At 44.1% G+C, this 72,089-nt stretch overlaps 1 protein-coding gene across 1 annotated transcript; it reads left to right on the forward strand.

Moving 5' to 3' along the window:
* Positions 1-32,882: 32,882 nt before the first annotated feature.
* On the forward strand, positions 32,883-42,001 carry LOC141155547 (olfactory receptor 6C3-like). Its single transcript, XM_073642414.1, has 2 exons — positions 32,883-33,802; positions 41,929-42,001. Exons 1-2 carry the CDS (start codon positions 32,883-32,885, stop codon positions 41,999-42,001), a joined length of 993 nt encoding a protein of 330 aa, XP_073498515.1.
* The last annotated feature ends 30,088 nt before the right edge of the window (positions 42,002-72,089 follow it).

Here is a 72,089-nt window from a genome sequence, read left to right on the forward strand (position 1 = left end):
CTCAGATCAGGGACCTATGCACCCTTCTGCACAGTTTTGAAATGGCGACGAAGATGTTTAGTGCTGACGATGCCATTATCAGCATGACTATTCCGGTGATTTACTTGCTGGAGCACATGTTAAACAGAATTCGGAGTCAGGTGGTGGCACAAGAGGAGGTGGAGGAAATAGAGGAGGAGGAGTTGTATGCGGAAGGGCTAACATCTGCAAGGTCCAGACGGTCGGCAGCACCAAGGCAGCAGGCATGTGAGGGTGGGGGAGATGGTTTAACCAGGGCGCATGGTAGCAGCCAAACTAGTGAGGAAGGTGCAGGAGCCCAGGAAGAAGTGGAGGATGAACTGATGGAAGACTCATTAGATGAGGGAGACGTTGATCACATTTCTGTTGTGCGAGATTGGGGGGAGAGAACAGAGGAAGGAAGCATGATTGTTACCTCGCCACTAACACAACAGGGACTTGGTGCTCCTGGATGCGCAACACACATGAGTGCCTTCTTGCTGCACTACCTGCAACATGACCCTCGAATTGTGAGAATTAGAAATAATCCTGACTACTGGGTTGCCACACTGTTAGATCCCCGGTACAAAAGTAAATTTTCAGAAATTATTCCTGCCATAGAAAGGGATGCACGCATGCAGGAGTATCAGCAGAGACTGTTGCAGAATCTTACATGTGCTTTTCCACAAAACACCATTGGTGCACGTAGTGAATCTCACAGTTCCAACTTGCCAACCGTGGGACCGTCAAGTGTTCAGCACTCAAACCATAACAGAACCACAGTATCTGCTGGTAACATCAATTTTGCGCAATCATTTCACCACTTTTTTAGCCCATCCTTTGCAAGGCCACAGGAGACAAGAAGTCTGACACATAGTCAACGCCTAGAGACGATGGTACAGGAGTATCTCCAAGTAAACATTGAAGCCATGACTGTGTCACTGGACCCTTGCTCATTTTGGGCTTCCAATCTGGATAAATGGCCGGAGCTAGCCACTTACGCCTTGGAGATCATGTCATGCCCCGCAGCCAGCGTTCTGTCTGAACATGTGTTCAGCGCTGCTGGTGGTGTGCTGACAGATAAGCGCATGCGGCTCTCCACTGATAATGTAGACAGACTCACGTTCATAAAGATGAACAAATCATGGATCCGAAACGACTTTTCTACCCCTGTGTCATCCTGGGGAGAGTAAAAGCTTGATGATTGGTTAAAATCACCCTACCAACCGTTTTAAGCTTTCAAATTTCTAATAATGTTTATCTGTATCTTGGCTGGAAAATAATTTGGGCTTTGTAGCAGTGTGCAGCACTGATTCTATTAGGCCATCTATAATAAGCTCCACCAGATTTAAAATTACTAATCATGTTTATCTATATCTTGGCTGGAAAATAATTTGGGCTTTGTAGCAGTGTGCAGCACTGATCCTATTAGGCCATCTATACTAAGCACCACCAGATTTAAAATTAATAATAATTTTTAGCTGCATCTAGCCCGGAAAATAATTTTGGGGCTCCGAGATGCGCAAGACACATAAGTGCCTTCTTGCTGCACTACCTGCAACATGACCCTCATATTGTCAGAATTCGAAGTAATCATGACTACTGGGTTGCCACACTCTTAGATCCCCCAAACTTTTCGATCAACCTTTTCATTTTAATAAAGACCAAAAAATGGTCATTTTTGAAATTATAAGCATTAGCAGGTTATTAGAAACTGAAATCAAACAGTTTTCAACTCAAAACTTTATTCTAGGTGATGTTACATTTTCACATAGGACCCCTTGTTCGAAAGGAGCTTCTGAACTCTCTCGTCCATTGAATTTGTCAGGTTTTGGATGGTTTCTGCTTCAATTGTTTTGCATGAGGACAGAATACCCTCCCAGAGCTGTTGCTTAGATGTGAACTGCCTCCCGCCATCATAGACACTCCTTTTGATGATGCTCCAGAGGTTCTGAATGGGGTAGAGGTCAGGGGAGCATGGGGGTCACACCATAAGTTTGTCCCCTTTTATGCCCATATCAGCCAGAGATGCAGATGTTTTATGTGCAGCATGAGATGGTGCATTATCATGCAAAAAAATGATCTTGCTGTGAAATACACGATTCTTCTTCTTGAACCATGGCAGGAAGTGCTGTTTGAGAAAATCCACATACATTATGGAGTTCATCTTTAGCGCCTTCAGGGATCCTAAAGGGGCCGACAATCTCTCTCCCCATGATTCCAGCCCAAAACATTACTCCACCTCCTCCTTGTTGGCACTGTAGCCGTGTTTGCATGGGGTGTCCATCAACCAGCCATCCTCCACTCCATCCATCTGGACCATCGAGTGCTGCATGGCACTCATCCTTGAACAAAACAGTTTTGAAATCAGTCTTCATGTAATGTTTGGCCCACTGGAGCCGTTTCTGCTTGTGTGAAGTGGATAGAGGAGGTCGACAGGATGGCGTACGCACAGCTGCAAACCTCTGAAGGACCCTGCATCTTGTTGTTCGGGGGACGTTGGAGGCAGCAGCAGCTTCAAAAACTTGTCTGCTGCTATGAAAAGGCTTTTTTGCCGCTGCTCTTTTAACATGACGTAATTGCCTGTAGGAAAGAGTCCTCAATTTGCCCTTATCAGCACGCACACGTGTGTACTGTGAATCAGCTACATACTTCTTGATTGCCAAGACACTTCATCCTGATCATCGCACAATGTTGATTGTAGTCATGCCTTCACCTAAACACTCCACAATTTGTTGCTTCTCAGCAGCCGACACATCCTTTTTCTTTCCCATTTTGGCAGAAATGTAGGCTGCTTAAAAATGTGAGACAGTCTTCTTAAGTAGTCTTGCCTTTCATTGGACACACCTGCCAAACTAATTAGCAGAGGTGTCTGCAATTGCTTTCAGTGATATAAAGAGCCCTGACACACATCACCATCAATGATGTAACGGGTCTGGGAGGCGGAACCTCTGGGCTACTATACAAGGGGGCGGTCCTTGTAAGGGAGCGGGTGGCGACCAGGCAGGCAGTCACAGCAGGTGACCGGGACAGTCTCTGGGTGTACGGGCAGGAGGTTACGGCAAGTGATCGGGGCAGTCTCTGGATAAAGGGTAGGTACGACCTGTGATGGCTGAACCTCCAGGTAGGCTAGCAAGGCAGATGGAGGACGTGTGCTCCCAGGTGAGCAAGCGAGAGTCTCTGGAATAGCAGGTGGTCACAGCACGTGACGGCGGAGCCTCCAGGCAGGCAAGCAGGCAGGTAGCGGAGAAGCGCTCCCAGGTGAGCGGGCAAGAGTCTCAGGAATAGCTGGTGGTCACAGCACGTGACAGCGGAGCCTCCGGGCAGGCAAGCAGGCAGGTAGCGGAGAAGCGCTCCCAGGTGAGCGGGCAAGAGTCTGGAGTAGCTGGTGGTCACAGCACGTGACAGCGGAGCCTCCGGGCAGGCAAGCAGACAGGTAACGGAGAAGCGCTCCCAGGTGAGCGGGCAAGCTGGTCCATAGACAGACTAACCGGAGTTGTAAGGCAGACCGTCGGACCTCAGGCAAGCAGGCAGGTGGCTGATGTGCGCTCCCAGGTGAGCGGGCAAGTTGGTCCTTAGACAGACTGACCGGAGTTGTAAGGCAGACCGTCGGACCTCAGGCAGGCAGGCAGGTAACAGGAAATCAGGCAGGATTAGGATTAGGACAGCAAACTGGCAGGAATCTGGCAGGTAACTGGCAGGTAACTGGCAACGGGACCTGAGGGCTGAAGCACAGGTGAGACACAGGTGCAAACAACATTGCTCGGGCACCTCCATTTTGGAGGAGGTGCCTTATATATGGTAAAGTCCTCCGGCCATTGGCCGGGGACTCCTTAGGACGGCGCGCGCGGCCCCTTTAAGAGGGAGGGAGAGCGCGCGCGCCCTAAGCACAGTGGCCGGGAAGGAGCGCGCGCTGCCAGCAGAGCGGGAGAGGGACGCCGGGCACGGAGCAGAGCGGTGAGGGGAACAGCGTCCCTGCCTAGCAGAGGGCAGGGACGCCGGCACTACAGTACCCCCCCCTTTAGGCCCCCCCTTTTTTAGGCCAGATAGAAATTTAGCTAGGATGAGAGGGGCATGGATGTTCTCCCGGGGCTCCCACGTTCTCTCCTCAGGACCAAACCCCTTCCAATCTACCAGAAAAAAGGTCTTTCCTCTTACCCTTTTGGTGGCAAGAATGTTCTCTACCTCAAACTCGTCCTCAGCAGAGACCGGAGCAGGAGGCGTACCTGTAGACTTGGAAAAAGAGTTAAGTACCACAGGTTTGAGGAGAGATACATGGAAGGAGTTAGGGATCCGTAAGTTGGCCGGGAGTTTCAATTTATAGGCCACCGGGTTGATCTGACTGATGACCTCCAGAGGACCGATGAACCGAGGCCCTAACTTGTAAGAAGGTATCTTGAGTCGAACATATTTAGATGAGAGCCAGACTTTATCTCCTGGATGAAATTGTGGAGGATCCAGGCGTTTTTTGTCAGCGTGTCTTTTCATACGCTCGGATGACAGAAGGAGTGCGGACCGGGTACTCTCCCATATGGAGGAAAATTTGCTAACGAGAGATTCCGCAGCCGGGTTGTCCACAGAGGTGGAGACAGGAAAAGGAATCCGAGGATGCTGACCAAAGACTACAAAGAACGGGGATTTGGAGGAGGATTCGCTCTCGTGATTATTATAAGAGAACTCGGCCCATGGTAGGAGATCCACCCAGTCAGAATGGTGGGCATTAACGAAGTGCCGGAGGTAACTAGTCAGGTTCTGATTGATCCGCTCCACTTGACCATTGGACTGTGGGTGGTAAGCGGAAGAGAAGTCCAGGGTGACGTCTAGTAGTTTACAAGTGGCTCTCCAGAAACGTGAGGTGAACTGTACCCCACGATCCGACACGATGTGGAGGGGCAGGCCATGAAGACGGAAGATGTGGCGGATAAAGTCTTTAGCCAGCTCGGGTGCAGACGGAAGACCTGGCAGGGGAATAAAGTGAGCCATCTTGGAAAAGCGGTCAGCGACCACCTAAATGACCGTACAACCGGCAGAGACGGGGAGATCAGTTATAAAGTCCATCGCTATATGCTGCCAGGGGGCAGCAGGTACAGGAAGCGGAAGGAGGCGTCCGGCCGGCAGATGTCTCGGGACTTTGTTGCGGGCGCAGGACACACAGGCAGAAACAAAGTCTATTATGTCCTTGTGCAGGGTAGGCCACCAATAGTGCCGGGCAATAAGCTGGAGGGTCTTTTTCTGACCGGCGTGGCCAGCTAGTTTAGACGAATGGCCCCAGTGTAGGATCTTCTCCCGATCAGGTACTGAAACAAACGTCTTACCGGGAGGGAGACGATTTAGACTCACGGGAGCCACCTGCATTACTCTGGCGGGATCGATGATATGTTTAGGTTCTTCCTCGAGATCGGACACCAGAAAGGATCGGGACAAGGCGTCTGATTTGACGTTTTTGTCAGCCGGGCGAAAATGAAGAACAAAATCAAAGCGAGCAAAAAACAAGGACCACCGGGCTTGGCGCGGGTTCAGTCTCTGGGCATGCTGGAGGTAAGCCAAGTTCTTGTGGTCAGTGTAAATTATTACTGGGTGAAGAGCCCCCTCGAGTAGGTAACGCCACTCCTCCAACGCCAGCTTGATGGCCAATAACTCTCGGTCTCCTATGGAATAGTTGCGCTCAGAAGAGGAGAAGAGTTTGGAGAAGAAGCCACAAGTTACCATTCTCCCGGAAGATGATTTTTGAGTAAGAACCGCTCCGGCTCCAGAGGAGGAGGCGTCAACTTCCAGGAAGAACTGCTTGTTGCCGTCCGGGCGATGCAGCACCGGGGCGGAAGAGAAGGCCTGTTTTAGGGAAAGAAAGGCCTCCTCTGCTTCGGGCGGCCACTCTTTGGGATTAGTACCCTTACAGGTGAGCGCGGAAATTGGGGCAGTCCGGGAAGAGAAGTGCGGTATGAAGAGGCGGTAATAGTTGGCGAAGCCCAGGAACCGTTGAATAGCCTTCAACCCCTCTGGTCGGGGCCATTTCTCGATGGCAGACAGTTTCTCAGGATCCATTTGTAGGCCGGTCTGAGAGATAATGTAGCCCAGAAACGGAAGCGAGGTCTGCTCAAAGAGGCACTTCTCAAATTTAGCATAGAGATGGTTCTGCCTGAGCCTGAGCAGGACCTGACGAACGTCCCTCCGGTGAGTCTGGAGATCCGGAGAGAAGACCAAGATGTCGTCCAGGTACACCACTACGCAGGAGTAGAGAAGGTCCCGGAAGATGTCATTGACCAACTCTTGAAAGACGACAGGAGCGTTACAGAGGCCAAAGGGCATTACCAGATATTCATAGTGGCCGTCCCGGGTGTTGAATGCCGTCTTCCATTCATCCCCCTGACAGATACGAACCAGGTTGTACGCCCCACGGAGGTCCAGTTTGGTGAAGATTCTAGCCCCCCTCAGACGATCAAATAACTCCGGAATGAGCGGAAGGGGGTACTTATTCTTCACCGTGATCTGGTTAAGGCCTCTATAGTCTATACAGGGACGGAGAGAGCCGTCCTTCTTTTTGACGAAAAAGAAGCCTGCTCCCGCCGGGGAGGTAGATTTCCGGATGAATCCCCTGGCCAGATTCTCCTCAATATATTCGGACATCGACCGGGTCTCAGCAGCAGATAATGGATAAATACGCCCACGGGGAGGAGAAGTACCAGGTAACAGGTCGATAGGGCAGTCGTATGGTCTATGAGGAGGTAGTGTCTCTGCCTCCTTTTTATTAAAGACATCAGCATAAGTCCAATAAGGAATCGGAAGTCCAGGTAGATTAGCTGGGGTAGGAGAAGGACGGACGGGATGAACGGGAACCAGACAGGTCTTATGGCAGCCCTGTCCCCAGCGAAGGACTTCTCCGGTCTGCCAGTCAAGCACGGGTGCATGTCTCTGGAGCCAAGGTAGGCCTAGCAAGAGGGCGTGAGAGAGTCCAGGCAGAACATGGAAGGAGATACTTTCAGAATGCAGCATTCCCACCTGCAGAGTAATGGATTCGGTGATGAGTTGGATGGGGCGTGGTAAGAGCCCCCCATCCACAGCAGCAACAGACAAGGGTACAGCCAGAGGTTTGGTGGGGATGCGGTATTTCTCTACCAGGGACTGTGAAATAAGATTCCCGGCTGCTCCAGAGTCCAGTTGGGCTAGTTCAAAATAACGGTTCTCCCCGTAGACGATAGAAACTGACAACAGCAGGGATGGAGAGGATTTATTCTTGTCTAGGTGGACCTCTCTGAGCGAACCTAGACACAGACGTTTCCCGACCTCTCCGGGCAGGCACGGATCTGGTGCTCCTTACTGCCACAGTAGAAGCAGGTCCCCTCGGCACGGCGTAAGTCCTGACGGGTCTTGACCATCTTGGTCTGGTCGACCTGCATAGGCTCAGGAGGGTGTACCTGGTTAGGGAAAGAAGGAGTGACGGGTTTCTGAAAAGTAGGAGCTAGACGTGGTAACCTCCTCTCACGGGTGACCTCTCTGGCACGCTCCTGGAACCGTAGGTCAATCCGGGTGGCAAGAGTTACTAAGTCATCGAGAGTGGTAGGAATGTCCCGACCGGCAAGTTCATCTTTAATACGGCCGGACAGACCCTCCCAGAAGACGGAAACCAGAGCGTCGTTATCCCAGGCCAGCTCCGAGGCAAGGGTACGGAACCGTATAGCATATTGGCCCACGGTGAGACTTTCCTGACGGAGGCGTAGCAATGATGATGCGGATGAGGTCTTCTGTCCGGGTTCGTCGAAGACTTTCCGGAAAGCCGTGAGAAAAGCAGGCAAGTTGGACACCAGGGGGTCTCCTCTCTCCCATAGAGGATTTAGCCAGGCCAGGGCCTCCCCGGTGAGATGGGACATGAATGCAATTTTGGCTCGGTCGGAGTTAAACTGGTGGGACAATAGTTCAAAGTGCAGGGTGCACTGATTTATGAAGCCCCGAGCCTGGGCGGAGTCGCCTCCGAAGCGAGGAGGTGCAGAAAGCCGGGGTCCGGGGTAGGATACCATGGTATTAGTGGGCAGCGGAGCTGCCGGATTGCGAGACATGGCACTGGCGGAGGTTGTTGGTGGAGCAGTCAGAGTGTCCAAGCGAGTATTGACATTCCGCAGGTGACCCAGGATGGACTCCTGTTGGGACCTTTGACGGGACAGTTCATGACACAGGTCCGAGAGCGAGGGAGCTTGGGTGCCACCGGGTTCCAGGGCCCGAGCAAACTGTAACGGGTCTGGGAGGCGGAACCTCTGGGCTACTATACAAGGGGGCGGTCCTTGTAAGGGAGCGGGTGGCGACCAGGCAGGCAGTCACAGCAGGTGACCGGGACAGTCTCTGGGTGTACGGGCAGGAGGTTACGGCAAGTGATCGGGGCAGTCTCTGGATAAAGGGTAGGTACGACCTGTGATGGCTGAACCTCCAGGTAGGCTAGCAAGGCAGATGGAGGACGTGTGCTCCCAGGTGAGCAAGCGAGAGTCTCTGGAATAGCAGGTGGTCACAGCACGTGACGGCGGAGCCTCCAGGTAGGCAAGCAGGCAGGTAACGGAGAAGCGCTCCCAGGTGAGCGGGCAAGAGTCTCAGGAATAGCTGGTGGTCACAGCACGTGACAGCGGAGCCTCCGGGCAGGCAAGCAGGCAGGTAGCGGAGAAGCGCTCCCAGGTGAGCGGGCAAGAGTCTGGAGTAGCTGGTGGTCACAGCACGTGACAGCGGAGCCTCCGGGCAGGCAAGCAGACAGGTAACGGAGAAGCGCTCCCAGGTGAGCGGGCAAGCTGGTCCATAGACAGACTAACCGGAGTTGTAAGGCAGACCGTCGGACCTCAGGCAAGCAGGCAGGTGGCTGATGTGCGCTCCCAGGTGAGCGGGCAAGTTGGTCCTTAGACAGACTGACCGGAGTTGTAAGGCAGACCGTCGGACCTCAGGCAGGCAGGCAGGTAACAGGAAATCAGGCAGGATTAGGATTAGGACAGCAAACTGGCAGGAATCTGGCAGGTAACTGGCAGGTAACTGGCAACGGGACCTGAGGGCTGAAGCACAGGTGAGACACAGGTGCAAACAACATTGCTCGGGCACCTCCATTTTGGAGGAGGTGCCTTATATATGGTAAAGTCCTCCGGCCATTGGCCGGGGACTCCTTAGGACGGCGCGCCCAGCCCCTTTAAGAGGGAGGGAGAGCGCGCGTGCGCGCCCTAAGCACAGTGGCCGGGAAGGAGCGCGCGCTGCCAGCAGAGCGGGAGAGGGACGCCGGGCACGGAGCAGAGCGGTGAGGGGAACAGCGTCCCTGCCTAGCAGAGGGCAGGGACGCCGGCACTACAAATGAGTTTAACTGACAAGCAAACAAATTCTTCCCTTATCACTCCTAAACACTTTTTGCATAATAATTTGGAACACAGTGTACATGTGCTTTTCCACAAAACACCAGTGGTTCACGTAGTGAATCTTACAGTTCTAACTTGCCAACCGTGGTCTGTATGGAGTTGTTCAATAAAGGGCCCAAAATTAAGATAACATAGATGGGAGAGGTCTCTATGAATAGGAATTCCTAAGTATTTGATACCCTGTGAGGGCCAGGCAAAGGGAAAGTTGGACTGGATGGAATCCTATATGGATTTGGGGAGGGAGACATCGAGGGCCTCAGACTTCGCTGCATTGATTTTAAAATTTGACCATGTAACAAAGTGATCTATTTCAGCCATAACAGCATGGATGGATATATGTGATTGAGTGATATATACTAGGACATAATCAGCAAATAGAGAGCACTTGTACTCGGTGCCTCCCACCTCAATCCACCTAACATTGGGGTTATGGCGAATTGATGAGAGCAGGTGCTCCGTCACTAGGATGTATAAGAGAGGGGACAGAGAACATCCCTGCCTTGTCCCATTGGTGATTGTGAAAGGTGATGAAAATGTTCTGACGCGCCCCCTGGGCCTTGGGACACCCGGAGCCGGACCCTTTTTGGTGGATGCTGGTGGTTGTAGTCTCCGTGGCGGCGACCCGGTTCCGTGGCTCAGGGCTGTCAAACCAGTGGCGGAACTATTTATGTGGTTTTGATGTTTAAATGTCCAACTACGCCACCCGTGGATTGCGGTCAGAGAGAACCGCCGCTCCAGGGCAGACCGCTGAGGCTGGTGTTGTGGGTGCAGCAGAGCGTAGCATAACTCCCCACGGGAGGAGTATAGCCTCAGGGCAGTGTATGCGGAGGATGGGGGTGATGGTGCAGGGCAGCAGCAGTAACGACACGGAGTCAGTGATGCAGTCCAGGGCCTTTACTCACAGTTCTTATTATCCAGACCACGTCTGCAGGTAACGGCTGCCCACGTCGTACTGTGCTCACCAGGTGAGGGGCTCAGACAACTCCCAGATAACTTTGGAGTGCTTCACAGGACCCCCTTTGTGTGCCCTTTGTCTGGCCTTTCTTACCAACCCTTCTGTCCGGCTGCCTCGGGCCTCCTCTTGGTAAACTTGGCACCAGTTTCCCTGACCCTATGTGGTGCCTTCCTAGCGGGTGTAGCGAGGGGCTGCGCCACATAAAATGACACAGCCTCCTGTTTCTAGCTGAGGGTCGTTTCCTGCCTCCACTAGTTTCGGGGACCGGTCTCCCCCTTTGGCCTGACCCCTCCACGCAGGTGGATTCGGGCGTGCGGTGGCGACTCGCCCGTCCGCACCCCTGGGATCCCTTCGTTCCTCGTTCCTGGAGCCTTCTCCGCTCCTCTTCCTTCCTTCTCCCTCTTCCAGGCCTGGGCCTCTGTTACTAGGCCCGCCTCCGGAGCAGAGCTCATGCAGAGCCCCTGCTCCCTGCCACTTCTGCTCAGACTTCTCTGCACTGAACTAAGATGGTGCCCACCTTTTATACTCCCTTCTCAATGCACCCAGGAACTGCTTCCTCCCTGCTCCTGCACTACAGGGTTCCCCTTCCTCAGTGTTCCCTCCCCCCACTCCAGCCAGGGACAGGGACTGTCGTGCCCATCTCAGGGGCATATTGGTCGCCCTGCCCCACGGCAATGTGGTGTAATGCATGCAGGTGTCGGGTCCTGATCCACACTCCATCCTTACCTGAGAGTGAGATATCACACCTCTGGGTGAGGTGCAATACCTCTGTAGCAACCGAGCCCTCAGGGTAATACAGTTCCATTTATCTTCAGCCTAGGTGACGTATTGCGATACAGGGCCGTGATTTTGGCTATAAAAGGGTCCCCTAGATCCCTACCTCAAGCTTTTTAAGAGAATCATATATGGCATGCCAGGAGACTCTATGGAATGCTTTCTCAGCATCCAACGAGAGTATCTAATTACAAATTTTTAACTGCATCTAGCCCAGGAAATACTTTGTGCCTAGTAGCAGTGTCTGCTAGTCAGCGGATTATCCCGGCTGTTAAGCAAACTACACCACCTGTAGTTTGGACACTTAATTTTTTCAAAGGAAATGCTTCGGGACCACGGGATACTCAGTGAAGAGCATCAGGAGGCACCCCAAGGCATAGGGGCTCGGACTGGCTGTAGGATTCCTTGCGGTGGACAGCCGATCTCGATCCTTATAAAAGCTTTTTAACTGCAGCAGCTTTAGTGGATGCTACTGGAGCTGAAATTACGCGACTGCTGGCATGAGACTTGCCCTCCAATAGATCCTTGTAAATGGATTTAAAGTGTATTCATTCAAATTAGAGAGACAATTTAAATTAAAAAGCTTAGAGCTGCCTCCACCACAGGGGGACTCGCTCGACCCACCAGCGGACAGGCACCAGTATTGGGAGAGGGGGGCTGGCCGTCAGGGTTCACCGCGGCTCTGGCACAAACCCGGCGACACGGAGGTGGCACGGGCAGGAGCGGACTGAACGTGTCGGCTTCTCACTTTTTGGATTTTAGAAGGGCATGACATGCCTATATCTGTGTCTCCCCCTCCTTTTACTCCTCCACCTCTTTTCTTTTCGCATGACTATATGTACTTGTCACTTTTCCATGTGTTAGTTGTGTCTTCAGAGCAGTTTGTCAGCTTTTGGACACCTTTGAAGGTGTTTTCTATGTGTTTCTATGTGTTTTTGTTTGCCTGCCATTGGTTTTAACGGTGTTCGAAGGTGTTCGACGAACAGTTCGACGAACAGTTCGGCGAACACACGGGTGTTCGACGAACCGAACCGAACTCGAACACTACGGGGCTGGCTCAACACTAGTCCCGAGCCATACTCCATCCTTACCTGGGGGTGAGATACCACACCTCTGGGTGAGATGCAGTACCTCTGTGGCGACTGAACCCTCAGGGGCTCCACACACCCTTCTGCACAGTTTTGAAATGGCGACGAAAATGTTTAGTGCTGACGATGCCATTATCAGCATGACTATTCTGGTGATTTACATGCTGGAGCACACGGTAAACAGAATTCAGAGTCAGGTGGTGGGACAAGAGGAGGTGGAGGAAGTAGAGGAGAAGTCGTATGCGGAAGGGATAACATCTCTAAGGTCCAGACGGTCGGCAGCACCAAGGCGGCAGGTATGGGAGGGTGGGGGAGAGGGATTAACCAGGGCGCATGGTAGCAGCCAAACTGTGGAGGAAGGTGCAGGAGCCAAGGAAGAAGTGAAGGACGAACTGGCGATGGGCATGTAAGACTTATAAGATGAGGGAGACCTTGATCACATTTCTGTTGTGTGAGGTTGTGGGGAGAGGGCAGAGGAAGGAAGCATGATTCTTACCTTGCTACCAACACAAGGACTTGGTCCTCCTGGATGCGCAAGACACATGAGTGCCTTCTTGCTGCACCACCTGCAACATGACCCTTGGATTGTCAGAATTCAAAGTAATCCCGACTACTGGGTTGCCACACTCTTAGATCCCCGGTACAAAAGTTAATTTAACGAAATAATTCCTGCCATAGAAAGGGATTCACGCATGCAGGAGTATCAGCAGAGGCTGTTGCAAAATCTTACATGTGCTTTTCCACAAAACACCAGTGGTGCACGTAGTGAATCTCACAGTTCTAACTTGCAAACCGTGGGACTGTCGAGTCTTCATCACTCAAACCGTAAGGGTATGTGCACACGATGCAGAAATGAAGCAGAAAATTTCTGCATCATTTCTGCACCTCCCTGGCAGAAAAAGCGCATGCAGATTGTGCATGCGTTTTTCCTGCGGAATACATGCGGATTCACATGCGTTTCCACATGCGTTTCCGCATGTGGATTGACAAGCGCTTTCCAGGCGATTTTAGCATCACCTGGAAAGTGCTTGACAACTAGGTCACACTATATAAATCCATGCAACCGGCATGGATTTATATAGTGTGACCCGAGAGAGTGGTAAAAATAAAAAATAAATGTATACTTTACCCTCTGATGGCCCGCGCTGTCCTGCTCAATCCGTTCTCCCTCGCTGGCACCTTTGAATTGAAAGACCTGCCGACGTCAGCATCACGTGACCCGTCACATGACTCTGACGTCAGCGCAGGTCCTTCAACTCACTGCAAAGTGCCGGGAACCAAGCAGGAGCGGTGCACGGGCCGACAGAAGGTAAGTATACATTTATTTTTTATTTTATTCTTTTTTTACAGCTTTTTTAATGGTACCTGGGTGTGGATGAGACTCTCCTCTCCTCCACACACGGGTACCATCCGCACATTAGAACGCGCCAATAGCGCAAGTACAAATGCAGTCTTGCGAAAATTGGCGTGTTCTAATGCAAGTCAATGGCGGCGAAAACGCCGCGTTTAAGCAAAATTAATTGACATGCTGCGGATTTTTGAGCGCAGCGTTTACGCTGCGGAAAAATCCGCATCATGGGCACAGCACATGCGGATTTCAATTGGGAAATATTGATGCCCTTCTACCATGTGTTTTTAATGCGTTTCCGCGGCGTTTACGCAACTGCAAAAACGCCTCGGAAACGCATTAAAAACGCATCGTGTGAACTCAGCCTAACAGTAACACAGTATCTGCTGGTAACAGCAATTTTGTGGAATCGTTTCACCACTTTTTTAGACCATCCTTTGCAAGGCCACAGGAGACAAGAAGTCTGACACATAGTCAACGCCTAGAGAGGATGGTAAAGGAGTATCTCCAAGTGAACATCGAAGCCATGACTGTGTCACTGGACTCTTGCTCATTTTGGGATTCCAATCTGGAAAAATGTCCGGAGCTCGCCACTCACGCCTTGGAGATCTTGTCATGCCCTGCAGCCAGCGTTCTCTCTGAATGTGTGTTCAGCACTGCTGGTGGTGTGCTGACAGATAAGCGCACGCGGCTGTCCACTGAGAATGTAGACAGACTCAAGTTCATAAAGATGAACAAATCATGGATCCGCAAGGACTTTTCTACCCCTGTGTCATCCTGGGGAGACTAAAAGCTTGAGGATTTGGTAAAATCACCTCACCAACCGTTTTAAGCAACTCTGGGGCAATTGATGCCACTTAAGTGGTGTCTGTGCCACAATTTTTGGAAAAAATGGAGACTCTCTTTGGAGTCCCCTTGCTGTGTTTTATGTGACGTTGGCATCGTCAATTCCAGGTGGGTTGGGTCGCCCCCTGTTGGGTCGCCCCCCCCCCCCTTTTAACTGTAAGAAACTACATACACTATGGCTTGGGGTAACACAGATGGTTGAGTCTGAAGAGCTGTTTTCTCAGAGGTCTGCTCCAAAGCTTCAGTGTCTGCTAGTCAGCGTAGAATTTTTAACTGCATCTAGCCTAGGCAATACATTGGGCGTAGTAGCCCAGCTGCGAAGCAAGCTGCACCGCATGTGTATCTAATCAGAATCTTTAAATGCATCTAGCCTAGGCAGACTGTGGGGACCCCCAACCAAACCCAGACACTCAGCCCCCCTACCGCCCCCCTTTCCTTGACAATACAATAATGTAACTCTTACAACTGGATGGGTGAGGATCGGTCACAGCTTTATTAACTCATTATACTCATTCCATTAGAAAGGCATTTTATTTCTAAAATAATTCAGCTTGTTGCAGCATGCCCTGGGTCTCCACACCGGCAAGTTGGCCAACAAATGTAACTCTCCAACATGTCCTTTCCATTTTCAGGCCGCGGAGGATCCTGCGTACTCGTATGCAGGACTCTGACCCCCATCCATCACTCGTAACGCTTCTTCCACTCCGTCCTGGAGTCCTGACAGGAATATGTCCAGTCCAATATCCATTAAGTGAGCACCGTAGGGCCGTATGAGGCTTGCTTTATCTCCTTCCAGTTGTCGGTGTTGTATCACTACACCGCCTCTGTCTCTTCTAAATTTTGCCATCCGAATATTTATTACCCGCCTTGTCCGTTTGATGGCCGTGATGTCTCGAACACCTTTCCATACCGCTATCGGCACAATCTCTGACCATACTATAGTTAGTTTTGTGAAAAATTCTCTGAAGTGCTCAGTGTCTAGTTTCATTATTGCCATTAGTTATGCGCTCTTGTGATGACCTAGGTCGTTTCCCCGGGCCTGTATAACTAAGATGACTGGACCTCTTGCCTCTCTCCCTACCTTGATTACCTCCATTAGTACCTGTGGGCATAGCAGTCCTCTAATACCTCTCCAGTTGAAATATGTGTTATGAAACTCTAATTTCCTCCCGCCTGGGCGAACTTTCGCCCTTTTTTCTGCCCAATATATATACGAGTGGCCTATTACCCACACTGTTGGCTTAGCGTCACCTGTAAAAGAAACAAACCACATTAGGATAACAAGTCCGGTCTTATGTATCTCGCCAAACACGTGGATCGCCATCTCTTTATCCTCTGAACTTCCGTTTCTGACAGTCCTACTCTTGCTGCTTCCGTGGCCGCGCCTATGCGGAATGAGTGTGTCCCATAATCTTTGGGGTGGTTCCCTGCCGATGTTATGCATTTATTAAATATAGCTTAGAACTGGTATCTTGATAATGGCATTCCATCAATGTGTGATAGGAAGAAATTAGTTTGGGCACCCCTATTAATCTTAAGCTTAATGTTTTATAAAAATTGGTGTTTTTGCAGCAGCTATTTCAGTTTGATATATGTAATAACTGTTGGACACAGTAATGTTTCTGCCTTGAAATGAGGTTTATTGTGCTAACAGAAAATGTGCAATCTGCATTCAAACAAAATTTGACCTGTGCATAAGTATGGGCACCCTTATCATTTTCTTGTTTTAAATACTCCTGCCTACTTTTTACTGACTTACTAAAGCACTTTTTTTGGTTTTGTAACCTCATTGAGCTTTGAACTTTATAGCCAGGTGTATGCAATCATGAGAAAAGCTACTTAAAGTGGCCACTTGCAAGTTGCTCTCCTGTTTGAATCTCCTCTGAAGAGTGGCATCATGGGCTCCTCAAAACAACTGTCAAATGATCTGAAAACAAAGATTATTCAACATAGTTGTTCAGGGGAAGGATACAAAAAGCTGTCTCAGAGATTTAACCTGTCAGTTTCCACTGTGAGGAACATAGTAAGGAAATGGAAGAACATAGGGACAGTTCTTGTTAAGGCCAGAAGTGTCAGGACAAGAAAAACATCAGAAAGGCAGAGAAGGAGAATGGTGAGATCAGTCAAGGACAATCCTCAGACCACCTCCAGAGAGCTGCAGCATCAACTTGCTGCAGATGGTGTCACTGTGCATCGGTCAACTATACAACGCACTTTGCACAAGGAGAAGCTGTATGGGAGAGTGATGCGAAAGAAGCCGTTTCTGCAAGTACGCACAAACAGAGTCGGCTGAGGTATGCAAAAGCACATTTGAAGAAGCCTATTTCTTTTTGGAAGAAGGTCCTGTGGACTGATGAAACCAAGATTGAGTTGTTTGGTCATACAAAAAGGCGTTATGCATGGTGGCAAAAAAACACAGCATTCCAAGAAAAACACTTGCTACCCACAGTAAAATTTGGTGGAGGTTCCATCATGCTTTGGGGCTGTGTGGTCAATGCCGGCACTGGGAATCTTGTTAAAGTTGAGGGACGCATGGATTCCACTCAGTATCAGCAGATTCTTGGCAATAGTGTTCAAGAATCAGTGATAAAGTTGAAGTTACGCAGTGGATGGATCTTTCAGCAAGACAATGATCCAAAACACCGCTCCAAATCTACTCAGGCATTCATGCAGAGGAACAATTACAATGTTCTGGAATGGCCATCCCAGTCCCCAGACCTGAATATCATTGAACATCTGTGGGATCATTTGAAGAGGGCTGTCCATGCTCGGCGACCATCAAACTTAACTGAACTGGAATTGTTTTGTAAAGAGGAATGGTCAAAAATACCTTCATCCAGGATCCAGGAACTCATTAAAAGCTACAGGAAGCGACTAGAGGCTGTTATTATCGCAAAAGGAGGATCTACTAAATATTAATGTCACTTTTCTGGTGAGGTGCCCATACTTATGCACCTGTCAAATTTTGTTTGAATGCAGATTGCACATTTTCTGTTAGTACAATAAACCTCATTTCAAGGCAGAAACATTGCTGTATCCAACAGTTATTACATATATCAAACTGAAATAGCTGTTGCAAAAACACCAATTTTTATAAAACATTAAGCTTAAGATTAATAGGGGTGCCCAAACTTTTTCATATGACTGTATATGTTTTTACTATTGTTACCCGACTCAGTGTACCATTTGTGGGTTGCAGAAGTACCCAAGTGCTCCTGCCCGCAGGAACCGTTTTCGATAGGCATATGCATAGACGTATTGCATTATTGGCTATGACTACGTCCTGGTGTAATAGGCCTCCACTTGTGGTAATTTTGGATTGAGGGACTAATTCGCTTATGCATAGTGCCTCGAAGAAGGCGATCGCAAATGCAGTAGACAGTAGTGTTGCTTCAAATTGTGAGTGTCATGTTAATGGTGTTAGGGATATGACGTGAGAAATCAGTTTTAGATGCAGATAAAAATAATTTTTAATTTGCAACCTGGTGGAGGTTAGTATAGATGGACTAATAGAACAAGTCCCACACACTGCTACAAGCCCAAATATTTTTTCAGAGCTATATGCAGATAAAAATTATTTTTAATTTGCAACCTTGTGGAGGTTAGTATAGATGGACTAATAGAACAAGTCCCACACACTGCTACAAGCCCACATTTTTTTTCAGACCAAGATGCAGATAAAAATTATTTTTAGTTTGCAACCTGGTGGAGGTTAGTATAGATGGACTAATAGAATGATGCTATGCCCAAAAGGTTTTACTTGGCTAGGTGCAGTAAAAAAATTTGTATTCTATACACAGCTGGCGTAGTTTGCAGCACAGATAGGCTACTCCACTGACTAACACACACTGCAGGAGGCCAAAAAGGATTTGCTTAGCTAGATTTAGGCAAATGCTGTGAAAAAAACTTGCACAGCACTGGCACAGACCTGCCTGGCAAAAACTGATAGGAACTGATATAACCTAGCCCTCAAAAGGACTGCAACTACAATTAGTCCCTACTCCCAACCTATCTATTTAAGAGCACAGACCTGCCTGATAAAAGTCAAGGAAATGATGTAACCTAGTCCTCAAAAGGACTGCAATCACAACTATTCCCTACTCCCAAGCTTTCTGTATATTTCAGAGAAAATTGGCTTGAAATGAACACTCAAAGTATAGCGCCCACAGCAACAGCGGTGCCGTCTAACACGCAGCTGCAGCAGTGAGAAAATGGTGGCTATGTGGAAAATGGCTGGGTCTTATAGGGCCAGGACATGTGACATACACTGCCAATGACACATGTCCTTGCTTGTGTGAAAAAAAGCAGTTCGCTTCGTGTGTGCGCTGCTGATAGGCTGACAGATTGCACCTCCCCACTGTAAATGCAGGAAAGAGAAAAAAAATGGAGATCTTCATTATCTATGCAGAGATCCATCCCCTGCCCCTCCCCCCACCCCGCTGTACACTCAAACTGCGTATTAACATTAATTTTCAGCATTACTGAGAAAAAATCCAGCTATGATTTTGGTGCATTAACAGTTATCGAACATAACCTCGAACAGCCGGATTTTTTTCAAATCGTTCGTGCTCGCCGAACGGCTCGAACACCGCCCAAAACTGCTCGAATTTGAGATTGGCGAACAGTTCGAGTCGAACACCGCTCATCTCTATTTGTGACTTTCAGAGTCCCTCTTTCATAAATGAAACAGGATGTCTCTGATCATGTCTCACACACCACATGGCCAGATAGGGTTGTAAAATGTTAAAATGACATTTCCCGATGAATGCATTTGTCACGGTTGAAAGCAATGCAAAAGTGCAAAAACGCATCAAAAACGCTATGTGTGAACATAGCCCATGGTGTGGAGGAGTATTTTTGTTTTTGGTTATTTATTTTGCTTTATATACAAGTCATTACCCTGGAAAGGATGTTCCTTAACATATTTACCAGGAAAATGCATTTTGGTTTAGTTTTTGTATGTTTTATAGTGAGTCCGTAAAAGTGGTGTAATACTTCTGACAACATTGATGACAACAGTGACCTGGGAGTCATAATTGCTTCCAGGGGTCTTCCCCATGCTGTTCCCATGCCATTTGAGCACTGTTCCCATCGATTTGGGCAATTTTTAGGCCCTCTGCAGACTGCCGGAAGGAGCCGCCTGAAAAATGCTTGAGTTTCCCATAGACTTACAATAGGCTCGATGCTCGGGTCTAGCACCCGAGTATTCCAATGTGCTCGACCCGAGCAACGAGCTCCAGAGCATTTTAGTGCTTGCCCATCACTACTGTTTGCCTATGCAGTGAAGCAACGGCTGCCAAAAATTTGGAAGAACTCCAATGCCCCTTGCAAGAGACGTAGATATGTTGGTATGGTACATATGGTGGTGATATGGTGGTGGAGGATGAGGATTCAGAGAAGGAGGAGGAGAAGAGCAAATAGACAAAATCAGGAAGTGTATACCCATGACTGGGTGTGAAGACAGAGGTGTATGGGAATGGAGTTTGATCTCCCCAAAAAAAGACACTGTATTTGAGTTTATGTTACGCTGCTATCATTCGGTGGTGTTGAGAAGTCAGGCCCAATCCAGCCCTTGTTCATTTTTATAAGAGTCAGCCTGTCAGCATTTTCTGTTGACAGGCGAATTCGCCTATCGGTTATAATTCCACCGGCTGCACTAAAAACCCGCTCTGACAAAACGCTAGCGGCAGGGCAGGCCAAGACCTCCAAGGCATAGAGAGACAATTCATGCCACATGTCCAGCTTGGATACCCAATAATTATAAGGCACACAGGAATCATGGAGGATGTTTGTACGGTCGGCAAGGTACTTTCTCACCATTTTCCAAAACTTTGCACTCCTTGGGAGAGTACCCCTCTCCTCAGGGCCTGTGTGTTGGGAGGCTCTGAGAAAACTGTCCAAAAACTTAGACAGTGTTCCCCTCCCTCTGCTGAATTGCATTTGTGGCTCTCTCGCATGTACTTCTTGGTTGTCCAAAGAACTGTGACCTCTGCAGCCAACGTTTTCAGATGGCAATTTTTTTAACAATTAAGCAACAAGGGCCTTCTCGTACTGCACCATTTTATTATGCCTGTACTGCAAGGGAATAAGAGACAGAAAATTCTCCCTGTAGAGTGGGTCTAGAAGCATCATCAACCAGTAATGACTGTCACCCAAAATTTGGACAACGCGAGGGTCACGGGAAAGGCAGCGTAACATAAACTCAGCCATGTGTGCCAGACTGCAAAGAGGCAAGACTTCCATGTCCTCACCAAGAGAACGACTGACCATCATCATCCTCCTCCTCCCTGTCCTCAGACCATCTACACTGAACAGACGGTATGACAGTTGTACAGGTAATGCATCTGTGGCACCCCTGAGGGTTAAGTCGCCACAGGGGTACTGCAACTCAGATTGAGGTGTGGCATCTCCTCTCTGAGGTAAGGATGGAGCACCTCTCAGGACCCCACCTCAACACTCAACACTACACCACTCCAGTCCTGTAGGGGGCTGTAGCGTCGGCGTCCCTGCATCCTGCTAGGCAGGGACGCTGTTCCACTCACCTCTCCGCTCCGTGCCCGGCGTCCTCCTCCCTCTCTGCTTGCAACACGCGCTGCTTCCCAGCCACTGTGCTTAGGGCGCGCGCGCTCCCCCTCTCTTAAAGGGGCCGCGCGCACCGTCCTAAGGAGTCCCCGGCCAATGGCCGGAGGACCTCACCATATATAAGGCACCTCCTCCAAAATGGAGGTGCCCGAGCAATGTTGTTGCACAGCCTATCACTCTGCTTCAGCCCTCAGGTCCCGTTACCAGTTACCTGCCAGTTACCTGCCAGATTCCTGCTTGATACCTGCCTATTACTTGTCTTTCTACTTGCATTCCTGCGGTCCGACAGTCTGCCTTCCAGCCCTGCCAGTCTGTCTATGGATCTGATTGCCCGCTCACCTGGGAGCGCCCGCCTGCTACCTGCCTGCTAGCCTACCTGGAGGCTCTGCCGTCACGTGCTGTGACCACCTGCCTGTCCAGAGACTCTTACCCGCTCACCTGGGAGAGTCCGCCTGCTACCTGCCTGCTAGCCTACCTGGAGGCTCCGCCGTTACGTGCTGTGACCACCTGCCTGTCCAGAGACTCTTACCCGCTCACCTGGGAGCGTCCGCCTGCTACCTGCCTGCTAGCCTACCTAGAGGCTCCGCCGTCACGTGCTGTGACCACCTGCCTGTCCAGAGACTCTTACCCGCTCACCTGGGAGCGTCCGCCTGCTACCTGCCTGCTAGCCTACCTGGAGGCTCTGCCGTCACGTGCTGTGACCACCTACCTGTCCAGAGACTCTTGCCCGCTCACCTGGGAGCGTCCACCTGCTACCTGCTTTCTGGTCTACCTGGAGGCTTAGCCATCACTTGCTGTGACCACCTGCCTGTTCAGAGACTCTTGCCCGCTCACCTGAGAGCGTCCACCTGATACCCGCCTGCTAGCCTATCTGGAGGCTTAGCCGTCACTTGCCGTGACCACCCGCCTGTCTACCCAGAGACTGTCCCTGCCACTTGCCGTGACCTCCTGCCCTTCTACCCAGAGACTGTCCCCGTCACTTGCCGTGACCTCCTCCCTTCTACCCAGAGACTGTCCCCGTCACTTGCCGTGAATACCTGCCCGCCTACCCTGGGAGCCACCCGCTTCCTTACAAGGACTGCCCCTTTGTATCATTGCTCAGAGGTTCCACCTCCCAGACCCGTTACAGTTTGCTCGGGCCATGGAACCTGGTGGCACGCAAGCTCCCTCGCTCTCGGACTTGTGTCATGAACTTTCCCGTCAGAGGTCCCAACAGGAGTCCATCCTGAGTCATCTGCGTAGTGTTAACTCCCGCCTGGACACATTGTCTACCTCTTCGGGAGCTGCCTCCACACGCACACTTACTACCCCGGCACCGCCGCAGCCCATCAACACCATGGCATCTCTTCCCGGTCCCCGCCTCTCCGCTCCTCCTCGTTTTGGCGGAGATCCCAGCCAGGCACGGGGCTTCATTAACCAGTGCACTCTGCACTTCGAACTGTTGGCACACCAGTTTTCCACCGACCGAGCCAAAGTAGCCTTCATCATGTCCCATGTCACGGGAGAGGCACTGGCTTGGCTAAATCCTCTATGGGAGAGAGGAGACCCCCTGGTGTCCAACCTGCCAGCTTTTCTCACGGCTTTCCGGAAAGTCTTCGACGAACCAGGATGGAAGACCTCATCCCTTCATCTCTGCTACGCCTCCGTCAAGGAAATCTCACCGTGGGCCAATATGCCATACGGTTCCGTACCCTTGCTTCGAAGCTGGCCTGTGATAACGACGCCCTGGTGTCTGTCTATTGGGAGGGTCTGTCCGGCCGTATTAAAGATGAACTCGCCAGTCGGGACATTCCTACCACTCTCGACGACTTAATAACCCTTGCCACCCGGATAGACATCCAGTTCCAGGAGCGCGCCAAAGAGGTCACCCGTGAGAGGAGGTTTCCACGTCTAGCCCCTACCTTCCAGAAACCCGTCACTTCTCCCGTTACTCCCCAGGCGCACTCACCCGAGCCTATGCAGGTCGACCAGACCAAGATGGTCAAGACCCGTCAAGAATTACGCCGAGCCGAGGGGAGCTGCTTCTACTGTGGCAGTAAGGAGCACCAGATCCATTCCTGCCCGGAGAGGTCGGGAAACGCCTGTGTCTAGGATCGCTCAGAGAGGTCGTCCTAGATAAGAGTAAACCCTCTCCATCTCTGTTGCTGTCGGTCTCTATCATCTGCGGGGAGAACCGTTATTTTGAACTAGCCCAACTTGACTCTGGAGCTGCCGGAAATCTCATTTCTCAGTCCCTGGCAGAGAAATACTGCATTACCACCAAACCTCTAGCTGTACCCTTATCTGTCGCTGCCGTAGATGGGGGCCTCTTACCACATCCCATCCAACTCATCACCGAATCCATAACCCTGCAGGTGGGAATGCTGCACTCAGAGAGCATCTTCTTTCATGTTCTGCCTGGACTCTCTCACGCCCTCTTGCTAGGCCTACCTTGGCTTCAGAAACTTGCACCCGTGCTTGATTGGCAGACCGGAGAAGTCCTTCGCTGGGGACAGGACTGTCATAAGACTTGTTTAGTTCCCATCCATCCTGTCCGTCCTTCTCCTACCCCAGCCAATCTACCTGGTCTTCCGGTTCCCTATTGCTCTTATGAAGACGTCTTTAATAAAAAGGAGGCAGAGACATTACCCCCTCATAGACCATATGACTGCCCAATCGACCTGATGCCCGGCGCTACTCCTCCCCGTGGGCGTATTTACACTTTGTCCGCTGCTGAGACCCGGTCCATGTCTGAATATATTGAGGAGAATCTGGCCCGGGGATTTATCAGGAAATTGACCTCCCCGGCGGGAGCAGGCTTCTTCTTCGTCAAAAAGAAGGACGGCTCACTCCGTCCCTGCATAGACTATAGAGGCCTTAACCATATCACGGTGAAGAATAAATACCCCCTTCCGCTCATTCCGGAATTATTTGAACGTCTGAGGGGGGCTAGAATCTTCACCAAGCTGGACCTCCGTTGGGCGTATAACCTGGTCCGTATCCATCAGGGGGATGAATGGAAGACGGCATTCAACACCCGGGACGGCCACTATGAATACCTGGTTATGCCCTTCGGTCTCTGTAATGCTCCCGCCGTCTTTCAAGAGTTGGTCAATGACATCTTCCGGGACCTTTTCTACTCCTGCGTAGTGGTGTACCTGGACGACATCTTGGTCTTCTCTCCGGATCTTCTCACTCACCGGAAGGATGTTCGTCAGGTCCTGCTCAGGCTCAGGCAGAACCACCTCTACGCTAAATATGAGAAGTGCCTCTTTGAACAGACCTCGCTTCCGTTCTTGGGCTACATAATCTCTCAGACTGGCCTACGAATGGATCCTGAGAAACTGTCTGCCATCCAGAAGTGGCCCGACCAGAGGGGTTGAAGGCTATTCAGCGGTTCCTGGGCTTCGCCAACTACTACCGCCTCTTCATACCGCACTTCTCTTCCCGGACTGCCCCGATCTCTGCGTTCACCCGTAAGGGCACTAATCCCAGAGAATGGCCGCCCGAAGCAGAGGAAGCCTTTCTTTCCTTAAAACAGGCTTTCTCTTCCGCCCCGGTGCTGCATCGTCCGGACGGCAACAAACAATTCTTCCTGGAAGTGGACGCCTCCTCCTCTGGAGCCGGAGCGGTACTTACCCAAAAGTAGTCTTCCGGAAGAATGGTAACTTGCGGCTTCTTCTCCAAACTCTTCTCCCCTTCTGAGCGCAATTATTCTATAGGAGACCGAGAGTTATTGGGCATTAAGCTGGCACTGGAGGAGTGGCGTTACCTGCTCGAGGGGGCTCTTCACCCGGTAATTATTTACACGGACCACAAGAACTTGGCTTACCTCCATAGCGCCCAGAGACTTAACCCGCGCCAAGCCCGGTGGTCCTTGCTTTTTGCCCGCTTAGATTTCGTTCTTCATTTTCGCCCGGCAGACAAAAACATCAAAGCTGACGCCTTGTCCTGATCCTTCCTGGTGTCTGATCTAGAGGAGGAGCCTAAGCACATCATTGATCCCGCCAGAGTGATGCAGGTGGCCCCCGTGAATCTAAATCGTCTCCCTCCGAGTAAGACGATCGTAACAGTACCTGATCGGAAGAAGATCCCACACTGGGGTCACTCGTCTAAGCTAGCTGGCCACGCCGGTCAGAAAAAGACCCTCCAGCTCATTACCCGGCATTACTGGTGGCCTACCCTGCACAAGGACGTAATAGACTTTGTTTCAGCCTGTGTGTCCTGCGCCCGCAGCAAGGTTCCGAGACATCTGCCAGCTGGTCGCCTCCTTCCTCTTCCTGTACCTGCTGCCCCGTGGCAGCATATAGCTATGGACTTTATAACGGATCTCCCTGTCTCTGCCGGTTGTACAGTCATTTGGGTGGTCGCTGACCGCTTTTCCAAGATGGCTCACTTCATTCCCCTGCCGGGCCTCCCGTCTGCACCCGAGCTGGCTAAAGACTTTATCCGCCACATCTTCCGTCTCCATGGCCTGCCCCTCCACATCGTGTCGGATCGTGGGGTTCAGTTCACCTCACGCTTCTGGAGAGCCACATGTAAGCTGCTGGACGTCACCCTGGACTTCTCCTCCACTTACCACCCACAGTCCAATGGTCAAGTGGAGCGGATCAATCAGATCCTGACCAGTTACCTCCGGCACTTCGTTAATGCCCACCATTTGGACTGGGTGGATCTCCTACCATGGGACGAGTTCTCTTACAATAATCACGAGAGTGAATCTTCCTCCAAATCCCCGTTTTTTGTAGCCTTCGGTCAGCATCCTCGGATCCCATTTCCCCTCTCCACCTCGGTGGACAATCCGGCTGCGGAATCTCTCGTTAGCGAATTCTCCTCCATTTGGGAGAGTACCCGATCCGCACTCCTTCAGTTGTCCGAGCGGGTGAAAAGACACGCTGACAAAAGACGCCTGGATCCTCCACAATTCCGTCCTGGAGATAAAGTCTGGCTCTCGTCCAAGTATGTCTGACTCAAGATTCCTTCCTACAAGTTAGGGCCTCGGTTCATCGGCCCACTGGAAGTAATCAAGCAAATCAACCCAGTGGCCTATAAATTGAAACTCCCGGACAACTTGCGGATCCCTAACTCCTTCCATGTATCTCTCCTCAAACCCGTGGTACTTAACTCTTTTTCCAAGTCTACAGGTACGCCTCCTGCTCCGGTTTCCGTTGAAAACGAGTTTGAGGTAGAGAACATTCTGGCCACCAAAAGGGTAAGAGGAAAGACCTTTTTTCTAGTGGATTGGAAGGGGTTTGGTCCTGAGGAGAGAACGTGGGAGACCCGGGAGAATATCCATGCCCCTCTCATCCTTGATAAATTTCTGTCTGGCCTAAAAAGGGGGGGCCTAAAGGGGGGGTACTGTAGCGTCGGCGTCCCTGCCTCCTGCTAGGCAGGGACGCTGTTCCCCTCACCTCTCCGTTCCGTGCCCGGCGTCCTCCTCTCACTCTGCTGGCAGCGCACGCTGCTTACCGGCCACTGTGCTTAGGGCGCGCGCGCGCGCTCCCCCTCTCTTAAAGGGGCCGCGCGCGCCATCCTAAGGAGTCCCCGGCCAATGGCCGGAGGACCTCACCATATATAAAGCACCTCCTCCAAAATGGAGGTGCCTGAGCAATGTTGTTGCACAGCCTATCACTCTGCTTCAGCCCTCAGTTCCCATTACCAGTTACCTGCCAGTTACCTGCCAGTTACCTGCCAGATTCCTGCTTGATACCTGCCTGTTACTTGTCTTTCTACTTGCATTTCTGCGGTCCAACAGTCTGCCTACCAGCCCTGCTAGTCTGTCTATGGATCTGATTGCCCGCTCACCTAGGAGCGCCCGCCTGCTACCTGCCTGCTAGCCTACCTGGAGGCTCCGCCGTCACGTGCTGTGACCACCTGCCTGTCCAGAGACTCTTACCCGCTCACCTGGGAGCGTCCGCCTGCTACCTGCCTGCTAGCCTACCTGGAGGCTCCGCCGTCACGTGCTGTGACCACCTGCCTGTCCAGAGACTCTTAACCGCTCACCTGGGAGCGTCCGCCTGCTACCTGCCTGCTAGCCTACCTGGAGGCTCTGCCGTCACGTGCTGTGACCACCTACCTGTCCAGAGACTCTTGCCCGCTCACCTGGGAGCGTCCACCTGCTACCTGCCTGCTAGTCTACCTGTATGCTTAGCCATCACTTGCTGTGACCACCTGCCTGTTCAGAGACTCTTGCCCGCTCACCTGGGAGCGTCCACCTGCTACCCGCCTGCTAGCCTATCTGGAGGCTTAGCCGTCACTTGCCGTGACCACCCGCCTGTCTACCCAGAGACTGTCCCCGCCACTTGCCGTGACCTCCTGCCCTTCTACCCAGAGACTGTCCCCGTCACTTGCCGTGACCTCCTGCCCTTCTACCCAGAGACTGTCCCCGTCACTTGCCGTGACTACCTGCCCGCCTACCCTGGGAGCCACCCGCTTCCTTACAAGGACCTCCCCTTTGTATCGTTGCTCAGAGGTTCCACCTCCCAGACCCGTTACAGGGGCCTACTGTATATGCACCAGGGTGCTGCCCCGGTCCAGGATAGAGGAGTTGGGGGGAACAAAAGATAGGGGGAACCATGTAGTGGGTGAGGGTAGAGGACGCACTTTTAGGTTACACTTAGTATTTGATATTTAATGAACGGCCATCTTAGGTTCAAGGTCTTTGATTGTGATCTTCATCGCTGAACGTGGCTTTCTGTTAAGAACCTGTAGCCTATTGAAGATACACGGTCCCAGGGGGATACAGACGGAGTGGCATACGCCACCCGTACTCTTTGTTCTGGCAAAGCCAGAGGGATTCCTGCTGCAAGAGGGGACCAGCCCCCGATATCTGACTTTGCTACTTCACGTCTTAGTCGGAAAAGCTCCGGAGGCTTAGTGGATCCCACCGGGTAATGGAAGGAGCGGAGTCGCCACCCGTACCCTTGTTCTGTGCATAGCCAGAGGGAGACCCAGCCTTATAACACGCACCACATACGGACAGGAGAGGACCTAGTGGGAAAGTCTAGGAACACGCTGGTGCGGGGGTCTTGATTCTTGCACCTGAGCTACCCGGAGTGTGTTGAACCCCCTTCCTGGTGGCCGCAGCGCGCCGTGTGGAGCGAGGAGAAGCCTTGCAGCTGATGCCTAACAACGTGAGTAAAGCTTGTAAGACTGCATCCATTGCCTCCAGTCCCTTATTTCAGCGCGGCACCACACCACACCACCCACTGCGACTCCTCTGATCTGCCTTTCTCTGCCCTGAGGCCCTGCTCCGCCTGTGGGGAGTAGTACCATCTGCTGCTGCCACGACATCCCACCTCAGAGGACTGCCGCAGCGATGGTGGCGAATCATCAGGCACCACAGGTGGCGTAGTCATTGAATCCACTCGATTACCACCGTCCCTCCTAGCCCTTATTTTTGATATGACGACCCTGGGCACGGGCCGGGCCTAGGCCAAGACTGCATCCACCCTCCACCTGGAGGCCCAGTTCCGAGTACCCCCATCTCTCAGGGTAGGGCTAGCGAGTCAGTAGGAGAGGCGTCACACATCCTCTTCAATTGTGAGCAGAGAGCTTTTCAGAAGACAGAGAAGCGGGATGGTGACGTTAATTATGGCGTCAATGCCGCTCATCATCTTTGTGGAGTCCTCAAAGTTTTGGAGGATGGTACATATGTCTGATGTCCAAGTTCACTCCTGAGGTTTTATGTGTGGAGTCTGACCTGAATACTGACGGCCTTGTTGATGCTGGTAGTCAACAACTGCCCTCTTCTGCTCACAAATCCTTCCCAACAGCTGCAGTGTAGAGTTCCAATGCGTGGGGACATCACACTCCAGTCTGTGAGCCGGAAGCTGCAAACGCTGCTGAAGCACGGCAAGGGTGGCGGAAGCTGTAGCTGACTTTCTACAATGGGCACACATGTGACTTACTTTGACAGTCTGTTGCCTCTTGGCCGAGGCAGTGCTGCAATGCTTCCAGCTTGCGACTGATGTGGTCATTTCGGAGATGGATGCTGAAGAGAAGGAGGTACAGGAGCTGTAGAATGTGGGGGGTAACCCTGATTGACCCAGGGCCCGCAATCCTCGGCATCTGGAGGACGTGTTCCGTCCCAAGATCCGACTGGGTCCCGGCTTCCACTATATTAACCCAGTGTGCCGTCATCGAGCTGAACTGTCCCTGCCCACAAGCATTTGTCCACGTGTCCGTGGTTAGGTGGACTTTCCCAGTAACTTCGTTGTTGAAGGCACATCTAATATTGTGGGACACGTGCTCGTGTAATGCAGGGACGGCACAGCGGGAGAAATAGTGGCGGCTGGAGACCGAGTACCGAGGAACGGCCGCCGCCATCAGGTTGGCGAAAGCTTCTGTCTCCACGAGCCTAAAATTCAGCATTTCGAGCGCAAGCATTCGCAAAATGTGTGAATTTAATAGTGTGGCCTGTGAGGCGATGGCTCCGTATTTGCGCTTGCATTCCAAGGACTGGGGTACGGACAACTGAACTCTGCGCTGGGAGAAGGACGTGGACGTGCTGGCTAATGGTGCTACTTGAGAGTGTGCAACAACAGGTGTAGGGCGGGAGGCATCTTGGCATGCGCCATGGGCAGGGGATTGACGTGCACGCACAATAGCTGAAGAAGCAGGGGTGTCAACCACAGACACTGTTGCTGGACCCTGGGGTTCGGTTCACTTAGTCGTGTGCTTTGCTGCCATGTGCCAGATCATACTGGTGGTGGTAAGGCTGCTAGATTTGCTACCCCTGCTGATACTCACCTGGCAGGTGGTGCAAATGGCCTTTTTGGGCTTATCTGCAGAGTCTTTAAAAAATAACCAGACTTGCAAATACCTAACAGTTGTACTGTTAGGTGTTCCCGCCTTTTGTCTAGGGCCACCACACTGCTTCTTCCTGCCTGTTGTGGTGCTATGCCTTTGCCCACGGCCACATCCTTGGCCTCTGCATGCACCATCACGTCCACTTCCCTGTCCCTTGCCACGCACCTTGCCCATTTTAAATGGAGGACAATATTTTCCACGTTCACGAGAAATGGCTGATTTTGGAACGCAGTTATACGTGATACGTCTGACAGAGAACCATGATTTTAAACAGCAGGCCTGTAATTTACTAATATTATTCTACACGGAGACCTAGTGCGAATAGCTTCACCAACACACTGCAACGGAATGAAAATGGAAGGAATGTATGATTTTTGAACAGTCTTTTAGGCGATATGTCTGACAGAGAAACACGACTTTTAATTGTAGGCCTGTAATTTACTAATATTATTCTACACGGAGACCTAGCGTGAATAGCTTGACAGACACACTGCAACGGAATGAAAATGGAAGAAATGTATGATTTTTGAAGACTTTTTGGTGATATGTCTGACAGAGAATCATGCTTTAAATTGTAGGCCTGTAATTTACTAATATTATTCTACACGGAGACCTAGTGTGAATAGTTTCACCGACACACTGCAACAAAATGAAAATGGAAGAAATGTATGATTTTTGAACAGTCTTTTAGGTGATATGTCTGACAGAGAAGCATGGCTTAAAATTGTAGGCCTGTAATTTACTAATATTATTCTACACGGAGACCTAGTGTGAATAGCTTCACCCACACAATGCAACGGAATGAAAATGGAAGAAAGGTATGATTTTTTAAGTTTTTCAGTGATATGTATGACAGAGAACCACGGCTTTAAATTGTAGGCCTGTAATTAACTAATATTATTCTACACGGAAACCTAGTGTGAATAGCTTCACCGACACACTGCAACGGAATGAAAATGGAAGAAATGTATGATTTTTGAACAGTCTTTTAGGTGATATGTTTAACAGAGAAACAAGGCTTTAAACTGTAGGCCTGTAATTTACTTATAATATTCTACAAAGAGAAGTAGTGTGAACAGCTTCACCGACACACTGCAACGGAATGAAAATGGAAGAAATGTATTATTTTTGAAGACTTTTCAGTGATGTGTCTGACAGTGAACCACGGATTTAAATTGTAGGCCTATAATTTACTAATATTATTCTACATGGAGACCTAGTGTGAATTCACTGGCACACTGCAACAGAATGGAAAAGGAGGCCAATGTTTTCCAAGTTCAGTTCAAATATCTGGATTTTTATCTCTGAAATATGGAACAGATCTAGCTTGATTCTGCAGTGAGCAGAAAAATGGTGTACTCTGGATTGCTTTTTAAGCAAATAACCAGGATTAAGATAAAAATAAAATTTGCCTTTCTATATCTAGAAATATCTGTAATTATTACAGCAGCAGACAGGATGTTCAATGGACCCTCTTGTGCTATATCATGCTCTGCAGTCTGCAACATATACTGCCTGCCTGCCTGCCTAGCACAGATTATATGCAGCTGGATTAGTCCTCAGAAGGAGTCAAACCCAAGGAGAAAGAATGAGTATTGTAGATATGTCTATATTTTCTGCAGTATTCTCCTCCATCAGAAGCTCTCACTTATCCAATTCATAAAACTTATCTGTATTTTATCCTTTTTATTTTATAACATTTTTGCCTGTATGTCTTTTGATTATTTCATCTCTTATGACCTTTTAAGCAATATACTTCTTTTTGCATATTAAATCTAAAATTTAATAAGTTTGTTCCTTACTGCTCTAAATGTACCCAAAAGTCCTGAAGAGGTCTATCAAAATGGTGCTTGGTGTCAGCAAAAAGTGTGATGTGGATGTGAGAATTAGCTGTGGGGAGCACTTAACTTATTGTTAGCCGAGTTTGAATCTCGGCAGATTTGCTCTACTGAAGCCTAACCTATCCCAGGCTATGAATACTATTTCACAGAAAATCATTTTACATTTCTGACAGTTTTCAATTTTGAGTTCTTGCAGCTGCCTCACCATTCTGACCAGAGAATACAGTCAGCATTTAACTTCGATGCCAGCCCAATATCCTAGTTGCCATTTGACATAAGTTCCAGAGATCCAATGAACTTTAGATTTAGAGTTTTACAAATTTCAATATCAATTTAGGGGAACATTTTATAGTTAATTTTGCATTTACAAATAAGAAATTTTATTTTTTCAAGAAAGACTCTGGAGATTATTATAAGTGTAATCTGTGTTCTTGGAGAAAGGTCCCTCGGCGATTGTCAACACTATATATTGCTCTGTTCTTATCACAATTAGACAAATGATGACTCCCATCACTAACAGGTTGTCAGTAAATCTCATTTATATGATTCCAACTCAAGAGAATTTTCTGCCGAGTCAATTACTACATAGTACTTTCCTACATCTAAGAGATGGTTCCACAGATCTTTGGGATGGGTCCTTACTTTCAATTTACATAGGAGTTTTTGTCTATAACATTTTTCATTCCTGTTTTTATCGATTGTTTATAGGATTAGGAATATATAGTATCACTAAACATTTTAATGTATATTTTAACAGGAATTTTCGTATATTCTAATATTGTTTATGGAGAGGGATTGTCTTGACATTTGTTTTTTTTTTATGTTTTAGGAAAATCTTTAATACATATGAGATGATTTGTCCATGATAAGTTTTTTTGGATTTTTCTCTTGGAGTTTTTTCAGAATATGATTCTAAGTCATTAAATGTCAACATGCCACCAAAAAACGTTCGCTAGAATTTGGTGATTGTCATTTTTTTCACATTCTCAGAGAACACATGCAATTTTTTTTTTTTGCAATTTTTATTATACTTTTGTTTTACTACTATGTCCAAACATAAAAATACAATACAATATCAGAAAAATTACACACCAAAAATAGTTCTGCGGCAACTGCTCCTCAACTATCCCTAAGAAGTTAAGTAATTATTATCCTTTCCATTAACAAATATGACTTTCTTGTTTAATATTTTAAATTATGTTAGTCATGTATTATGTTTTGTTTATAACATTTTTGATCTTTCCAATAGGTAACAGCATGGAAATTAGGGAAAAAAATCAAACTCTTGTTATGTTCTTCATTATTAAAGGCATTTCAGATGCTCCAGAGCTGAAGATGATAATCTTCCTTTTAGTTCTTCTTATTTATCTCCTAACCATTGGTGGCAACATGATCATTCTGTTCTTGGTCTGCCTGGATCCTAAACTTCACACCCCTATGTACTTCTTCTTGGCCAACTTGTCTGTATTAGACATGTTCTCCACCACCGTGACTCTTCATAATATCCTCATCATTTTTATAACGGGGGATAATAGGATCTCCTATGAGAGTTGCATTTGCCAGATGTACTTTTCTGGATTTCTCATATGTGATGAGTTCCTATTTCTAACTGCTATGAGCTACGATCGTTATGTTGCTATTTGTGATCCTTTGAGATACCACATGGTCATGAACCGCAGACTCTGCATTGTTCTTGCAACTTGCTGTTGGCTGTTGGGCATGATAGAGGTGATACCCTACATGATTTTGCTTTTGGGCATTACCTGTTATAAATCAAATGTAATAAATCACTTCTTCTGTGATCTTGTACCTCTCATGATATTGTCCTGCAGTGACACATCAACCCTGGAGATCTTAAGCTTGACAGAAGGTCTTCTCCTACTTACTTTTACCCCATTTATTTTGAAGTTCATATCTTACGTCTTCATCATTTCCACCATACTGAAGATACATTCCAGCACTAGTAGACAGAAAGCTTTCTACACCTGCTCTTCACACCTAACAGTGGTCATTCTTCTTTACTCGATCCTCTTGTTCCAGTACTTGACACCTACATCATTAGATACCTCGAAGTCCAATAAGTTCTTTTCCCTATTTAACACAGCTGCTATCCCTATCTTAAATCCTCTAATTTACAGCTTAAAAAATAAAGATGTTAAGTCAGCAATGATACGAACATTTAGATATATTAAAAGTTACAGGAGGTCTATGTGAGAGATGCTCAATGTGGAAAATTGTATAGGATAACTTCAAAATTAGGGACCATGTTTTCAAGCAGGGGAATAGTGGTATCTGTGTGTCATATATAATTACAATGTCTTTGCTGTCAATGCTATTCAGAAAATGATTAAAAATTCACCAGTATCCATGTGCCTTCTTATATTGACACCAGTTATTATTATTTATTTTTAGAACACCATTATTTCCATATTTCTGTACATGCGAAGGGGTTTCATACAAAATATAAATTACAGTTTATAAACTACCAGTGACAGACTTGTACAGAAAGGAGTGTACCCTGCCCTTGTGGGCTTACAGTCTACAGGTTAATGGGAAAGAAGACAGTAGGCTAGGGGGTTGTGGCAGCTCTGGTGGCCCTAAGGTTTGTTATTGTAGGCTGTAAGCTTTCTTGAAGAGATGTGTTTTCAAGTTTCATCTGAAAGTTCCAAATGTGGTGGATAATAATAGAACGCATTGGGGCATAGAATTCCAGAGGATGGAGGATAGAAGAAGGTTTGGGAGGACCGGAGAATACGTGTTGGAAGATATCCGGAGATTAGTTCTGAGATATACGGAGGAAATAGATTATGAACGGCTTTGTATGTCAATGTTAGTAGTTATTAGACACTATGTATTGTCCCCATGATGGTGTTTTTATTAAAGATAAAGATCATAGATGAAAAACTCTGCGTGGGTCAATGTGTGGTGTGTAAATGGCAAAGTTACCTACTCACACTCCTCCTGGCCCTGCTCTCTAATTTCTGCAGAACTGCTGATGACTCGGCACCTCTGCTCAGTCTCTCTTCCACCAGTGAATTCTCCACTGATTACTGTGTTGCAGCTAGGTGACCACCTATCTCACCCTGGCCTGCTTCTGCTATGGACTGCAAAACTGTAGCAGTGTAGGTAAAGCAAGGGGCTGAAGAACCAATGCAGCACTCCAACAGCAGTGTGACAACACTTATTTTTACCTTCCGTCAATTTGACGGCTCACCCATCCATAAACCTGTCATTCAAGAATAAAACATTGGTAGATGCTAAGGAAAGCAAGGCTAATTTTAGTTTCTCAGCCACAATGTGTACCTCCTAGGATTGTGGTGTCATACCACCTAGGGTATGCATAATGCAGGTTGACAAATACTGTTCTATGACAGCTAATCTTCATAAATTCCTGCTTATCTGAAATGAATTGTGTTAGTTGGTTCATTAGTGATACATTTTATCTGATGTTCAAAAGCTATGATTGGTAAGTGGCACCTTGAGATCGTTAATTGCATCAAATCTAATGTAATCAATCACTTCTCTTGTGATCTTGTAAAAATTTCCTTAACTGAAATCCCAGTCTTAATATTTTTGACTATTATTGAATAAGGCCCCAATTCATCAAAGCTTTTATGCTAGAAAACTGGTGTAAGAAGTCGCAAAACTTGTGCAATGCAAGACTGCGCAAAAAATATTGTAACTTTTGGCGTTTCCACCAAGCCCTGAGATTATGGGTAGAGCTGGGGCAGGAATGGGGCATTGCAACTCTCGCTCGTTAAATTATCATCTCTAACTGGAGTAAGATTTGTGGGAAGGCACAGGCCACCTGGCATTCCAACATGCCCCCTCATTAAGACTAGTGTGAAAAACACCGGTTTTGATGAATTGGGACCTAGGTGTCATTTTGACCCTTTGGCAATTCACCCATAGAAATATATTCCACAGAGCATTCTACACATGCTCACAATTTTCATATAACTGCACTGGGTGTTAAAAAAGTTATGTCAACTAAAATAAAATCAACTTTTTTCATTTTTTATGCGTTTTTGCACTTTTGTATTGCTTTCAACCGTGACAAATGCATTCATCGGGAAATGTAATTTTAACATTTTACAATTTTATTTGGCCATGTGCTGTGTGACACATGCATACAGTTCTGAAAAGACATGGGAACAGCATGGGGAAGACCCCTGGAAGAATCTCTGACACCCAGGTCACTGCCTAAAAGTGTGCCCATCAGAAGTGATCCTTGCCGCATCAGAAGATGCAGACTTGCAACTATCCCTGTGCAAGTCCTTGTCCCAGGGCAGTGATCAATTGTACCTCCCCCATTCCTTGCAATGCAAGCGCAAGTATGCAGCCTGCCACCCACCCACCCCCAGGCTGCAATACCATACTGCTAGCTTGTTTGCACTTGAAATTGGGCCTTTTAGGCATGCGGAGGCGGAATCTGGCCACCAAGTCATGGCTGCGTCGGCGGCCTAGTATCCATACTCAGTCCCCAGCCGCCCAGCGGCCGGGTGTCCACGCTTGGTCCCCCAGCCGCCAGGAGGTGGCCGGGAGTCCATACTCGGTCCCCTGCCGCCTCATTGCCGGGTGTCTACACACGGTCCCCAGCCGCCTGGGGGCAGTCGGGTGTCCATAAACGGTCCCCAGCCGCCCCTATTTCTCCTGTCAACTTCCCCCCACACACTTTTCTTAGCCCGGTCTGCTTTAGGGCTGCATTGGACGAGCCCACCAGAGAACCAGACTCCTCCGGTGGGCCCTGGCTTCTCCATCAGGGGAGTTGAGAGTGCCAAGGTGAGGAGCATGATGATGATAGAACTTAGCATCTGCTTTGTTTTCTTGGAATGCAAGCGTAAGTGTGCAGTCTGCCACCCACCCACCCCCAGGTTGCAATACCATTCTGCTAGCTTGCTTGCACTTGAAATTGGGCCTTTTAGGCATGTGGAGGCGGAATCTGGCCACCACATCATGGCTGATTCGGCGGCTTGGTTTCCATACTCAATCCCCAGCAACCCAGCGGCCGGGTGTCCACGCTCATTCCACAGCCTCCAGGGGGCAGCCAGGTGTCCATATTCGGTCCCCAGCCGCCCCGCGGCCGGGTGTCCACACACGGTCCCCAGCCGCCCCTATTTGAAGGACAACCTAACCACAAACACGTGGACAAGTGAATGTGGCCAGGGATGGTCCATCTCACGCCTTCACACTGGGTTAATATTGTGGAAGCCGGGACACAGTTGGACACTGGGATGCAACACGTCCTCCAGACATAGAGGATTGCGGGTCCTGGGTCAATCAGGCTTCAACACAAAGTTCAAAAGGTAAACAGCAGCAGTGGTCGGCCTCCTACACAACGTGAAAATTATTCATGATCATGAGGCCATCCATCTCCTTAGCTTTCTGATCCTTGGAATGTAAGCGCATGTATGTAGTAGTAGCTAGGCCTGAGGTGGTCAGCATTTTGGCGCATATCCTTCCTCCTCCGAGGATTGCTGGATGTTTTCCTGCTACTATCCCAGTTCTATGACTTCCGTTAAAACAAAGCTTCAGGTGATGAATGATGGATGAGGTGGTGGCAAAGGAGAAAGAGCAGGAGGAACAGGGACCATTCACGTCAATATCAGGCCAGTTAACCACACATATCTTGTAGGATATGTTTCTGTACCAAAAGGAGCAGTTCGGCTACACAGTTATAGGGCATACAGTGAGTGCAATGCATACCAAAAATTTCGAGGCACTCCAATGCCCCTTGGAAGTGACAAGGAGGTCAGAGGGCATTAACTAAACTTTTTTTTCCATTGATAGCAACTGGGTCTCCTGTGCACTGTTGGCCTAAGCAGTGAATGGAAGGCTTTCCAAAAATTATGAGGAACTGCAATGGCCCTTGAAACAGACGTGGATTACAGCATACTAAAAACTTTCTACCCATTATTGAGGAGTGAGTCTCCCTTAGTGTTCGCCTATGCATTGAAAAGCAAAAGCTGACTAAAATTAGGATGAAATGCAATGCCCGTTGGAAGAGTCATGGAGGTTAGAGTTAATTAAAAACAACATTTCAATGCCACTTGGAAGTGCTGTGGAGTACAGAATGGTTTAACAAGATGGTTTTAATGCTCCCAGGGAAGAGACGTGGAGGTCGCAGTAGCTTAACGAGACGGTTTTAATGCCCCTTGGAAGAGACGTGGAGCTCAGGGTGGTTTAACAAGACGGTTTTAAGGCCCCTTGGAAGAGACGTGGTGGTCACAGTAGCTTAACAAGGTGGTTTTAATGCCCCTTGGAAGAGACGTGGAGGTCAGAGTGGTTTAACAAGACGGTTTTAATGCCCCCTGGAAGAGACGTGGAGTTCAGAGTGGTTTAACAAGATGGTTTTAATGCCCCTTGGAAGAGACGTGGAGGTCACAGTAGCTTAACAAGACAATATCAATGCCCTTTGGAAGAGTGGTGGAGATTACAGTGGAATAAAAAGACAATATCAATGGCCCTTGGAAGAGTGGTGGAGGTCGAAGTGGAATAAAAAAACAATATCAATGCCCCTTGGAAGAGACGTGGAGGTCACAGTAGCTTAACAAGATGGTTTTAATGCCCCTTGGAAGAGATGTGGAGTCCAGAATGGTTTAACAAGACGGTTTTAATGCCACTTGGAAGAGACATGGAGGTCAGAGTGGTTTATTAAGATGGTTTTAATGCCCCTTGGAAGAGACGTGGAGGTCAGAGTGTTTTAACAAGATGGTTTTAATGACCCCTGGAAGAAACATGGAGTTCAGAGTGGTTTAACAAGACAGTTTTAATGCCCCTTTGAAGAGTTGTGGAGGTCACATGACCTTAACATGACAGTTTTAATGCCCCTTGGAAGGGACGTGGAGGTCACAGTAGCTTAACAAGACGGTTTTAATGCCCCTTGGACGAGACGTGGAGGTCACAGTAGCTTAACAATATGGTTTTAATACCCTTGGTAGACACGTGGCGATCACAGTAGCTTAACTAGATGGTTTTAATGCCCCTTGGAAGAGACGTGGAGTTCAGAATGGTTTAACAAGACGGTTTTAATACCCCTTGGAAGAGACGTGGAGTTCAGAGTGGTTTAACAAGATGGTTTTAATGCCCCTTGGATGAGACATGGAGGTCAGAGTGGTTTAACAAGATGGTTTTAATGCCGCTTAGTAGAGACGTGAAGGTCACAGTGGAATAAAAAGACAAAATCAATGCCCGTTGGAAGAGTGGTTGAGGTTACAGTGGAATAAAAAGACAATATCAATGGCCCTTGGAAGAGATGTGGAGGTCACATTAGCTTAACAAGATGGTTTTTATGCCCCTTGGAAGAGACGTGGAGTTCAAAGTGGATTAACAAGACGGTATTAATGCACCTTCGGAGAGACATGGAGGTCAGAGTGGTTTATTAAGATGGTTTTAATGCCCGTTGGAAGAGACGTGGAGGTCAGAGTGGTTTAACAAGATGGTTTTAATGCCCCTTGGAAGAAACATGGAGTTCAGAGTGGTTTAACAAGACAGTTTTAATACCCCTTGGAAGAGACGTGGAGTTCAGAGTGGTTTAACAAGACGGTTTTAATGCCCCTTGGAAGGGACGTGGAGGTCACAGTAGCTTAACAAGACGGTTTTAATGCCCCTTGGACGAGATGTGGAGGTCACAGTAGCTTAAGAGTACGGTTTTAATGCCCGTTGGTAGACACTTGGCGGTCACAGTAGCTTAACAAGATGGTTTTAATGCCCCTTGGAAGAGACGTGGAGTTCAGAATGGTTTAACAAGACGGTTTTAATGCCCCTTGGAAGAGACGTGGAGTTCAGAGTGGTTTAACAAGATGGTTTTAATGCCCCTTGGATGAGACGTGGAGGTCAGAGTGGTTTAACAAGTTGGTTTTAATGCCCCTTAATAGAGACGTGAAGGTCACAGTGGAATAAAAAGACAAAATCAATGCCCATTGGAAGAGTAGTGGAGGTTATAGTGGAATAAAAAGACAATATCAATGGCCCTTGGAAGAGACGTGGAGGTCACAGTAGCTTAACAAGATGGCTTTAATGCCCCTTGGAAGAGACGTGGAGGTCAGAGTAGATTAACAAGATGGTTTTAATGCCCCTTGGAAGAGACGTTGACGTCAGAGTGGTTTAACAAGACGGTTTTAATGCCCCTTGGAAGAGATGTGGAGGTCACAGTAGCTTAACAATACGGTTTTAATGCCCCTTGATAGAGACGTGGAGGTAACAGTAGCTTAACAAAATGGTTTTAATGCATCTTTGAAGAGACGTGGGGTTCAGAATTGTTTAACAAGACTGTTTTAATGCCCCTTGGAAGAGACGTGGAGTTCAGAGTGGTTTAACAAGATGGTTTTAATGCCCCTTGGATGAGACGTGGAGGTCAGAGTGGTTTAACAAGTTGGTTTTAATGCCCCTTAATAGAGACGTGAAGGTCACAGTGGAATAAAAAGACAAAATCAATGCCCATTGGAAGAGTAGTGGAGGTTATAGTGGAATAAAAAGACAATATCAATGGCCCTTGGAAGAGACGTGGAGGTCACAGTAGCTTAACAAGATGGCTTTAATGCCCCTTGGAAGAGACGTGGAGGTCAGAGTAGATTAACAAGATGGTTTTAATGCCCCTTGGAAGAGACGTTGACGTCAGAGTGGTTTAACAAGACGGTTTTAATGCCCCTTGGAAGAGATGTGGAGGTCACAGTAGCTTAACAATACGGTTTTAATGCCCCTTGATAGAGACGTGGAGGTAACAGTAGCTTAACAAAATGGTTTTAATGCATCTTTGAAGAGACGTGGGGTTCAGAATTGTTTAACAAGACTGTTTTAATGCCCCTTGGAAGAGACGTGGAGTTCAGAGTGGTTTAACAAGACTGCTTTAATGCCCCTTGGATGAGACATGGAGGTCAGAGTGGTTTAACAAGATGGTTTTAATGCCCCTTGGTAGAGAAGTGGAGGTCACAGTGGAATAAAAAGACAATATCAATGCCCGTTGGAAGAGTGGTGGAGGTTACAGTGGAATAAAAAGACAATATCAATGGCCCTTGGAAGAGACGTGGAGGTCACAGTAGCTTAACAAGACAGTTTTAATGCCCCTTGGAAGAGACGTGGAGTTCAGAGTGGTTTAACAAGATGTTATTAATGCCCCTTGGGAGAGACGTGGAGTTCAGAGTGGTTTAACAAGATGGTATTAATGCCCCTTGGGAGAGACGTGGAGTTCAGAATGGTTTAACAAGATGGTTTTAATGCCCCTTGGACGAGACGTGGAGGTCACAGTAGCTTAACAAGATGGTTTTAATGCCCCTTGGAAGAGACTTGGAGGTCAGAGTGGTTTAACAAGATGGTTTTACACTGTGTTCAAAATTATTATGCAAATAATATTTTCTCAGATTTTCCCAAATTAGCTATATGAATTGCAGTCATTGTAATTTTCCTGTCAAATAACTATTGGAGTACAATTGAAAGGTTTTTGTACAAACTGCCTATGATAACAGTATATTTTAAAAAAAATAAAAAACTCAAACTGCACTCAAAATGCATGTTCCAAATTATTATGCACAGCACAGTTTTCATACTTCTCCTGCGTAGCTCTCCAAGCACTAGTTCAAGGGCCAATTTTTTCAGATAGAATCATCTACGGAGTGGTTCAAGCTTGTTTTCAAGGTAAATGACTTGTGAATTTATACCACCCAAATTCAACATAGCAAAAAATATGACCATTGGCCAGCGTTTGGTGTTTATGCTGACGTTGAAAGTTGAGCACATCTGATCAGCTGTATCAACACCCCCTTTGGTTGCATTATAAAATGTAATTATCTCCGGGTTTTTTTGTGCCTCAGTCCCAGGATCGATGGCATCATCATCATGAAGTGTTGATAGAAGAAGTACAATTTTTTTTGCTTGTGGTACATAGGAAACCAAAACCTTTCCATTATGGAATGCAAACATACTGCTGTACTGTTATCTCCCTTTCACACTTACAAACTGTGTAGGCAATTCTTTTTTATTTTTTCTTACAGTTCCGACATATGAAAGCTTCTGCATTTTCAGATAATCAATCAGATCATAATTTGAAAACCAATTGTCAGCTGTTATATTGCGACCCGATCCAAATAAGGGCTCAGCCAGTCTTTTTACAACATCACTGGGTTTGTAGCTGACACAGTAAGGACCTTCTGGTTGTTTTCCTGCATAAACTTCCAGGTTGTAAGTGTAGGTCTTACTGGCATCAACAAGGGCATACATTTTTATTCCATATTTGTTAGGCTTTGATGGAATATATTGACGAAAGGCACATTTACCACGAAAACCAGGGAGCATGTCGTCAATAGTGAGATTCTCTCCAGGGCAATAGCTTTTATTACAGTTTTCAACAAATTTTTGGAATATATCACGAATTGGAGCAAGTCGGTCATGTGTTTTACGTTCGGTTCGGGTAGTTCTGTCGTCAAACCGAAGGCAACGAATTAGAAGCTTGAATCTGTTTATGGACATAACAAGGCCAAATTTTTCAACTCCATCCCCATCTTTACTCCAAAGTTCCTCCAAACTTTGTCTATTTGCCCTATAAGCTCCTGCAAGGTATAATGATCCAAAAAAAGCACGCAGTTCTATTTCATCTGTGGCCTTGATGGTTCTGTTGCAGATGAACTTGTCCTTTATAATGTCTATATATTGGTTGGTATATGTGACAATAGAGTCCAGAATGTCATCTGTGAATAAACTATTCCAGCATTCAACAGCAGTTTTTGCATTACTTGCAGTTCCTATAACTGCAGAAAGGTGAGTAATAATGTTTTGAGGTTCCCTACGTTTTTTCTGGAGTGGCTTCTTGTTCCTTTGGTTTTTTTTATCTTTTCCCATATAATAAGATTCTACATCTTCCTCCTCATCACTGTCACCATCTTGCTCTGTTTCAGAATCCAGTTCACATACTTCCACCTCATCATGAGAATCAATCTCACTTTCCTCTCCTAAATCTTCATTCAGTGTGGGGTCTGCATCATCTAACAGCATGTTTGTTACTTCCTCAACATCAAGGTTTTTTGATAAATTGTACATTTTCCTCTCCATTTCAGCAGATAATCTGAAGCAAGAGAAGGAATATGTGTTAGGGAACTACTGTATATGCCTGAGCAGCACACTTTCTTTTTTAATCTGCCTTATTTCTATGAAATATCCTCACACTTTCTGCTATACATTCATAAAACAAGCTAAATAAACAATTGTGATGAATAAAAACATAAAATACCAACCTTACTGAGTGTGACGTGTTCACATACAATGAGCCTGAGAGATTAGCGTAGTTATATCTGTCCTCCTGAAGCTCTGCAATCCAACTGTGGTATGAGGTTTCACAGAGCTGCTAGAGACAGGAGACTACCTGGAGGGAGGGGATTTCCTCACAATCTGGTGAGGAAGGAGAAATGAAAGTAAAAGAGATGTGTCTGTCAGGCCTATTGTATGTGACGGAGGGTTAAAAAACTTGGGGTAGGGGTCTAGGGGACCATTTTATAGGCAAAATCACGGCCCTGTATCGCAATACATCACCTAGGCTGAAGATAAATGGAACATTTTCATCACCTTTCATAATCACCAATGGGACAAGGCAGGGATGTCCTCTGTCCCCTCTCTTATATATCCTAGTGACGGAGCACCTGCTCTCATCAATTCGCCATAACCCCAATATTAGGTGGATTGAGGTGGGAGGCACCGAGTACAAGTGCTCTGCATTTGCTGATGATGTCCTAGTATATATATCTCAATCACATATATCCATCCCTGCTGCTATGGCTGAAATAGATCACTTTGTTACAAGGTCAAATTTTAAAATCAATGCAGCGAAGTCAGAGGCCCTCGATGTCTCCCTCCCCAAATCCATACAGGATTCCATCCAGTCCAACTTTCCCTTTGCCTGGCCCTCACAGGGTATCAAATACTTAGGAATTCCTATTCATAGAGACCTCTCCCGTCTATGTTATCTTAATTTTGGGCCCTTTATTGAACAACTCCATACAGACCACGGTTGGCAAGTTAGAACTGTAAGATTCACTACGTGAACCACTGGTGTTTTGTGGAAAGGCACATGTACACTCTGTTCCAAATTATTATGCAAAAAGTGTTTAGGAGTGATAAGGTAAGAATTTTTTTTGTTTGTCAGTTAAACTCATTGATGGTGATGTGTGTCAGGGCTCTTTATATCACTGTAAGCAATTGCAGACACCTGTGATAATTAGTTTGGCAGGTGTGTCCAATGAAAGGCAAGACTACTTAAGAAGGCTGTCCCACATTATTAAGCAGCCTACATTTTCTGCCAAAATGGGAAAGAAAAAGGATGTGTCGGCTGCTGAGAAGCAACAAATTGTGGAGTGTTTAGGTCAAGGCATGACTACAATCAACATTGCCAAGACACTTCATCCTGATCATCGCACAATCAAGAAGTACAGTATGTAGCTGATTCACAGTACACACGTGTGCGTGCTGATAAGGGAAAATTGAGGACTCTTTCCTACAGGCAATTACGTCAGGTTAAAGAGCAGTGGCAAAAAAGCCTTGTCATAGCAGCAGACAAGTTTTTGAAGCTGCTGGTGCCTCCAACGTCCCCCGAACAACAAGATGCAGAGTCCTTCAGAGGTTTGCAGCTGTGCGCAAGCCATCCTGTTGACCTCCTCTATCCACTGCACAGAAGCAGAAACGGCTCCAGTGGGCCAAACAATACATGAAGACTGACTTCAAAGCTGTTTTGTTCACCGATGAATGCCATGCAACGCTTGAAGGTCCAGATGGATGGAGTGGAGGATGGCTGGTTGATGGACACCCCATGCAAACAAGGCTACGGTGCCAAGAGGGAGGAGGTTTAGTAATGTTTTGGGCTGGAATCATGGGGAGAGAGATTGTCGGCCCCTTTATGATCCCTGAAGGGGTAAAGATGAACTTCATAATGTATGTGGAGTTTCTCAAACAGCACTTCCTGCAAGGTTCAAGAAGAAGAACCGTGTATTCCGCAGCAAGATCATTTTCATGCATGATAATGCACCGTCTCATGCTGCACATAACACATCTGCATCTCTGGCTGCTATGGGCATAAAAGGGGACAAACTTATGGTGTGAACCCCATGCTCCCCTGACTTCAACCCCATTCAAAACCTCTGGAGCATCATCAAAAGGAGTGTCTATGATGGTGGGAGGCAGTTCACATCTAAGCAACAGCTCTGGGAGGGTATTCTGTCCTCATGCAAAACAATTGAAGCAGAAACCATCCAAAACCTGACAAATTCAATGGACGAGAGAGTTCAGAAGCTCCTTTCGAACAAGGGGTCCTATGTGCAAATGTAACATCACCTAGAATAAAGTTTTGAGTTGAAAACTGTTTGATTTCAGTTTCTAATGACCTGCTAATGCTTATAATTTCAAAAATGACCATTTTTTTTGTTCTTTATTAAAATGAAAAGGTTATTCAAAGAGTGTGGGGGATCTAAGAGTGTGGCAACCCAGTAGTCAGGATTACTTCGAATTCTGACAATCTGAGGGTCATGTTGCAGGTAGTGCAGCAAGTAGGCACTCATGTGTCTTGCGCATCTAGGAGCCCAAAAATTATTTTCCGGGCTAGATGCAGCTAAAAATTATTATTCATTTGAAAGCTGGTGGAGCTTAGTTTAGATGGCCTAATAGAATCAGTACTGCAAACTGCTACGAAGCCCAAATTATTTTCCAGCCAAGATACAGATAAACATGATTAGTAATTTTAAATCTGGTGGAGTTTAGTATAGATGGCCTAATAGAATCAGTACTGCACACTGCTACAAGGCCCAAATTATTTTCCAGCCAAGATACAGATGAACATGATTAGTAATTTTAAATCTGGTGGAGTTTAGTATAGATGGCCTAATAGAATCAGTACTGCACACTGCTACAAGGCCCAAATTATTTTCCAGCCAAGATGCAGATAAACATGATTAGTAATTTGAAAGCAAAAAACGGTTGGTGAGGTGATTTTAACAAATCATCAAGCTTTTACTCTCCCAAGGATGACACAGGGGTAGAAAAGTTGTTTCGGATCCATGATTTGTTCATCTTTATGAACATGAGTCTGTCTACATTATCAGTGGAGAGCCGCGTGCACTTATCTGTCAGCACACCACAAGCAGCGCTGAACACACATTCAGACAGAACGCTGGCTGCGGGGCATGACAAGATCTCCAAGGCGTAAGTGGCAAGCTCCAGCCATTTATCCAGATTGGAAGCCCAAAAAGAGCAAGGGTCCAGTGACACAGTCATGGCTTCAATGTTTACTTGGAGATACTCCTGTATTATCGTCTCTAGGCATTGACTATGTGTCTGATTTCTTGTCTCCTGTGGCCTTGCAAAGGATGGGCTAAAAAAGTGGTGAAATTATTCCGCAAAATTGATGTTACCAGCAGATACTGTGTTTCTGTTACGTTTTGAGTGCTGAGCACTCGACGGTGCCACGGTTGGCAAGTTGGAACTGTGAGATTCACTACGTGCACCACTAGTGTTTTGAGGAAAAGCACATGTAAGATTCTGCAACAGTCTCTGCTGATACTCCTGCATGCGTGCATCTCTTTCTATGGCAGGAATAATTTCTGCAAATTTACTTTTGTACCGGGGATCTAACAGTGTGGCAACCCAGTAGTCAGGATTATTTCTAATTCTCACAATTCGAGGGTCATGTTGCAGGAAGTGCAGCAAGAAGGCACTCATGTGTCTTGCGCATCCAGGAGCACCAAGTCCCTGTTGTGTTGGTGGCGATGTAACAATCATGTTTCCTTCCTCTGCCCTCTCCCCCCAACATCGTACAACAGAAATGTGATCAAGGTCTCCCTCATCTGATGAGTCTTCCATCAGTTCGTCCTCCACTTCTTCCTGGGCTCCTGCACCTTCCTCACTAGTTTGGCTGCTACCATGCGCCCTGGTAAAACCATCTCCCCCACCCTCACATGCCTGCCGCCTTGGTGCTGCTGACCGTCAGGACCTTGCAGATGTTAGCCCTTCCGCATACAACTCCTCCTCCTCTACTTCCTCCACCTCCTCTTGTGCCACCGCCTGACTCCGAATTCTGTTTAACATGTGCTCCAGCATGTAAATCACCGGAATAGTCATGCTGATAATGGCATCGTCAGCACTAAACATCTTCGTTGCCATTTCAAAACTGTGCAGATGGGTGCATAGGTCCCTGATCTGAGACCACTCCTCCAGCGTGATTTGCCCCACCTCTGGATCCCGTTGGCCCAGGCTATACGTCACAACGTATTGCACCAGGGCTTGTCGGTGCTGCCACAGTCACTGCAATATGTGCAGAGTTGAATTCCACCGTGTAGCCACATCGCATTTTAGCCGGTGAACTGGCAGGCCCAATGACTTCTGTAGAGATGTAAGTTGCTGAGCTGCGGGATGAGAACGGCAGAAGTGAGCACACAGCGACCGTGCCCTCTGCAGAAGGCCATCTAGTCCGGGATAGTGAGCTAAAAATTGCTGGACAACCAGGTTCAACACGTGAGCCATACAAGGCACGTGTTTGACATTGCCCCAGCAAAGGGCCGCACCCAGGTTTGCAGCATTGTCGCACACAGCCTTCCCTGGTTTCAGATTCACATTTCCCAGACATTTCAAAGTAAAGACAGCCTGATGACGTTGAGCCCTGCTGCCAGCATAGTAAGGAGGTGTGCAGGATCCCATCTGCGCAGATAGAAAGCTTGTGGCATGACCAGACAGGCTTTGGGTGCAGGTGGAGGACCGAGAGGAGTTTGTGGAGTCAGAAGCAGTGGAGGAACTTTGAGATAAAGAGGATTGACACACAACTCGTGGGGACGGCAAGACGTGGACAGCAGCCCATTGTCCTGCTGTCACCATAGTTACCCAGTGCCCAGTCAGCGACATGTAAAGCCCCTGTCCATGCCTACTTGTCCAAGTGTCTGTGGTGAAATGCACCCTGTCACACACAGATTTTCTCAAAGAAACGGTGATGTTGTGTGCGACATGCTGGTGGAGCGCAGGCACACCTTTCTTTGAGAAGTAGTGCCGACTGGGCATCTGGTACTGGGGCACTGCAACGGACATAAGATCTCGAAAATCCTCTGTGTCCACCAGGCAGAAAGAAAGCATTTCTGTAGCCAAGAGCTTGCAGATGGTGAAATTCAAACTCTTAGCTTTCTCATGGTTAGGAGGAAATGGTCTTTTACTTGTCCACATCTGAGGGACCAAGGGCTGGCTGTTGTGCTTAGACGGGGTTGAGAAGGTGTCCCCGCAAACTACCGGTCTGTGAGGAAGATGCAGGTGGACATGTTAGGTTGCCTTTATCCAAAGGTGGTGCTATCGATGTCGGACAGCGCTAAACACCAGCTGGTGTTTCCACCTCCAAAGAAAATGATGACCTGCCAATCACGCTGGCTGTTGCGGGTAAAGAGGAGGCAGATCTGCGTCCCAAAACAGGTGTGACTGCTGTCCCCCCAGTCACAGAGGATGAAGAGGCCGTGGATGCACAAGATGTGGCAGACGGTGGTTGGCTCGGCCGGCAAGGCCGCATTGTAGAACAGTGAGCTTCCCACTGCAACTTAAGCTTCATATCCATGTGCCGGTTCATGCATGAAGTACTCAAACTATGTATTTTTTGGCCTCTACTTAGCTTTTGCTGACAAATGTTGCAGATAACACGAGTTGGGTCATCTTTATTGATCTAAAAAAATACCCAGGCTATGCAAGGCTTAGTACCCATGCGACCTGAAGAGCCACCACGTCTTGTGGTCAGAGGCAGAGTTGTGTTTGAGGATGCAGTTGTTGACGTGCTTCCAGTACTACGTCTCTGTCCAGGAAGGCGCAACCTGACCTCGTCGTCACTAGCATCCTCCTTCACCTCCTCTGCTGACCTCATCTCTTGGCTGACTGTGGGTTGACAGTAAGTGGGATATCCAACCTCGTCATCATCACCCTGTGTGTTATCACACCCGTCGTCCTCAGAGCCAACCTCTTCCTGCCCTGACAAAAACTAAAGTTGTCGCTCCAATCAGGTATTTGAGTCTCATCATCATCTTCCTCATTGTCTCCACAAACAGGAGCTACAGTTTGGAAACGAGGGTCTACATTATGCTCAGAACCTTCTGCGTCTGGTCCTGGATCAGACTCATAAACATTCTGGGCATCAGTGCAGATCATTTCCTCGTCTGGATTCACAGAAGCTCTGGAGCCGACCTCTGATTCCCAGGCTATAGTATGAGTAAACAGCTCTGCAGACTCAACCATCTGTTCTACCCAATACTCAGATGGGCAGCTGGAGACTTGGGAGCTGTGAGGAAGCAAGTGCGATTGGGGTGACACCTCTGAGGGCTGGAGTAGTTGTGATGTTGAAGTTGAGGTGGAGGAGAGCCCACTTAAAGGAGCACTTGATATCCGTTGAAGCACCTGCTGTTTTTGTGCCTCATCTGGAATTTGTAGCGATTGGCGTGGTCGTAAGAAAGAGATCTTATCACATTGTCCTCTAAAAGAAGTAGACATCTTAGTTTGGCTGGAAGATGGTCTTTCTTCTGCAGATGTTACTGTTGCTTTAACACCTACCCCACAGACACAACCTTTTTTTCAATTCCCAACACGCCTATTCCCCTTTCCACCAGCAGCAGGCCTTTTTCCATTCATTTTGGTGGTTAACTAATTTACAACTCTGGAGTTGTTTGCACAAAAAACGATGGATGGGAACCGAGCAAAGCTGAGTGGCCAAACTGTGGTATTAGCCCAAAAGTATTGGCTGGGTTAGATGCAGATAAAAATTATATTGAATTTGCAATCTGGTGGAGGTTAGTATAGATGGACTAATAGGACAAGTCCCACACACTGCTACAAACCAAAATATTTTTTCAGAGCTAGATGCAGAAAAAAATTATATTGAATTTGCAACCTGATGGAGGTTAGTATAGATGGACTAATAGGACAAGTCCCACACACTGCTACAAGCCGAAATATTTTTTCAGAGCTAGATGCAGAAAAAAATTATATTGAATTTGCAACCTGATGGAGGTTAGTATAGATGGACTAATAGAACAAGTCCCACACACTGCTACATGCCGAAATATTTTTCCAGAGCTAGATGTAGAAAAAAATTATATTGAATTTGCAACCTGATGGAGGTTAGTATAGATGGACTAATAGGACAAGTCCCACACATTGCTACAAGTCAAAATATTTTTTCAGAGCTAGATGCAGAAAAAAATTATATTGAATTTGCAACCTGATGGAGGTTAGTATAGATGGACTAATAGAACAAGACCCACACATTGCTACAAGCCGAAATATTTTTTCAGAGCTAGATGCAGAAAAAAATTATATTGAATTTGCAACCTGATGGAGGTTGTCTAGATGGACTATTAGAACAAGTCCCACACACTGCTACAAGCCGAAGCCCAAATATTTTTTCAGAGCTAGATGCAGATAAAAATTATTTTGAATTTGCAACCTGCTGGAGGTTAGTATAGAGGGACTAATAGAACAAGTCCCACACACTGCTACAAGCCGAAATATTTTTTCAGAGCTAGATGCGGAAAAAAATTATATTGAATTTGCAACCTGATGGAGGTTAGTATAGATGAACTAATAGAACAAGTCCCACACACTGCGAAAAGCCGAAATATTTTTTCCGAGCTAGATGCAGAAAAAAATTATATTGAATTTGCAACCTGCTGGTGGTTAGTATAGATGGACTAATAGAAAAAGTCCCACACACTGCTACAAGCCGAAGCCCAAATATTTTTTCAGAGCTAGATGCAGAAAAAAATTATATTGAATTTGCAACCTGCTGGTGGTTAGTATAGATGGACTAATAGAACAAGTCCCACACACTGCTACAAGCCGAAATATTTTTTCAGAGCTAGATGCAGAAAAAAATTATATTGAATTTGCAACCTGATGGAGGTTAGTATAGATGGACTAATAGAACAAGTCCCACACACTGCTACAAGTCAAAATATTTTTTCAGAGCTAGATGCAGAAAAAAATTATATTGAATTTGCAACCTGATGGAGGTTAGTATAGATGGACTAATAGAACAAGTCCCACACAATACTACAAGCCTAAATATTTTTTCAGAGCTAGATGCAGAAAAAAATTATATTGAATTTGCAACCTGATGGAGGTTAGTATAGATGGACTAATAGAACAAGACCCACACATTGCTACAAGCCGAAATATTTTTTCAGAGCTAGATGCAGAAAAAAATTATATTGAATTTGCAACCTGATGGAGGTTGTCTAGATGGACTAATAGAACAAGTCCCACACACTGCTACAAGCCGAAGCCCAAATATTTTTTCAGAGCTAGATGCAGATAAAAATTATTTTGAATTTGCAACCTGCTGGAGGTTAGTATAGAGGGACTAACAGAACAAGTCCCACACACTGCTACAAGCCGAAATATTTTTTCAGAGCTAGATGCGGAAAAAAATTATATTGAATTTGCAACCTGATGGAGGTTAGTATAGATGGACTAATAGAACAAGTCCCACACACTGCGACAAGCCGAAATATTTTTTCCGAGCTAGATGCAGAAAAAAATTATATTGAATTTGCAACCTGCTGGTGGTTAGTATAGATGGACTAATAGAAAAAGTCCAACACACTGCTACAAGCCGAAGCCCAAATATTTTTCAGAGCTAGATGCAGAAAAAAATTATATTGAATTTGCAACCTGCTGGTGGTTAGTATAGATGGACTAATAGAACAAGTCCCACACACTGCTACAAGCCGAAATATTTTTTCAGAGCTAGATGCAGAAAAAAATTATATTGAATTTGCAACCTGATGGAGGTTAGTATAGATGGACTAATAGAACAAGTCCCACACACTGCTACAAGTCAAAATATTTTTTCAGAGCTAGATGCAGAAAAAAATTATATTGAATTTGCAACCTGATGGAGGTTAGTATAGATGGACTAATAGAACAAGTCCCACACAATACTACAAGCCTAAATATTTTTTCAGAGCTAGATGCAGAAAAAAAATTTGATTGAATTTGCAACCTGGGGGAGGTTAGTATAGATGGACTAATAGAACAAGTCCCACACACTGCTACAAGCCGAAATATTTTTTCAGAGCTAGATGCAGAAATTTTTTTTATTGAATTTACAACCTGATGGAGGTTAGTATAGATGGACTAATAGAACAAGTCCCAAACACTGCTACAAGCCGAAGCCGAAATATTTTTTCAGAGCTAGATGCAGAAAAAAATTAGATTGAATTTGCAACCTGCTGGAGGTTAGTATAGATGGACTAATAGAACAAGTCCCACACACTGCTAGAAGCCGAAATATTTTTTCAAAGCTAGATGCAGAAAAAAATTATATTGAATTTGCAACCTGATGGAGGTTAGTATAGATGGACTAATAGAACAAGTCCCACACACTGCTACAAGCTGAAGCCCAAATATTTTTTCAGAGTAAGATGCAGAAAAAAATTATTTTGAATTTGCAACCTGCTGGAGGTTAGTATAGATGGACTAATAGAAGAAGTCCCACACATTGCTACAAGCCAAAATATTTTTTCAGAGCTAGATGCAGAAAAAAATTATATTGAATTTGCAACCTGCTGGAGGTTAGTATAGATGGACTAATAGAACAAGTCCCACACACTGCTATAAGCCGAAATATTTTTTCAAAGCTAGATGCAGAAAAAAATTATATTGAATTTGCAACATGATGGAGGTTAGTAAAGATGGACTAATAGAACAAGTCCCACACACTGCTACAAGCCAAAATATTTTTTCAGAGCTAGATGCAGAAAAAAATTATATTGAATTTGCAACCTGATGGACGTTAGTATAGATGGACTAATAGAACAAGTCCCACACACTGCTACAAGCCGAAGCCCAAATATTTTTTCAGAGTTAGATGCAGAAAAAAATTATTTTGAATTTGCAACCTGCTGGAGGTTAGTATAGATGGACTAATAGAACAAGTCCCACACATTGCTACAAGCCAAAATATTTTTTCAGAGCTAGATGCAGAAAATAATTATATTGAATTTTCAACCTGCTGGAGGTTAGTATAGATGGACAAATAGAACAAGTCCCACACACTGCTACAAGCCGAAGCCCAAATATTTTTTCAGAGCTATATGCATATTAAAATTATTTTGAATTTGCAACCTGGTGGAGGTTAGTATAGATGGACTATTAGAATATTTCCCACACACTGCTATAAGCCGAAATATTTTTACAGAGCTAGATGCAGAAAAAAATTATATTGAATTTGCAACCTGATGGAGGTTAGTAAAGATGGACTAATAAAACAAGTCCCACACACTGCTACAAGATAAAATATTTTTTCAGAGCTAGGTGCAGAAAAAAATTATATTGAATTTGCAACCTGCTGGAGGTTAGTATAGAAGGACTAATAGAACAGGTCCCACACACTGCTATAAGCCGAAATATTTTTTCAGATCTAGATGCAGAAAAAAATTATTGTGAATTTGCAACCTACTGGAGGTTAGTATAGATGGACTAATAGAACAAGTCCCACACACTGCTACAAGCCAAAATATTTTTTCAGAGCTAGGTGCAGAAAAAAATTATATTGAATTTGCAACCTGCTGGAGGTTAGTATAGATGGACTAATAGAACAAGTCCCACACACTGCTACAAGCCGAAGCCCAAATATTTTTTCAGAGCTATATGCAGATAAAAATTATTTTGAATTTGCAACCTGGTGGAGGTTAGTATAGATGGACTAATAGAACATGTCCCACACACTGCTATAAGCCAAAATATTTTTTCAGAGCTAGACGCAGAAAAAAATTATATTGATTTTGCAACCTGCTGGAGGTTAGTATAGATGGACTAATAGAACAAGTCCCACACACTGTTACAAGCCGAAGCCCAAATATTTTTTCAGAGCTATAAGCAGATAAAAATTATTTTGAATTTGCAACCTGGTGGACGTTAGTATAGATGGACTAATAGAACAAGTCCCACACACTGCTATAAGCCGAAATATTTTTTCAGAGCTAGATGCAGAAAAAAATTATATTGAATTTGCAACCTGATGGAGGTTAGTATAGATGGACTAATAGAACAAGTCCCACACATTGCTACAAGCTGAAATATTTTTTTCAGAGCTAGATGCAGAAAAAAATTAGATTGAATTTGCAACCTGGTGGAGGTTAGTATAGATGGACTAATAGAACAAGTCCCACACACTGCTACAAGCCGTAATATTTTTTCAGAGCTAGATGCAGAAAAAAATTATACTGAATTTGCAACCTGATGGAGGTTAGTATAGATGGACTAATAGAACAAGTCCCACACACTGCTACAAGCCGAAGCCCAAATATTTTTTCAGAGCTAGATGCAGAAAAAAATTATTTTGAATTTGCAACCTGCTGGAGGTTAGTATAGATGGACTAATAGAACAAGTCCCACACACTGCTATAAGCCGAAATATTTTTTCAGAGCTAGATGCAGAAAAAAATTATATTGAATTTGCAACCTGCTGGAGGTTAGTATAGATGGACTAATAGAACAAGTCCCACACACTGCTACAAGGCGAAGCCCAAATATTTTTTCAGAGCTAGATGCAGAAAAAAATTATATTGAATTTGCAACCTGATGGAGGTTAGTATAGATGGACTAATAGAACAAGTCCCACACACTGTTGCAAGCCGAACTATTTTTTCAAAGCTAGATGCAGAAAAAAATTATATTGAAATTGCAACCTGATGGAGGTTAGTAAAGATGGACTAATAGAACAAGTCCCACACACTGCTACAAGCCGAAATATTTTTTCAGAGCTAGATGCAGAAAAAAATTATATTGAATTTGCAACCTGATGGAGGTTAGTATAGATGGACTAATAGAACAAGTCCCACACACTGCTACAAGCCGAAGCCCAAATATTTTTTCAGAGCTATATGCAGATAAAAATTATTTTGAATTTGCAACCTGCTGGACGTTAGTATAGATGGACTAATAGAACATGTCCCACACACTGCTATAAGCCGAAATATTTTGTCAGAGCTAGATGCAGAAAAAAATTATATTGAATTTGCAACCTGATGGAGGTTAGTATAGATGGACTAATAAAACAAGTCCCACACACTGCCACAAGCCGAAATATTTTTTCAGAGCTAGATGCAGAAAAAAATTATATTGAATTTGCAACCTGATGGAGGTTAGTAAAGATGGACTAATAGAACAAGTCCCACACACTGCTACAAGCCGAAATATTTTTTCAGAGCTAGATGCAGAAAAAAATTATATTGAATTTGCAACCTGATGGACGTTAGTATAGATGGACTAATAGAACAAGTCCCACACACTGCTACAAGCCGAAGCCCAAATATTTTTTCAGAGCTATATGCATATTAAAATTATTTTGAATTTGCAACCTGGTGGAGGTTAGTATAGATGGACTAATAGAATATTTCCCACACACTGCTATAAGCCGAAATATTTTTACAGAGCTAGATGCAGAAAAAAATTATATTGAATTTGCAACCTGATGGAGGTTAGTAAAGATGGACTAATAAAACAAGTCCCACACACTGCTACAAGATAAAATATTTTTTCAGAGCTAGGTGCAGAAAAAAATTATATTGAATTTGCAACCTGCTGGAGGTTAGTATAGAAGGACTAATAGAACAGGTCCCACACACTGCTATAAGCCGAAATATTTTTTCAGATCTAGATGCAGAAAAAAATTATTGTGAATTTGCAACCTACTGGAGGTTAGTATAGATGGACTAATAGAACAAGTCCCACACACTGCTGCAAGCCAAAATATTTTTTCAGAGCTAGGTGCAGAAAAAAATTATATTGAATTTGCAACCTGCTGGAGGTTAGTATAGATGGACTAATAGAACAAGTCCCACACACTGCTACAAGCCGAAGCCCAAATATTTTTTCAGAGCTATATGCAGATAAAAATTATTTTGAATTTGGAACCTGGTGGAGGTTAGTATAGATGGACTAATAGAACATGTCCCACACACTGCTATAAGCCAAAATATTTTTTCAGAGCTAGACGCAGAAAAAAATTATATTGATTTTGCAACCTGCTGGAGGTTAGTATAGATGGACTAATAGAACAAGTCCCACACACTGTTACAAGCCGAAGCCCAAATATTTTTTCAGAGCTATAAGCAGATAAAAATTATTTTGAATTTGCAACCTGGTGGACGTTAGTATAGATGGACTAATAGAACAAGTCCCACACACTGCTATAAGCCGAAATATTTTTTCAGAGCTAGATGCAGAAAAAAATTATATTGAATTTGCAACCTGATGGAGGTTAGTATAGATGGACTAATAGAACAAGTCCCACACATTGCTACAAGCTGAAATATTTTTTTCAGAGCTAGATGCAGAAAAAAATTAGATTGAATTTGCAACCTGGTGGAGGTTAGTATAGATGGACTAATAGAACAAGTCCCACACACTGCTACAAGCCGTAATATTTTTTCAGAGCTAGATGCAGAAAAAAATTATACTGAATTTGCAACCTGATGGAGGTTAGTATAGATGGACTAATAGAACAAGTCCCACACACTGCTACAAGCCGAAGCCCAAATATTTTTTCAGAGCTAGATGCAGAAAAAAATTATTTTGAATTTGCAACCTGCTGGAGGTTAGTATAGATGGACTAATAGAACAAGTCCCACACACTGCTATAAGCCGAAATATTTTTTCAGAGCTAGATGCAGAAAAAAATTATATTGAATTTGCAACCTGCTGGAGGTTAGTATAGATGGACTAATAGAACAAGTCCCACACACTGCTACAAGGCGAAGCCCAAATATTTTTTCAGAGCTAGATGCAGAAAAAAATTATATTGAATTTGCAACCTGATGGAGGTTAGTATAGATGGACTAATAGAACAAGTCCCACACACTGTTACAAGCCGAACTATTTTTTCAAAGCTAGATGCAGAAAAAAATTATATTGAAATTGCAACCTGATGGAGGTTAGTAAAGATGGACTAATAGAACAAGTCCCACACACTGCTACAAGCCGAAATATTTTTTCAGAGCTAGATGCAGAAAAAAATTATATTGAATTTGCAACCTGATGGAGGTTAGTATAGATGGACTAATAGAACAAGTCCCACACACTGCTACAAGCCGAAGCCCAAATATTTTTTCAGAGCTATATGCAGATAAAAATTATTTTGAATTTGCAACCTGCTGGAGGTTAGTATAGATGGACTAATAGAACATGTCCCACACACTGCTATAAGCCGAAATATTTTGTCAGAGCTAGATGCAGAAAAAAATTATATTGAATTTGCAACCTGATGGAGGTTAGTATAGATGGACTAATAAAACAAGTGCCACACACTGCCACAAGCCGAAATATTTTTTCAGAGCTAGATGCAGAAAAAAATTATATTGAATTTGCAACCTGATGGAGGTTAGTAAAGATGGACTAATAGAACAGGTCCCACACACTGCTACAAGCCGAAATATTTTTTCAGAGCTAGATGCAGAAAAAAATTATATTGAATTTGCAACCTGATGGACGTTAGTATAGATGGACTAATAGAACAAGTCCCACACACTGCTACAAGCCGAAGCCCAAATATTTTTTCAGAGTTAGATGCAGAAAAAAATTATTTTGAATTTGCAACCTGCTGGAGGTTAGTATAGATGGACTAATAGAACAAGTCCCACACATTGCTACAAGCCAAAATATTTTTTCAGAGCTAGATGCAGAAAATAATTATATTGAATTTTCAACCTGCTGGAGGTTAGTATAGATGGACAAATAGAACAAGTCCCACACACTGCTACAAGCCGAAGCCCAAATATTTTTTCAGAGCTATATGCATATTAAAATTATTTTGAATTTGCAACCTGGTGGAGGTTAGTATAGATGGACTAATAGAATATTTCCCACACACTGCTATAAGCCGAAATATTTTTACAGAGCTAGATACAGAAAAAAATTATATTGAATTTGCAACCTGATGGAGGTTAGTAAAGATGGACTAATAAAAGAAGTCCCACACACTGCTACAAGATAAAATATTTTTTCAGAGCTAGGTGCAGAAAAAAATTATATTGAATTTGCAACCTGCTGGAGGTTAGTATAGAAGGACTAATAGAACAGGTCCCACACACTGCTATAAGCCGAAATATTTTTTCAGATCTAGATGCAGAAAAAAATTATTGTGAATTTGCAACCTACTGGAGGTTAGTATAGATGGACTAATAGAACAAGTCCCACACACTGCTACAAGCCAAAATATTTTTTCAGAGCTAGGTGCAGAAAAAAATTATATTGAATTTGCAACCTGCTGGAGGTTAGTATAGATGGACTAATAGAACAAGTCCCACACACTGCTACAAGCCGAAGCCCAAATATTTTTTCAGAGCTATATGCAGATAAAAATTATTTTGAATTTGCAACCTGGTGGAGGTTAGTATAGATGGACTAATAGAACATGTCCCACACACTGCTATAAGCCAAAATATTTTTTCAGAGCTAGACGCAGAAAAAAATTATATTGATTTTGCAACCTGCTGGAGGTTAGTATAGATGGACTAATAGAACAAGTCCCACACACTGTTACAAGCCGAAGCCCAAATATTTTTTCAGAGCTATAAGCAGATAAAAATTATTTTGAATTTGCAACCTGGTGGACGTTAGTATAGATGGACTAATAGAACAAGTCCCACACACTGCTATAAGCCGAAATATTTTTTCAGAGCTAGATGCAGAAAAAAATTATATTGAATTTGCAACCTGATGGAGGTTAGTATAGATGGACTAATAGAACAAGTCCCACACATTGCTACAAGCTGAAATATTTTTTTCAGAGCTAGATGCAGAAAAAAATTAGATTGAATTTGCAACCTGGTGGAGGTTAGTATAGATGGACTAATAGAACAAGTCCCACACACTGCTACAAGCCGTAATATTTTTTCAGAGCTAGATGCAGAAAAAAATTATACTGAATTTGCAACCTGATGGAGGTTAGTATAGATGGACTAATAGAACAAGTCCCACACACTGCTACAAGCCGAAGCCCAAATATTTTTTCAGAGCTAGATGCAGAAAAAAATTATTTTGAATTTGCAACCTGCTGGAGGTTAGTATAGATGGACTAATAGAACAAGTCCCACACACTGCTATAAGCCGAAATATTTTTTCAGAGCTAGATGCAGAAAAAAATTATATTGAATTTGCAACCTGCTGGAGGTTAGTATAGATGGACTAATAGAACAAGTCCCACACACTGCTACAAGGCGAAGCCCAAATATTTTTTCAGAGCTAGATGCAGAAAAAAATTATATTGAATTTGCAACCTGATGGAGGTTAGTATAGATGGACTAATAGAACAAGTCCCACACACTGTTACAAGCCGAACTATTTTTTCAAAGCTAGATGCAGAAAAAAATTATATTGAAATTGCAACCTGATGGAGGTTAGTAAAGATGGACTAATAGAACAAGTCCCACACACTGCTACAAGCCGAAATATTTTTTCAGAGCTAGATGCAGAAAAAAATTATATTGAATTTGCAACCTGATGGAGGTTAGTATAGATGGACTAATAGAACAAGTCCCACACACTGCTACAATCCAAGCCGAAATATTTTTTCCGAGCTAGATGCAGAAAAAAATTATATTGACTTTGCAACCTGCTGGAGGTTAGTATAGATGGACTAATAGAACAAGTCCCACACACTGCTACAAGCCGAAGCCCAAATATTTTTTCAGAGCTATATGCAGATAAAAATTATTTTGAATTTGCAACCTGGTGGACATTAGTATAGATGGACTAATAGAACAAGTCCCACACACTGCTATAAACCAAAATATTTTTTCAGAGCTAGATGCAAAAAAAAATTATATTGAATTTGCAACCTGATGGAGGTTAGTATAGATGGACTACTAAAACAAGTCCCACACACTGCTACAAGCCGAAATATTTTTTCAGAGCTAGATGCAGAAAAAAATTATATTGAATTTGCAACCTGATGGAGGTTAGTATAGAGGAACTAATAGAACAAGTCCCACACACTGCTACAAGCCGAAGCCCAAATATTTTTTCAGAGCTAGATGCAGAAAAAAATTATATTGAATTTGCAACCTGATGGAGGTTAGTATAGATGGACTAATAGAACAAGTCCCACACACTGCTACAAGCCGAATCCCAAATATTTTTTCAGAGCTAGATGCAGAAAAAAATTATTTTGAATTTGCAACCTGCTGGAGGTTAGTATAGATGGACTAATAGAACAAGTCAAACACACTGCTACAAGCCGAAGCCCAAATATTTTTTCAGAGCTAGATGCAGAAAAAAATTATATTGAATTTGCAACCTGATGGAGGTTAGTATAGATGGACTAATAGAACAAGTCCCACACACTGCTACAAGCCGAACTATTTTTTCAAAGCTAGATGCAGAAAAAAATTATATTGAATTTGCAACCTGATGGAGGTTAGTAAAGATGGACTAATAGAACAAGTCCCACACACTGCTACAAGCCGAAATATTTTTTCAGAGCTAGATGCAGAAAAAAATTATATTGAATTTGCAACCTGATGGAGGTTAGTATAGATGGACTAATAGAACAAGTCCCACACACTGCTACAAGCCGAAGCCCAAATATTTTTTCAGAGCTATATGCAGATAAAAATTATTTTGAATTTGCAACCTGCTGGAGGTTAGTATAGATGGACTAATAGAACATGTCCCACACACTGCTATAAGCCGAAATATTTTGTCAGAGCTAGATGCAGAAAAAAATTATATTGAATTTGCAACCTGATGGAGGTTAGTAAAGATGGAATAATAAAACAAGTCCCACACACTGCCACAAGCCGAAATATTTTTTCAGAGCTAGATGCAGAAAAAAATTATATTGAATTTGCAACCTGATGGAGGTTAGTATAGATGGACTAATAGAACAAGTCCCACACTCTGCTACAAGCCGAAGCCCAGATATTTTTTCAGAGCTAGATGCAGAAAAAAATTATTTTGAATTTTCAACCTGCTGGAGGTTAGTATAGATGGACTAATAGAACTGGTCCCACACACTGCTACAAGCCGAAATTTTTTTTCTGAGCTAGATGCAGAAAAAAATTATATTGAATTTGCAACCTGCTGGAGGTTAGTATAGATGGACTAATAGAACAAGTCCCACACACTGCTACAAGCCGAAGCCCAAATCTTTTTTCAGAGCTATATGCAGATAAAAATTATTTTGAATTTGCAACCTGGTGGACGTTAGTATAGATGGACTAATAGAACAAGTCCCACACACTGCTATAAGCCGAAATATGTTTTCAGAGCTTGATGCAGAAAAAAATTATTTTGAATTTGCAACCTGATGGAGATTAGTATAGATGGACTACTAAAACAAGTCCCACACACTGCTACAAGCCGAAATATTTTTTCAGAACTAGATGCAGAAAAAGATTATTTTGAATTTGCAACCTGATGGAGGTTAGTATAGATGGACTAATAGAACAAGTCCCACACACTACTACAAGCCGAAGCCCAAATATTTTTTCAGAGCTAGATGCAGAAAAAAATTATATTGAATTTGCAACCTGCTGGAGGTTAGTATAGATGGACTAATAGAACAAGTCCCACACATTGCTACAAGCTGAAATATTTTTTCAGAGCTAGATGCAGAAAAAATTAGATTGAATTTGCAACCTGGTGGAGGTTAGTATAGATGGACTAATAGAACAAGTCCCACACACTGCTACAAGCCGAAATATTTTTTCAGAGCTAGATGCAGAAAAAAATTATTTTGAATTTGCAACCTGTTGGAGGTTAGTATAGATGGACTAATAGAACAAGTCCCACACACAGCTACAAGCCAAAATATTTTTTCAGAGCTAGATGCAGAAAAAAATTATATTGAATTTGCAACCTGCTGAAGGTTAGTATAGATGGACTAATAGAACAAGTACCACACACTGCTACAATCCAAGCCGAAATATTTTTTCCGAGCTAGATGCAGAAAAAAATTATATTGACTTTGCAACCTGCTGGGGGTTAGTATAGATGGACTAATAGAACAAGTCCCACACACTGCTACAAGCCGAAGCCCAAATATTTTTTCAGAGCTATATGCAGATAAAAATTATTTTGAATTTGCAACCTGGTGGACATTCGTATAGATGGACTAATAGAACAAGTCCCACACACTGCTATAAACCGAAATATTTTTTCAGAGCTAGATGCAAAAAAAAATTATATTGAATTTGCAACCTGATGGAGGTTAGTATAGATGGACTACTAAAACAAGTCCCACACACTGCTACAAGCCGAAATATTTTTTCAGAGCTAGATGCAGAAAAAAATTATATTGAATTTGCAACCTGATGGAGGTTAGTATAGATGGACTAATAGAACAAGTCCCACACACTGCTACAAGCCGAAGCCCAAATATTTTTTCAGAGCTAGATGCAGAAAAAATTATATTGAATTTGCAACCTGATGGAGGTTAGTATAGATGGACTAATAGAACAAGTCCCACACACTGCTACAAGCCGAATCCCAAATATTTTTTCAGAGCTAGATGCAGAAAAAAATTATTTTGAATTTGCAACCTGCTGGAGTTTAGTATAGATGGACTAATAGAACAAGTCCCACACACAGCTACAAGCCAAAATATTTTTTCAGAGCTAGATGCAAAAAAAATTATATTGAATTTGCAACCTGCTGGAGGTTAGTATAGATGGACTAATAGAACAAGTTCCACACACTGCTACAAGCCGAAGCCCAAATATTTTTTCAGAGCTCTATGCATATAAAAATTATTTTGAATTTGCAACCTGGTGGAGGTTAGTATAGATGGACTAATAGAACATGTCCCACACACTGCTATAAGCCGAAATATTTTTTCAGAGCTGGATGCAGAAAAAAATTATATTGAATTTGCAACCTGATGGAGGTTAGTATAGATGGACTAATAAAACAAGTCCGACACACTGCTACAAGCCGAAATATTTTTTCAGAGCTAGATGCAGAAAAAAATTATATTGAATTTGCAACCTGATGGAGGTTAGTATAGATGGAATAATAGAACAAGTCCCACACACTGCTACAAGCCGAAGCCCAAATATTTTTTCAGAGTTAGATGCAGAAAAAAATTATTTTGAATTTGCAACCTGCTGGAGGTTAGTATAGATGGACTAGTAGAACAAGTCCCACACATTGCTACAAGCCAAAATATTTTTTCAGAGCTAGATGCAGAAAATAATTATATTGAATTTTCAACCTGCTGGAGGTTAGTATAGATGGACAAATAGAGCAAGACCCACACACTGCTACAAGCCGAAGCCCAAATATTTTTTCAGAGCTATATGCATATTAAAATTATTTTGAATTTGCAACCTGGTGGAGGTTAGTATAGATGGACTAATAGAATATGTCCCACACACTGCTATAAGCCAAAATATTTTTACAGAGCTAGATGCAGAAAAAAATTATATTGAATTTGCAACCTGGTGGAGGTTAGTATAGATGGACTAATAGAACAAGTCCCACACACTGCTGCAAGCCGAAGCCCAAATATTTTTTCAGAGCTAGATGCAGAAAAAAATTATATTGAATTTGCAACCTGATGGAGGTTAGTATAGATGGACTAATAGAACAAGTCCCACACACTGCTACAAGCCGAACTATTTTTTCAAAGCTAGATGCAGAAAAAAATTATATTGAATTTGCAACCTGATGGAGGTTAGTAAAGATGGACTAATAGAAGAAGTCCCACACACTGCTACAAGCCGAAATATTTTTTCAGAGCTAGATGCAGAAAAAAATTATATTGAATTTGCAACCTGATGGAGGTTAGTATAGATGGACTAATAGAACAAGTCCCACACACTGCTACAAGCCGAAGCCGAAATATTTTTTCAGAGCTTTATGCAGATAAAAATTATTTTGAATTTGCAACCTGCTGGAGGTTAGTATAGATGGACTAATAGAACATGTCCCACACACTGCTATAAGCCGAAATATTTTGTCAGAGCTAGATGCAGAAAAAAATTATATTGAATTTGCAACCTGATGGAGGTTAGTATAGATGGACTAATAAAACAAGTCCCACACACTGCCACAAGCCGAAATATTTTTTCAGAGCTAGATGCAGAAAAAAATTATATTGAATTTGCAACCTGATGAAGGTTAGTATAGATGGACTAATAGAACAAGTCCCACACACTGCTACAAGCCAAAGCCCAGATATTTTTTCAGAGCTAGATGCAGAAAAAAATTATTTTGAATTTTCAACCTGCTGGAGGTTAGTATAGATGGACTAATAGAACACGTCCCACACACTGCTACAAGACGAAATTTTTTTTCTGAGCTAGATGCAGAAAAAAATTATATTGAATTTGCAACCTGCTGGAGGTTAGTATAGATGGACTAATAGAACAAGTCCCACACACTGCTACAAACCGAAGCCCAAATCTTTTTTCAGAGCTATATGCAGATAAAAATTATTTTGAATTTGCAACCTGGTGGACGTTAGTATAGATGGACTAATAGAACAAGTCCCACACACTGCTATAAGCCGAAATATGTTTTCAGAGCTGGATGCAGAAAAAAATTATATTGAATTTGCAACCTGATGGAGGTTAGTATAGATGGACTACTAAAACAAGTCCCACACACTGCTACAAGCCGAAATATTTTTTCAGAACTAGATGCAGAAAAAAATTATTTTGAATTTGCAACCTGATGGAGGTTAGTATAGATGGACTAATAGAACAAGTCCCACACACTACTACAAGCCGAAGCCCAAATATTTTTTCAGAGCTAGATGCCGAAAAAAAATTATTTTGAATTTGCAACCTGCTGGAGGTTAGTATAGATGGACTAATAGAACAAGTCCCACACAGTGCTACAAGCCGAAGCCCAAATATTTTTTCAGAGCTAGATGTAGAAAAAAATTATATTGAATTTGCAACCTGATGGAGGTTAGTATAGATGGACTAATAGAACAAGTCCCACACACTGCTACAAGCTGAAATATTTTTTCAGAGCTAGATACAAAAAAAATGAGTTTGAATTTGCAACCTGGTGGAGGTTAGTATAGATGGACTAATAGAACAAGTCCCACACACTGCTATAAGCCGAAATATTTTTTCAAAGCTAGATGCAGAAAGAAATTATATTGAATTTGCAACCTGATGGAGGTTAGTAAAGATGGACTAATAGAACAAGTCCCACACACTGCTACAAGCCGAAATATTTTTTCAGAGCTAGATGCAGAAAAAAATTATATTAAATTTGCAACCTGATGGAGGTTAGTATAGATGGACTAATAGAACAAGTCCCACACACTGCTACAAACCGAATCCCAAATATTTTTTCAGAGCTAGATGCAGAAAAAAATTATTTTGAATTTGCAACCTGTTGGAGGTTAGTATAGATGGACTAATAGAACTGGTCCCACACACAGCTACAAGCCAAAATATTTTTTCAGAGCTAGATGCAGAAAAAAATTATATTGAATTTGCAACCTGCTGGAGGTTAGTATAGATGGACTAATAGAACAAGTCCCACACACTGCTACAATCCAAGCCGAAATATTTTTTCCGAGCTAGATGCAGAAAAAAATTATATTGACTTTGCAACCTGCTGGAGGTTAGTATAGATGGACTAATAGAACAAGGCCCACACACTGCTACAAGCCGAAGCCCAAATATTTTTTCAGAGCTATATGCAGATAAAAATTATTTTGAATTTGCAACCTGGTGGACATTAGTATAGATGGACTAATAGAACAAGTCCCACACACTGCTATAAACCGAAATATTTTTTCAGAGCTAGATGCAAAAAAAAATTATATTGAATTTGCAACCTGATGGAGGTTAGTATAGATGGACTACTAAAACAAGTCCCACACACTGCTACAAGCCGAAATATTTTTTCAGAGCTAGATGCAGAAAAAAATTATATTGAATTTGCAACCTGATGGAGGTTAGTATAGATGGACTAATAGAACAAGTCCCATACACTGCTACAAGCCGAAGCCCAAATATTTTTTCAGAGCTAGATGCAGAAAAAAATTATATTGAATTTGCAACCTGATGGAGATTAGTATAGATGGACTAATAGAACAAGTCCCACACACTGCTACAAGCCGAATCCCAAATATTTTTTCAGAGCTAGATGCAGAAAAAAATTATTTTGAATTTGCAACCTGCTGGAGGTTAGTATAGATGGACTAATAGAACAAGTCCCACACACAGCTACAAGCCAAAATATTTTTTCAGAGCTAGATGCAAAAAAAATTATATTGAATTTGCAACCTGCTGGAGGTTAGTATAGATGGACTAATAGAACAAGTTCCACACACTTCTACAAGCCGAAGCCCAAATATTTTTTCAGAGCTATATGCATATAAAAATTATTTTGAATTTGCAACCTGGTGGAGGTTAGTATAGATGGACTAATAGAACATGTCCCACACACTGCTATAAGCCGAAATATTTTTTCAGAGCTGGATGCAGAAAAAAATTATATTGAATTTGCAACCTGATGGAGGTTAGTATAGATGGACTAATAAAACAAGTCCCACACACTGCTACAAGCCGAAATATTTTTTCAGAGCTAGATGCAGAAAAAAATTATATTGAATTTGCAACCTGCTGGAGGTTAGTATAGATGGACTAATAGAACAAGTCCCACACACTGCTACAAGCCGAAGCCCAAATATTTTTTCAGAGCTAGATGCAGAAAAAAATTATATTGAATTTGCAACCTGATGGAGGTTAGTATAGATGGACTAATAGAACAAGTCCCACACACTGCTATAAGCCGAAATATTTTTTCAAAGCTAGATGCAGAAAGAAATTATATTGAATTTGCAACCTGATGGAGGTTAGTAAAGATGGACTAATAGAACAAGTCCCACACACTGCTACAAGCCGAAATATTTTTTCAGAGCTAGATGCAGAAAAAAATTATATTAAATTTGCAACCTGATGGAGGTTAGTATAGATGGACTAATAGAACAAGTCCCACACACTGCTACAAACCGAATCCCAAATATTTTTTCAGAGCTAGATGCAGAAAAAAATTATTTTGAATTTGCAACCTGTTGGAGGTTAGTATAGATGGACTAATAGAACTGGTCCCACACACAGCTACAAGCCAAAATATTTTTTCAGAGCTAGATGCAGAAAAAAATTATATTGAATTTGCAACCTGCTGGAGGTTAGTATAGATGGACTAATAGAACAAGTCCCACACACTGCTACAATCCAAGCCGAAATATTTTTTCCGAGCTAGATGCAGAAAAAAATTATATTGACTTTGCAACCTGCTGGAGGTTAGTATAGATGGACTAATAGAACAAGGCCCACACACTGCTACAAGCCGAAGCCCAAATATTTTTTCAGAGCTATATGCAGATAAAAATTATTTTGAATTTGCAACCTGGTGGACATTAGTATAGATGGACTAATAGAACAAGTCCCACACACTGCTATAAACCGAAATATTTTTTCAGAGCTAGATGCAAAAAAAAATTATATTGAATTTGCAACCTGATGGAGGTTAGTATAGATGGACTACTAAAACATGTCCCACACACTGCTACAAGCCGAAATATTTTTTCAGAGCTAGATGCAGAAAAAAATTATATTGAATTTGCAACCTGATGGAGGTTAGTATAGATGGACTAATAGAACAAGTCCCATACACTGCTACAAGCCGAAGCCCAAATATTTTTTCAGAGCTAGATGCAGAAAAAAATTATATTGAATTTGCAACCTGATGGAGATTAGTATAGATGGACTAATAGAACAAGTCCCACACACTGCTACAAGCCGAATCCCAAATATTTTTTCAGAGCTAGATGCAGAAAAAAATTATTTTGAATTTGCAACCTGCTGGAGGTTAGTATAGATGGACTAATAGAACAAGTCCCACACACAGCTACAAGCCAAAATATTTTTTCAGAGCTAGATGCAAAAAAAATTATATTGAATTTGCAACCTGCTGGAGGTTAGTATAGATGGACTAATAGAACAAGTTCCACACACTTCTACAAGCCGAAGCCCAAATATTTTTTCAGAGCTATATGCATATAAAAATTATTTTGAATTTGCAACCTGGTGGAGGTTAGTATAGATGGACTAATAGAACATGTTCCACACACTGCTATAAGCCGAAATATTTTTTCAGAGCTGGATGCAGAAAAAAATTATATTGAATTTGCAACCTGATGGAGGTTAGTATAGATGGACTAATAAAACAAGTCCCACACACTGCTACAAGCCGAAATATTTTTTCAGAGCTAGATGCAGAAAAAAATTATATTGAATTTGCAAACTGCTGGAGGTTAGTATAGATGGACTAATAGAACAAGTCCCACACACTGCTACAAGCCGAAGCCCAAATATTTTTTCAGAGCTAGATGCAGAAAAAAATTATATTGAATTTGCAACCTGATGGAGGTTAGTATAGATGGACTAATAGAACAAGTCCCACACACTGCTACAAGCCGAACTATTTTTTCAAAGCTAGATGCAGAAAAAAATTATATTGAATTTGCAACCTGATGGAGGTTAGTAAAGATGGACTAATAGAAGAAGTCCCACACACTGCTACAAGCCGAAATATTTTTTCAGAGCTAGATGCAGAAAAAAATTATATTGAATTTGCAACCTGATGGAGGTTAGTATAGATGGACTAATAGAACAAGTCCCACACACTGCTACAAGCCGAAGCCGAAATATTTTTTCAGAGCTTTATGCAGATAAAAATTATTTTGAATTTGCAACCTGCTGGAGGTTAGTATAGATGGACTAATAGAACATGTCCCACACACTGCTATAAGCCGAAATATTTTGTCAGAGCTAGATGCAGAAAAAAATTATATTGAATTTGCAACCTGATGGAGGTTAGTATAGATGGACTAATAAAACAAGTCCCACACACTGCCACAAGCCGAAATATTTTTTCAGAGCTAGATGCAGAAAAAAATTATATTGAATTTGCAACCTGATGAAGGTTAGTATAGATGGACTAATAGAACAAGTCCCACACACTGCTACAAGCCAAAGCCCAGATATTTTTTCAGAGCTAGATGCAGAAAAAAATTATTTTGAATTTTCAACCTGCTGAAGGTTAGTATAGATGGACTAATAGAACACGTCCCACACACTGCTACAAGACGAAATTTTTTTTCTGAGCTAGATGCAGAAAAAAATTATATTGAATTTGCAACCTGCTGGAGGTTAGTATAGATGGACTAATAGAACAAGTCCCACACACTGCTACAAGCCGAAGCCCAAATCTTTTTTCAGAGCTATATGCAGATAAAAATTATTTTGAATTTGCAACCTGGTGGACGTTAGTATAGATGGACTAATAGAACAAGTCCCACACACTGCTATAAGCCGAAATATGTTTTCAGAGCTGGATGCAGAAAAAAATTATATTGAATTTGCAACCTGATGGAGGTTAGTATAGATGGACTACTAAAACAAGTCCCACACACTGCTACAAGCCGAAATATTTTTTCAGAACTAGATGCAGAAAAAAATTATTTTGAATTTGCAACCTGATGGAGGTTAGTATAGATGGACTAATAGAACAAGTCCCACACACTGCTACAAGCCGAAGCCCAAATATTTTTTCAGAGCTAGATGTAGAAAAAAATTATATTGAATTTGCAACCTGATGGAGGTTAGTATAGATGGACTAATAGAACAAGTCCCACACACTGCTACAAGCTGAAATATTTTTTCAGAGCTAGATGCAAAAAAAAATGAGATTGAATTTGCAACCTGGTGGAGGTTAGTATAGATGGACTAATAGAACAAGTCCCACACACTGCTATAAGCCGAAATATTTTTTCAAAGCTAGATGCAGAAAGAAATTATATTGAATTTGCAACCTGATGGAGGTTAGTAAAGATGGACTAATAGAACAAGTCCCACACACTGCTACAAGCCGAAATATTTTTTCAGAGCTAGATGCAGAAAAAAATTATACTAAATTTGCAACCTGATGGAGGTTAGTATAGATGGACTAATAGAACAAGTCCCACACACTGCTACAAGCCGAACTATTTTTTCAAAGCTAGATGCAGAAAAAAATTATATTGAATTTGCAACCTGATGAAGGTTAGTAAAGATGGACTAATAGAAGAAGTCCCACACACTGCTACAAGCCGAAATATTTTTTCAGAGCTAGATGCAGAAAAAAATTATATTGAATTTGCAACCTGATGGAGGTTAGTATAGATGGACTAATAGAACAAGTCCCACACACTGCTACAAGCCGAAGCAGAAATATTTTTTCAGAGCTTTATGCAGATAAAAATTATTTTGAATTTGCAACCTGCTGGAGGTTAGTATAGATGGACTAATAGAACATGTCCCACACACTGCTATAAGCCGAAATATTTTGTCAGAGCTAGATGCAGAAAAAAATTATATTGAATTTGCAACCTGATGGAGGTTAGTATAGATGGACTAATAAAACAAGTCCCACACACTGCCACAAGCCGAAATATTTTTTCAGAGCTAGATGCAGAAAAAAATTATATTGAATTTGCAACCTGATGAAGGTTAGTATAGATGGACTAATAGAACAAGTCCCACACACTGCTACAAGCCAAAGCCCAGATATTTTTTCAGAGCTAGATGCAGAAAAAAATTATTTTGAATTTTTAACCTGCTGGATGTTAGTATAGATGGACTAATAGAACACGTCCCACACACTGCTACAAGACGAAATTTTTTTTCTGAGCTAGATGCAGAAAAAAATTATATTGAATTTGCAACCTGCTGGAGGTTAGTATAGATGGACTAATAGAACAAGTCCCACACACTGCTACAAGCCGAAGCCCAAATCTTTTTTCAGAGCTATATGCAGATAAAAATTATTTTGAATTTGCAACCTGGTGGACGTTATTATAGATGGACTAATAGAACAAGTCCCACACACTGCTACAAGCCGAACTATTTTTTCAAAGCTAGATGCAGAAAAAAATTATATTGAATTTGCAACCTGATGAAGGTTAGTAAAGATGGACTAATAGAAGAAGTCCCACACACTGCTACAAGCCGAAATATTTTTTCAGAGCTAGATGCAGAAAAAAATTATATTGAATTTGCAACCTGATGGAGGTTAGTATAGATGGACTAATAGAACAAGTCCCACACACTGCTACAAGCCGAAGCAGAAATATTTTTTCAGAGCTTTATGCAGATAAAAATTATTTTGAATTTGCAACCTGCTGGAGGTTAGTATAGATGGACTAATAGAACATGTCCCACACACTGCTATAAGCCGAAATATTTTGTCAGAGCTAGATGCAGAAAAAAATTATATTGAATTTGCAACCTGATGGAGGTTAGTATAGATGGACTAATAAAACAAGTCCCACACACTGCCACAAGCCGAAATATTTTTTCAGAGCTAGATGCAGAAAAAAATTATATTGAATTTGCAACCTGATGAAGGTTAGTATAGATGGACTAATAGAACAAGTCCCACACACTGCTACAAGCCAAAGCCCAGATATTTTTTCAGAGCTAGATGCAGAAAAAAATTATTTTGAATTTTTAACCTGCTGGATGTTAGTATAGATGGACTAATAGAACACGTCCCACACACTGCTACAAGACGAAATTTTTTTTCTGAGCTAGATGCAGAAAAAAATTATATTGAATTTGCAACCTGCTGGAGGTTAGTATAGATGGACTAATAGAACAAGTCCCACACACTGCTACAAGCCGAAGCCCAAATCTTTTTTCAGAGCTATATGCAGATAAAAATTATTTTGAATTTGCAACCTGGTGGACGTTATTATAGATGGACTAATAGAACAAGTCCCACACACTGCTATAAGCCGAAATATGTTTTCAGAGCTGGATGCAGAAAAAAATTATATTGAATTTGCAACCTGATGGAGGTTAGTATAGATGGACTACTAAAACAAGTCCCACACACTGCTACAAGCCGAAATATTTTTTCAGAACTAGATGCAGAAAAAAATTATTTTGAATTTGCAACCTGATGGAGGTTAGTATAGATGGACTAATAGAACAAGCCCCACACACTGCTACAAGCCGAAGCCCAAATATTTTTTCAGAGCTAGATCCCGAAAAAAAATTATTTTGAATTTGCAACCTGCTGGAGGTTAGTATAGATGGACTAATAGAACAAGTCCCACACACTGCTACAAGCCGAAGCCCAAATATTTTTTCAGAGCTAGATGTAGAAAAAAATTATATTGAATTTGCAACCTGATGGAGGTTAGTATAGATGGACTAATAGAACAAGTCCCACACACTGCTACAAGCTGAAATATTTTTTCAGAGCTAGATGCAAAAAAAAATGAGATTGAATTTGCAACCTGGTGGAGGTTAGTATAGATGGACTAATAGAACAAGTCCCACACACTGCTATAAGCCGAAATATTTTTTCAAAGCTAGATGCAGAAAGAAATTATATTGAATTTGCAACCTGATGGAGGTTAGTATAGATGGACTAATAGAACAAGTCCCACACACTGCTACAAGCCGAAATATTTTTTCAGAGCTAGAT

The sequence above is a fragment of the Phyllobates terribilis genome, unplaced genomic scaffold (genome assembly GCF_046119375.1).
Source record: "Phyllobates terribilis strain yellow unplaced genomic scaffold, ASM4611937v1 Scaffold_7__3_contigs__length_470593459, whole genome shotgun sequence".
Lineage (NCBI taxonomy): Eukaryota > Metazoa > Chordata > Amphibia > Anura > Dendrobatidae > Phyllobates > Phyllobates terribilis.

Bases quoted from the DNA above. Each gene is read 5' to 3' on its own strand.
- LOC141155547 (XM_073642414.1), top strand. From the start codon at position 32,883: ATGTTCTTCATTATTAAAGGCATTTCAGATGCTCCAGAGCTGAAGATG. The intron at 33,803-41,928 runs GTGAGAGATGCT...CTTTTATTACAG, and splicing joins AAAAGTTACAGGAGGTCTAT to TTTTCAACAAATTTTTGGAA.